This window comes from Azolla caroliniana, unplaced genomic scaffold, assembly GCF_043228905.1.
Source record: "Azolla caroliniana isolate FFs.n. ecotype wild unplaced genomic scaffold, voAzoCaro1.0.p SCAF_13, whole genome shotgun sequence".
Classification (NCBI taxonomy): domain Eukaryota; kingdom Viridiplantae; phylum Streptophyta; class Polypodiopsida; order Salviniales; family Salviniaceae; genus Azolla; species Azolla caroliniana.
Genome location: NW_028230448.1, coordinates 12,753,600 through 12,825,688, shown reverse-complemented (window position 1 = coordinate 12,825,688; position 72,089 = coordinate 12,753,600). Strand labels below are relative to the sequence as shown.

Below are 72,089 nucleotides of genomic sequence, written 5' to 3'. Positions count from 1 at the left end.
CTAAAGCACTCATGTTAATGTTTGGCATAACGTTTAGATTCGCTTATGCTCAATAGCCATTGTGGTGTTAGCATTACATATTATTGTACATTTTCTAGTATTGCTTCTTCCTTTCACCACATATCTCGTTTATATCCAAACATTTGATATAATTTATCTTTGTTTTTTCTTTATTCAACATTCGCCTTTTTCTCATCTTGAAAACTTTTTTACGTCCAAATATCACTTTCTCATCTCTCCCCGCACCTTTTTTACCACCATTTATTGAGACATGTTTCTCTTGTTTCCTTGCTTTTCATTTCTTTTTCTTATCACAATATCTTCGTTGCAATCAAACATATTTTTCTCATGTATTGTCGCTTTTCTCATTACACCATAATATGTTCTTCATGTCTAGACATCCGTTCATTGTGTCTCGTTACCGAAATAGCTATTTGTTTTTGCTTGGTTTCCATTTATTGTAGGAGTGAATCGTGATCCAGTATGGTTAATAATATTGATGTTTAATAATGTTTTCATTGTTATCACTTTAACTTAATGAATTAAGTGAGTAAATAATAACTACTAGTAACTTCGTGAGTATCATATAAAATAAGATTATTGGTTACTAACTAATTACATCGCTGAAAATTGTCCACTGAATAGGGAGGGTGGAGACTTTCCATCGGTAAATTTTATTCCACTAAGCTCTTATGAGATACTTTAGGACACGTGTTGGCATGCATGTTATTATAGGTAAAGACCTAAAATCTAAGCTATTTCTTGCGATATTAAAATTACAAAGACTTTCCATATTTATGCTACTCACTTACACTAACTTCCAAAAAGGTTCTCAATAACGCCATTAATTATTTTTTATGCACACATGGTCATGATCTATCATGATTAAGATATAACATAGATGCATATATTTATGTATATTTTTTGGACTTGTAATTAGCAATATTGTTAGGTAGCTTGGAATATGAAGTGCAATATAAATATTCATAGTTGGAGGTAGATCATTCAATGGTCTAGGACAGCCCAAAACTTGATCAATCACGAGAAAATTGTAGATATGGGAAAGGTGTTTGTAGATATAGTTACAATTGTCTTATTAGAACAAAATACTACATATATCCGAATGTACTAATATGATATGTAGCCATAAATATGTATACTCTTTGCTATGTATTGCCTCGAAACTTGAGGATAATGTATCACTCATTATTAGTGAATGCTTCATTTTGGTATCTATTTTCTTTATCCTTTGTGACTAAAGATACGGCTTTACAATTTGGCCAAGATAAAATCCCTTTCCAAAAAAACCAACTAGGTACTAACGCTTTTACGGGTTTACATTCCTCAAAGGAACACCATAGCTTTACAAATTCACATTCCATCACAATTCTCAAATAAAGAAAGAAGAATATAGCTCCAAGAAACTAGACTGCTACTTGAAACATCAAATTTTAGAGGCCTGCAAGTACTCGTGGATAATGCCAGTGAAGAAAATGCACGTGTTTGAGATTCAAATCCAAGCATGGAGTTTGAGGCACCATTTATGGACAAATGAAGAGTGGTCGAGAACTAATGGAGAAGATGACATCGTATTGAATACGAGACAATACGTGGATAACAGAACAATATGATGAACTACCCTCGAATGTCATATGTAAGAATATTATAGGTAGAGTAGACCAAATCATTAGAAAAGTTAGAAAGGACCCATTTTTAATAAAGGAAAACACAACATATTTATCCTATCAAACAAAGTCACAAGAATGACATGTCAAATGAGGTGTCATTAGGAGACAAAAACCAGCAACCACCCAATTCTATGAGATATATCTTAAAAAAGCAGAGAATGATAAAAAAAAAGTTCTACACTTTTTGAAGTGTTGTGTTTCGATGGCTCTTTGTTAGATGGGCACCTCAAGAGAATCGTGTCGCACCGATATCAGGAGGAGTCCTCATCATTCCTGAGAGGAGTCATCATCATTCGTAGACATATCTCGTCTCAGGGGAGAAGTTTCAAGTCCTCAGTAGGGGGGAGTCTGTGGCTCACATCTAGCTAGGGGGGTGTGTGTCCAACCAAAAACCCGACCAAATCAACTAGCATCGGCCATCATAAAAACCCTGGCACATAAACTATCATTCAAGCATTGTTTGTGGTAGACAGATTTCGTTTACATTAAGCATTGAAGGTAGAGCAGTGGGGGAGGGAGGTCCAGGGGTTGATGACAAGCCGCACACCCATTGATATCATGCGCAATATGTGCGTGCGTGTGTGCGCGCACCACACCCACTTATATCGTGTGCTAAGTGCATGTGTGTATAAGCTACTTACAATAATAATAACAAAAAGAGAGACCCTACATTCCACACTGGCATCTAGTAAATTAGGGGTAAAAAAACAGAAGAAGAAGAAGAAGAGGAAGAGGTGTAATAATAGCTGAGCCTTTGAACCCAAAGCCTTACTTAATAAGAGTTGTTGGTAAGACTCAATCTATGTATGTATCTATAATTATTAACAATATACATAACAAAAGTTACCACTAAGTTAAGAAGGTGAAAGAAAAAAAGAAAAGAAAAAACCCCCTTCTTCTGGATTTGATTGCCCCAATCAATAGCAGAGATGGAGGCTCTGCGACACAGAATTAAAGAGAATAATGATTGATGAGTGAAAGAAGTCAAAAGAAAGCATGAGATGTGTGTGTGTGCGTGTGTGGAGAAGAGAGGCATATTTTTGATATGGACAGTGATTGTGCCATCCATGTAGATCAAGATTGACAGGGAAAAAAAAATTAAGGATCTGCTCTGCATCTTGCACTCTCCAAGAATTACAGACAACAACAGATTGGAAAAGCTCGTACAGAGAGATCTTTCATACACAAACAGATCTCATCTTCCATCCCTCCAGCTTCATCCTCTATGAAAGACCATGCCCCAGTTACAGCTTTTTTCTCTTCTCATTATGTAAAGTGTAGAATAATTATTCTAGTCTGAGAACAGAGCAGAAGAAGAGACAACCAAAAACAGGGGAGGAAGAGAAGCTTGATCTGCAATATAGTAGCAATGGCTTATAATGATATCTCAACCCATGCATATGAAAGGCCTTTGCTGCAACCATATCCAGGCCCTAAAAATGGCTGCTTAGCAGTGCCATGGAAGCATGTTCAGAGCTTCTATTCTGGAACAATCGCTTATGTGACCACATCGATCTCGTCTCTGCTGAAATCTGTAATCACAACTGCTCGTAATGAGCCGAAGAAAACAATCCATGCATTCAAAATGGCCACGGCCCTTTCTTTGGTCTTCCTCCTTGTCCTCCTCGAAGCCCCCTATGAACTCTTTGGTAGCCACACCATTTGGGCAGTCATGACAGTCGTCGTCGTCTTTGAGTTTAGTTCAGGTTCGTGAGAAATTATCTTTGGTTCCCATTTTATATAGGCATCAGAATGTTTTCTTTGATTTGTTTTCACCATCTTCAGATCCCCACAAAAGTGATTCTACTGACTACTTATCATAAGCATCAAAATGTTGTCTGTTTTTAGTCATGCTAACTGCCTTGAAATAGCATGTAGTGTCTCTGTGTAAACATCAAAATGTTGTCTTCTTTCATCACCTTAAGTCCCCCCCTGGAGATGCAATACTGAATCCTCATAAACATCAAAGTGTTGATCTTATTCATATCATCTTAAATGCCCTGAAAATGCATTTCATAAGCATCAAAGTAATGTATTTTCATCATTATGGATACTCTTCCTTTGTTGCAATAGACACTATTTGTTGCTATGCACTAGGTGGTAAATTCAATCCTTTCTGCTGTAGTTTCTGTATGCTGCTTTTCTGCTTTCAGGATTTGTCACCTTGATGCTATTTTGAGCGTCAAAACAGTGAATGCTTTATCATCAACATCATTACCTGTGCAATAGCATAACCATGAAATATTACCTTTTAATGTGATCAACATGATTTACTGCTATGCCAATTCAATCCCTTTATATTGTTGAGTTGCTGCTGCATTTCAGCTTTCAGGATTTGTCCTGATCACTTCCTTTCATATCTTAGAACATAACATGAATAAGCATTAAATGGTACCATTGTAATTCATTAGACAAGATTATTTCCTGTGTCTTGGTGGCTCAATCAATTGCCTTTATTTTGTTTTGTTTTTCCATCATAAGCATCAGAATGATGTCATCTTATCATCGTATATGCCTGGATAACAGCTTTGTTTATGGTAGATGTGGTCATTTGCTATGGTATGGGGGGCTCATTTCATTTTCTTTTACATTGTTGCATTTATTTATTTTCTGTTTTTATGGTTTGCCTTCTTGCTCCTAACATGAGAAACAAAACTATATATTGTCATAATCTTAAGTAACCTGAGTAAACATTAAATGACGTGTTTGTGTGTGATAGATATGATTATACGATAGTCCTTTCACATTGTCTCCTCTCTGTTGTTTTTGTTCTTTCAGGTGCCACTCTAAGCAAGGGTGTGAACAGAGGAGTTGGTACTTTATTGGCTTGTTTGCTGGCTGTTCTTGTTGGTCAATTAGCTTCGATGTCTGGAGATCTTGCACATCCTATCATTGTTGGTGTGAGCGTGTTCATCATAGGTTTGTAAATCTCTTGTCTGGAAAAGAAGGGAACACCAAACCTTGTTTCATGTGGGGTGTTCTAGATGGATTAAGATTGCTCTACAATGGATATGTTGCGTGAATATACATTTTTGCATTGCTTACTCTATCCAAGCATCGTGGATTGATGTGTTTGTCATGCCATGCATTGTGATGAAACAGGTGGACTTGTGACTTTTGTCAAAATGCTACCATTTATGAAGTCGTATGAGTATGGATTTCGAATAATTTTACTTACATTCAGTCTCGTCATTGTGGCGGAGTACCGAGACGGGGATCCCATAGATACAGCCGTGAACCGGTTTATTATCATTTTCATAGGTGCTGCTATAGGTCTTGGTGTTAACCTTCTTCTTTTTCCTCTGTGGGCTGGGGAGGAGCTACATGAGTTCATTGCAAAAAATTTCAATAATGTTGCCGATTCTCTGGAGGGTATGAATTTTAATTGTTTCTCAGAATGTTTCATTTGCAAGTTCTAGTTCTCAGAGTGTTTGAAACCTTTTGTTTCATGTTATTTCAGTCTGTGTGGATGAATACCTGAAAGGTACAATATTAGAGAGAGTTCCTTCCAAAATCTTCATGGGGTTAGCTGCAGATGATCCAGTGTACAAGGGTTATAGAAGTGCATTAATTTCTGGATCCAAGGAAGAGGCATTGGTAATTTTAACTGTTTGTAAATTAGGGTTTTGATACATTTGGTAATGTGAATCAGACTAAGAAAGTGATAATTCTGTAGGCTAGTTTTGCCATATGGGAACCACCACATGGGAAGTTCTGGTCTTTCAAGTATCCATGGCATAATTATGTTAAAGTTGGAGCAGTTTTACGCCATTGTACCTATTCTGTCGTGGCTCTCCATGGTTGCTTGCGATCTGCAATACAAGTAAGTGCCTTGTCATGGTGCCTTAAATGTCATTACTTATTGCCTTTATAGATTTACAAATCTTATCAAAGTTACTTGTAGGCAGGGACTGAAATGTACTCAACTTCATGGTAGTCTTAGGCTTACCCAAATCCAAAGTAATCAAAGATCAACTTAAGAAACTAACTTTTTCAATGTGTGCAAGACGTTCATCAACCATCACATATGCATTTATTTTGCACATGCATAGCTTTGTATGAAGTTTGATTTTATACAGATGTAATTGTGTAGCTGTTTCAAATAATATTACTTCTTTTCAGGCGCCATTAACAGTAAGGCTGCTCTTTGAAAGAGAACTTCGTGAGGTGAGCATAGAGGGAGGTAAGGTTTTGCGGGAATTGGGCAAACAAGTCAACGAAATGCAGAAAGGCGATCCAATAAAGATATTGGATGGTGTGCGTCGTGCTGTCGATCGATTACAACAGAGCTTATATCTTAATTCATATCTACTCATTCGGCATGAAGTGGGGTTTGACGAGGATATTGCCGAAGATTTCCCTGTGAGTGTGTTACCGGAATTGAAGAAATTTGGTAATGGTGATTCAAGGAACTTTTTTAGGTCAGGTTCTAGTCATAAAATGGGCATTGCATATTCTCATGATGATTTAGCATCAGTTGAGAAGAGGGGTTTCAAAAAATTACATTCATGGCCCTCCCGTCCTGTCGACGACTTTGATTTTGCCAAAGATTCTCTGTTTGAACAGAGGGTAAGGGTACTCGAGAGTGCAAGCGCACTTTCATTAGGAACATTTGCAACACTATTGATGGAGGTCGCACTTCGGCTCGATTATGTTGTTGAAGCGGTGGACGAATTAGGAAATCTCGCAAATTTCAAAGAAGCAGAGAAAGGAGAAGAAGAAAAGGCTAAAACAGAGGATGGAGTAAGAGTAGGGGTGGTTTGATGATGTTGTTCATAGCTGTCTTAACTAACATTATGATTGTCGTGTTTCAGCCATTGCACTTTAGGTTCTTTGCTTCTCCATTTTATTTTAACCTACCATTAGCATTCTTTCTATTGTATTTGAGGCAAACCCTGTACAGAGAGACAGATCATGCAAAGGATTATCACAACACATGAAGAAGGCAAAGGCAAAAGGTATGGTTTTAAACTAACCCAATATTTAGGGTATCCTAAATAAAGATATATAGTGTATTTATTGAGTGATGTACTATAGAAGATTGTTACCCATTTCTATACATACGTTTGCGGAGGTCCACTACTTTATCTGTATGTAAAACTTCCGCCTAAGTAACTAGTGAATCAATACTTTTTTCATGAGGAATGGTGGTATTAGCTCCACATGACTTTGTACATTGTTCCGGAGGATTGAATCCCTTACTGAGGTGATTCATATGTGAGTAATCTTGCCTTAAAATAAGCATGTCTTTTGACATCATTTTATATCATGCATGTGGATTCATTGCTTGACATGTCAAAGTAAATTAATTCTTGACGTTCCAATTCTTTATTATTATTGAAATGATAATATTTAAGATAGTTAGAGATCCTACTACTATTGTTCAAATATTGTGATATTAGGACAATTTTAGTTTGTATTGACTAGCAAGAGAATTGTGAAACAGTAATAATGATGTGATCTATTTGAGAGGAGCTGAACGATAATCGGAAGAAATCAATAATATGGATGGTAAAAAAAAAGATGTTGTCTTCACTCATTTAACAAAAGCATCACTTCATTCAATCACGAGTTGTGGTCAAGCTTAGTTTATTAACATCATTGTGGTTACATCTACATTTTTTATGGCTGTGATAACACCTTTTGAAATGATTTGGGTTGCCATGGCACCAATAAATTCAATAACTAAAGAATGGACCAATGTAAATATCAACATGAACATGGGCATTATGAGATCCTTTTAAGGTATTGTTACACCTAACTACATTGTTATGTATAGTAAATATATAGACCATGGATATTTCTTCCCATTCTCAAGGAGATCATTGGAAACAAATATCCATTCGATCATGTACCTTAGCACCACCTCTAGTATAGTGATGATCATTTATAAAATTTGATGCATGCCTGACTTTGAATATCAACCACAAGCCACTATCACGCAAATACAAGGTGGATCAATACTCGAGGATACATTGAAGGTGACCTTGACAATATTCACAATGTCATTGACATTAAGTATCTTGTATGATGTATTTCCTCGCAACTTGTATAAAACACCACATATTCAAATACGGAGAAGTGAATATGGCAACATAATGATATGAAATGGGAGAAGTTCTATATATACCAAACCCCCGCCCCCCTTTTGTATAGAGTGTTGATTACATATTGTTTACATTGTTGATTATAGTTTATTGACTTTCACTGTTAATTATTATGTCATTGTGATATTCATTCATCTTGTCAAATATAGTTATGGCCTTGCATGATTCTCCCTCTCTCTCATGTAACATATAGCACGTATTTATTTTATTTATCTGGTGCATGCGAACTATATATCTAGTTTTGTAATTATTTGCACAGATCCTCCTCAATTACCCTACTTTAAGGGCACCCCATCATGATAAATGCAAAATCCTAATTGGGGACTTACCTTCCACCTAAATTATGGACCCAATATGTTATATGAACTCATTAGACTCTGGTTTCATGCACAAATCTTCCCATAAACATATTTGCATGACTTTGAGACCATGGTTGATACTGGGTCCGTCCCATGTGAACACAAAATTTGATTGACATTTGTCATCAGCCATATCCTGCATGATCATCATGATTTCAGACCACATTGTGAACTCGCCAAATAGTGGAAATAATGGAAAAACTAAATAAAAGTGAAATCAACCTCCACAAAATGAGGCACTATACTTACCAATAAGATAATCTACTTTTAGCTTTAACAAAAACGCAAATCTAAATCTAGATGTATTAGCTTTATTTATGAAACTATAGTTTTGTATTTCACACATGCGTGTAGCTTATTTCCACACAAATATAAAAAAAAGGTTAATAAATGCTAATAAAAAAATATAGAATGAAGCTTGAGACAAGCCTATAAAAAGGGAACTATGATGTAGGAGGGGTAATTAAATGTTTTAGTTCATTACTATTTATTGATCTTACCAATTCAAATATTTCTCTCTTAAAACCATTGCATTACCCATACGACTTAGATCGAGTCTAAACTAACCTATTATTTTTTACATGATCTTGATCTCTATGTATCTTAATAACACTATCGTAAATTGGGCCGGACTTTACAACTGCAGTTAGACGACCCCTTACGCAATGGTTTGCGAACATTGGGCATCCTTGATGAGGTGCTCATTACTTTTTGGAAGGGTCTCAGGCGTCTACACATGCCTGAAAAGATCAAGCTCTTTTGGTGGCAAATCGGTCATAATGTGGTTCCCGTTGGTGAATGGCTAGGTAAACGTGGCGGCCTGTTAGGTTGCCCACTTTGCCCTTCACCTATTGAGACTGTGAGACATTGTCTGTGGGGTTGCCTTCAAGCTCAAAAGGTATGGGATAGAGTGACTCGCCTCCTTGCGGCATGTGAAGCAGAAGGAACAACATCGTGGAGTGTTGCGGCATGGATTGATCAATTTGTTGATAGGAGGACGGATGCCTTCAATGTGGATAGTTGGTGCTACGTATGCACGAGAGGCAAAATCACCAAGATTCATTTTGAGAGAGGCTTGCCAGAAATTTGGATGTTGATCGCAGGCTTCACCCTATGGTATGTATGGAAAGCATGTTGCCTAAAGGTCTTTCAAGATCTGGTACGGCCCCCGGAGGAAGTGATCATGGACATATGGTTTGTGCTTATCAGCTACCTACGAGGGCAATTGGACGAGGTTTGCAGCCATTCCAACGACGTGGTCACTGCCCGTTTGCGCTTTTGGCAGAAATGGTAGAACACGCCTATGGTGACACAAGGAGGAAGTGGCCCAATGTGGAACTACCAGCCCCCACACTGGCTCTTTCTGACTCATCTACCTCCCTCCCTTCGTTGTAGGCCCTAGGAATTGCCTCGTACTAGCCAACACAAAAGGGCACCATTTTTACCTATAGGTATCTACTTACATTAAGTCGGAGGGAGATTCCCCGATTTGTGTATAAGCCCCCTTGTACAGTCTTTTTGTAATAATCCGTCCTAACTAATGGGAAAGTAGCTTCATTTAAAATAAAATAAAAACACTATCGTAATTAACTTATTAATAAATAGGAGTGATATGCTAATATCTCAATTAAGGTAGAATCCACTCTTGCTTCTATCATCTTACAAACTCTTCTCCACAAAATAATCCAACCATCTCCACGAAGCAGAAAGGTTTGTACAAGTCATTCTTATCACTTTAGATGACATAGGCATTGGCAATAGCATTGGGATAGGAAGCTTTCAAGAACGTCATTTTTTCATGTGGAAACAAATGCTTTTTCAATCAAGCACACCTTATGAAGACATCAAGAAATTTAGTTCAAAGAGAAAAATGGTTTGATAAGGAACACTATGAAGCTCTAAAAGTTCCTTTGAGTTTGAATATCATCAAGGATAAGGAAAATTATCAAAAGAATTTGCATTCAAGTACGAAAGATTTATGGGGAGTTACTCAACAATTTCTCCAAACGCAAGAGAAAGCACATGTCTATGTTAAATTTTAGGGAAATTTGAAGGGGAACGATATCAAGAATTATGGGGAATTATGGTGAGTTAAACTCTTTTAGACTCTATAAGCATTGTGAGAACTTACATGGGCTATCAATTGCTGAAAAGATGTTATGGTTCCCTTGACATATGCCTCCCTCCCTTATTTACCATTGAAGATGTATGCATAGAAATTGGTCTCTTGAAAGGCAAGAGATCTTCATTGTATAAAGGTTGACATTCTCAGATGAACGAGAAAGCAAGCATAGATAAGTGATATATTAAATCATCCATTGCAACATGGCATGCTCTACATTTGGATTACGAATTGGATCAAACCTTCTTCTTTTTCAAAGATTCTCTTCAATAGTATTAAGAAAAAATGGCCGAAGGCTACAACTTGAACTTGTCTGCCTAGAAGCTTACAAGTTTTTATGTACAATAATCCTAAGATCAAAGATAGGACTTTGTAGAAGGTGTTGGAATTTCCTGATGTACACTACCATGATTTACTGATATTCAAGAAAGGGTCCATGGAAGTCGATAGTGCCATTGAGGCCCTTGAGTTGACTTTATAAACAGGGGCAACTTTTTTCATTAGTGAAGAAGCTTCTTGCTTCTCTTGTTCATAGACTCTAGGGAACCATGCATATTGTCATATTGGCCATGGACTACTGCCAGCAAGTTCTCCCATATCTCAAGCAGGACATCTAAGAGTCGAAGATCTGCCGCATCACAAAGTCAGTTACATCGACATTTCCATAATGCCCATAACATTACCGTGGTCATTGTTTTCCAAACCTGGACAGATAGCACCTACTTTCGAGGTTGCTGAAAGGAGCTAACAAATATCAATATTCCTATTATGTACCATCATTGCCTCCTAAACATCATCTGCCTCATACAATATCAAGCTGGAATGTAACACTCCCCACATCGCTGATCCCCATGAAAATAGGTAGTTGACATTGATTGTTAAGAATAACGAAAGGACTTTTTCCATACTTGTTGAGCCATGGGACAAGACCAGAGGACATGCTTGGCAGTCTTCTAAGCTTCATGGCAAAAGCCACATTGCCGAAGATTGGGTGCTACATTCCCTTTCAATGAATGACCAACTGACAAATTGGATCAAACATTAGCATAAAGGTGGAGATATAAATAGCGTAAACAATTATCGAGCCACCATTGTCATGGAAAATCTATTTGGATGTATAATGGAATCAATGATAAGATGATGGGTTGAATTTTTTATTATCAAAGAGCTTATGGACAAGTTCGATTTCGAAAGCACCATAACACTATCAAGCACTTTGTCACCCTTTGAGTATTAATGAAAGAAAATTGTTTATGAGGTAACGGTTTATGTTGTTGCTTTGTAGACTTCAAGAAAGCTTTTGATATGGTACCATGTGAGCATCTTTAGAGGTGTATAGAGGAACTCGAGGTGCCAAATGAATATAGGCTTATGGAGAGCTTATAGACAAGTCAACTTTCGAAAATACCATAGTAGCATTGGTCATCTTGTCACCCTTTGAGTATTAATGAAAGAAAGTCTTTTAAGATGTAAAGGTTTATGTTGTTGCTTTGTAGACTTCAAGAAAGCTTTTGATATGGTACTTTGTGAGAATCTTTGGAGGTGTATGGAGGAACTTGGGGTACCAAATGATTATATCCTTATGGGGAGCTTATGGACAAGTTGGCTTTTGAAAACATCATAGCACCATTGCTCACATTGTCACTCTTTGAGTATTAATGAAAGAAAGTAATTCAAGAGGTAAAGGTTTATGTTGTTGCTTTTGTAGACTTCAAGAAAACTTGAATATGTACTTGGGAAAATGATCCCCACGTGCTCTAATATTGAAAACGTCCACATGAGATTGTCTTTCAACTTCTTCACATAGGCTTTCACCCCATATTCACCATCAAACATGAAAGCTTTGGGTATATTCCAATTGTGTTGCAATTAGGGATTGGCAACGGGCTCGGCTCAAGCCTAAATGGTTGAGCTAAACCGGTTTAAAACAACTTAGTGGCTTAGCAGCTCGGCTCGGCTCAGGCTTGAGCTTGACTACATGGTTCAAGATCGGTTCGGCTTGGCTTGAGCCTTGCCAAAATGGTTAAGCCGTTTATGTGGTTTACTAGTTAGTTTAAAGAAAAACTACAAAGTTAGAAATTAGTTAGAAACTTGAGAGAGAGTGAGAGAGAGAGTACACGGACGAGGAGAGAGAGGGAGGGAGACTACACAGAGAAGAGAGGGAGGGAGCTTGTATACTACATAGTGGATCGTCCGAGAGAGAGTGAGAGAGAGAGAGGGACGAAGGGAGAGAGAGAGAGAGAGAGAGAGGGAGAGGGAAAGCCTATATAAAGAAGCTTAAAGGTATTCTCATGTAGAAATTTTGGATGTTAGAGCATGTGGGGATCATTTCCTCAAATGCATATTTAGGTTTTTTAATAGCATTACAGAAACGTCCCTCTCCTTACATAGGCATATGATAGGTAGAGGAGACTAAGAATTGTTGTAACTAAGTGGATTTTACATACAATTAATATAATTGTGTGCTTTTACCAAAAAAAAAAAGAGAGGGAGAGGGAGACTACACTAACGTGAGTGAAAGAGAGGGAGGGATGTGGTTTAATTGGAACATGAGAAATGAGTTCTTGTTTGATGGACTTCATGGGGTAACATAACAACTCCGTAGGATGAAAGGGAAGTTGATGTGGCAATTTCGCAACTATGTTGTTTGGGGACGTTGTCCCAAGAGGAGATACAAGTATGACATTTAGTTTTGCAACACTTGAGAGGGTTTCCCATGCATTATCACTATTCATGATGTAGTGAAGATAGCAAGGGTTGTATTATCATCTTGTTTTAATAACAAACATTGATTTATGAAAAAAAAGGAGAGGGAGGGAAGTTTCCAAACTGGTTTTGAAGCCAATTCCAAGCCGGTTCACAAATCGGTTTAGGCCAAACCGGTTTAGGGATCGGTTAGGTTCAGGTTTGAGAACCCCAAAACGGTTTAGGCTTAACCGGTTTTGCTCGGATAAGGCCAAACTGGTTAAGCCTAAACTGAATCATTGCTGATCCCTAGTTGCAATCCCAATATCATAAAGATTGGAACAATATCTCCAGCTCATCATTTCGACCATTATGAACATACTAAGCAAAAACCCTTTAGGATTTGAGGCCATTAAGATTTGGCAAAAATAGCAAGTTAACACTTGCCGAATCTCCAATAAGTACTCTTGAAATATATGAACTAAAGGGAATTTAATGAATCTATATGTATTGTTCTCCAATGGAATAGTGCAAAAGAAGCACGTACCTTACCTTAGCCCTTGTCTCTTTAGGCTTGAACCTAATAGGAGCCCCCCAATCATGAGTCTCCATATAAATACCTTTGCATGAAATATTTACAACCACCTTGCATTTGACTTACATACATACCATACGTTTTCCGCTTTGGGTGGCAACCAAGATAATGATTTTTATGTTATTTTTATTTTCAAATGATTGGTTTCACTCCCATTATTGTAATCAATTGTCTTATGGGCCAAATTTGTTCTTAGAGACATTAGTATATAAATTTCTTTCTTCTTCTTCTCTCTCTCTCTCTCTAATGAAAACATTACTTACAATGGTTCTCTCTCTATCTTTTTTTAAAAATGAAAACATTACTTAAAATGGTGTCATTCTCCCTCTCACTCTAGTGTTAAATACCCATTTTTCTCATCTGTCTATTACTTCATAGATATCTCTTCATTTACTACAATAGATGTCACTGTGGAATGTAGGGGTCGAACCCATGACCTCTTGGTCTCCATTGGGCAACCTTACCAACTAAGCCACATCAATATTTGGGCAATCGCAAATTTATACTTTTTCTCTCTCATTGTGATTAACTTACCCTAGTGGTAAGTTGTTACACGACAAGCACTACGTCTTGGTTTCAAAACCCAATATATACGTCTTACATCTCTCTTAATTCACTAGATGCCACTATAGAATGTAGGGGTTGAACCCATGACCTCCTAGTCTCCATTAGGCAACCTTGCCAACTGAGCTACATCTATCTAAGCTTTCTCTTTCTCTTCTTGAGTTTGATTGCTTTTTCTGATTTTTCTTAATCTTGGAGCAACTAGCTAAGTGTGTTTTTTCAATCAAATGGCAAGCAACTCAAGAATTTTTGTATTCCATTTCTCTCTTCTTTTGCTTTTTTCAATAATGCTTAAAAAACATATCCTCCCTTACATGCATATGGTGTTCACTCTACATGTACATATTATATTTAGTGAGAATAATTTTATGTATGTGTGTGTATGTGGCGTTTTTCTCTTGTGATGAATGCATGTGAGGGTGATTGTGACATGTGCCATCACTAATGACGTGGTACCCCATTTAGGGTTCCATCGCTATGAGATTGTCTTAACACAAGTCAAGGAATATGCTTTTTTACTTGTCGTTCCTTAGCCCTCTAAGTTCCATATCATGGATCTCACCAGCCCAACACACTTTGCTATGCTACAACAGTGCAACACAATAGTGGCCAACGCTAAGTGTTTCATCACTTTTCTATTTGTAATTAAGCAATCAAGTGTAAAACATACAAGGCCTTAGGGTTTGAGCCTATATAAGAAGGCTAGCTACCTTCATGAAGGGGATCATCTTTATTATTTTATATAGAGACTCTTAAAGTGTGGCAAATCTCTAGCTTCATACACGTGTTCCTCCTTCTTTAAACCCAATGTATGATCCATGTCCAAACTTGGTGGTCAGGTGATCTAGCACCCTTTCTTCCTTATTTTCTCGTTAATTTTGCTTAACATTAATTTAGATGCTTATAATCGTCAGAGAGGACCTCAAACTTTGCAATAACATCAAGACTCTATAACTGGAACACATCTTATGCACACTACATTACGATTGCAAGTATCATGAAAGCAATAGGTATTGATGCAAAGCATATAAAACAATAGGTACAATGAAATAACATAAGTGTATGTTAGCTTTCTCTTTCAATCAACCCTTTTTAAGGCATACTTGCATACGTGCATGAATTATAGAGTCAAACAAGGAAGTGCATCTCAAGTTAAATGCAATTACATTTAGCCTACCCTAGTTAATGTCCATGTAATTGGACCTCCTTGAAAGGGGTCACCTTTCAATTACTAGCAGAGTATTTCTATTTAAGATGCCTTTTATAACCATGCACATATTTGCAAAGTTGGCCTTTATCCAAATAAGATACACTCTCATCGAACAACCAACATTCTTAAATGATTTCAAGCCTAGATTGCTCCGGGACACAAAATTGTAATGTGGTTCCCATACAATCAACATTACTTTGATTTCAAGCCTAGATTGGCCCGCGACACAAAATTGTAATGTAATTCCCATACAACCCAACCCCCTCCCCAATTATGTCCCATAGATCGCAATCGATTTCCCATCTCAATAGGGGATTCACACCATGAACCAAAGAGATGCATGGTCAGCAAGGAGGCACGAAGTATAAAGAGATGCACTTGGATAGATATGTGAAAGAGATGTCCCAATGATAATAAGAAATGACACGTCCTAGTAGTGGTACATATACATATCGAGACCCCGATATAAATACTAGATACATATACATACATACATATATGTATAATGTATGTATGTATTCCAAAAAAATACACACACACACATATATATATATATGTATGTATGTATTGACATGGAGGCATTGCTAAGTGGGCCATTGTGAGGTTGTGGAGGGGGACACATCGCTCCATAGAAGAAGAAGAAAGTAACAATTGGCAAAAAGAGGAAGAAATGTGGTGACGAAGAAGAAGAAGGTCCATAGAAATGAATGAATGAATGAATGAATGAATGAGGAGGAGGAGGAGGAGGAGGAGGAGGCGGCTGCATGAGAAGAGAAGAACAGAAGAAAAAGAACCATGAGATCCCCTTCTCTGAGCAAACGTAAGCTCCTCTTTGAACAGGGTGAAGCATCCAAAGTCCCACTTGAACGTAATAAGATCTCACCCTCATCATCATCTCGCATCATCAGAAACAGAGCAGTCTTGCCCATTGCAAGCAAAACAGAGCCCATAGATGACCATGACCATAACCATGACCATGATGATGCTGATGTATCCCCATCAGCTCGCACATACACAGATCCGAAGAAGTGCGCCGACGGAAGACGAACTTATCGAGGCCCTTTCCCTTCCTTTACAAGGCCCTCCCCATATGATTGCATTGATGTATGTAAGAAGCTGTCGCACCTCCATGGACCCCTCGAAGACTATGCGAAACACAGGAACGCAAGATTTAATAACGATAATTCCCGGATTACTAATCGGCTTGCAAATTCGGAAGAAATTGAAATCCAACATCAGGAAAAGAAGCCTAAGATTGAAGTGGAGGATTGTGCGGATGTCAATACGGAAGAGGTCGTTGATCATCGACAACGGGAGAACAGGATTAGTCCGCAAAGTGTTCTCGATTCACTCGTTGCCACTATTCTTTCACAAAGCACTACAGAAGGGAATTCGAGAAGAGCCTTTGCTCAGTTGAAACACAGGTTTCCTACTTGGGAGGAGGTAACGTTTATTACTAATGTATGTATGTATGTATGTATGTATGTCACATAAATATGTAATATTTACAGATGTCAAGTATGTGTATGTGTGTATGTACATACAAGAAATCTTAATAAATGTTTTATACTAGCATGCTCTGCCTTTCCTGTGGAAGCTCATATTATTAGGTTCAAATCCTGAATGAATGTGGGATTAACGTTAAACCTTGGTCTGGGGAAACTTAGTAAAGTCGAAGATTGTAGGGCATTATAAGGAACCTGATAATGCGGAACATTGGAGGAAATCAGCTGAAAATTGCAGGGAATGCATCACGTTGCACATTGTAGGAAATCTATTGAAAATTGTAGGGAATCTCATCATTCTTTTGAACAATGTAGAGAATCGCATGATCATCATGTACATGTTGACTATGGGGAGGTAGGGATGCATTGGAGCCTCCTGTAGAAGTTCATAATTGGGAACACTGTAAACAAAACATGAGGAGGAATGGGTTTTTTCCTATGCCGGAAATGCCGAAACCCTCTCCTGAGTTATATAGTTGTATCTCTCCTCTGTAAATTTGTATAGTTTATTTGTATTTTGGTCCAGGTCTATAAAGCCGATCCAAAGGAAGTTGAGGATACCATCCGATGTGGAGGTTTGGCTGGAAGAAAAGCATCACGGATTTTGAACATTTTGAGCATGCTTCAGCGAGAACAAGGGAAGCTTTGCCTGGAATATGTCCGGAGCATGACAACATCCAGAATAAAGCTTGAGCTCTCTCGGTTCAAGGGTGTTGGACCCAAGACGGTAATGCATGAATTATTTACTTGAAAATATAGCACATTGCCCAGTTTCTACATTACGAGTCATTTCAAATTTTTAAGATGCAAATTGATGAACACAATAAACTTATGGGTAATGTTCGTTTTTCCCAAACATCAGGCTGCGTGTGTATTGATGTTTCATCTACAGAAAGATGAGTTTCCTGTTGATACTCATGTAAGTTCTCACGAGAATTACAGATGTTATAGTTTTACCTTATGTTATGCAACTTATGCAATATTATACGTAGGTTTTCCGGATCACAAAGATGCTTGGGTGGGTACCAGCAAATGCCGATAGAGAGAAAGCCTACCTTCATCTCAATGATTGCATACCCAATGACCTCAAATTCGATCTGCATTGCCTTTTTGTGACCCATGGAAGAAGGTGTCCACAGTGTGCAAAGGGTGGTCGAACTCAACAACAAGCCGATGGTCTTTGTCCTCTTATATCCACCAACGTGAAATCAATTAGATATTCTAAATGATTCTTGTGCATTTCCACGTGAAGTGTTTAATCTAACAATGTAATGAAACGCAAGTTTTTGGGTGCATTTACCTATGATCTCTTGCTATGGTAAAGGCTGTTCCTATGGAGAGGGCATTTACCATTATCACAAACTGCAACACCACAATTCTGCTTGGCTGTTACAATAGTAACCATTTGTGGGTCTTATCATTGAATGGCTTAAGCTTATCCATCCATTGGATACATAGAGATCTACCATTGTCACAAAGCCTCAATTCTACTTGGCTGTTAGACTAGAAGCCATTTTTTGTGGATTTTACCATCAGATAAAGCCTTCAACATAAACGTTGTATACTTTTAGGAGATCTGGTCTTAAAGTGATATTCTATGTACTTGGTAAAAGTATGCATGCCACTGTACTCCATGCTTTACTTAGATTTGACTTCAAATTAGGGTTGGATCTCAACCATAAGATTATAAGGCTAATGACCTTCTCTAAAATATTGTTTCTTTGAAGTGGGATGAGTGCCAATCTTGTGAGCTACTCTTGCAAAGCTGTCATTAAGAAAAAAATTGTCATTTGTAGAAAGGATAATTGTGTTAGCTCATTCTTAACATCAAACAAGTTTCCTTTTTGTTGCGATGTTGTCTTGTAGATGATTTACTAAACTCTAGATAGAAGCCATTGCAATGTCTCTCTCCAATCTGATACAAATATTGAGATTTGTAGTTAATAGGAAGGATTATCTACTGGATGTGCAGACTATAATTTGAATGAGTGATGAGATGATCAATATATTTGCTATGCTACTCAAGGGTAGCAAAGCAAAAGAGCACAAATCGAGAGAAAGGACAGTATTATGCATGAAAAAGCAATGATAGATAAGGACCTTTGTATTACATGAAATGCAAACGACAGATAAAAAGGAATAGTCAGTAAAGGAATCTCCTACCTTCCTGTGGCTTATCAGTGGCAGGGTTCCAAACTAATCATGGTAACTAAACACAAGGGCAGTGATGGTTTACAAGGACCATTTAAAACGAGGATATACTTAATCAGAACAAAAAATAAATACATTATCGCCATCACAATTACGTCTTAATGTCCTGCCAATATGTACATCCTTCCCCCATCATCAAACTAAACACAAGGACAATGATGATTTACAGAAACCATTTAAAGCAAGGGTACTTAAATCGGAACAAAACAAACAAAATACATCACATTTACTTATCAATCTCCTGCCAATACATCCTTCCCCCACCATCCAACTACTACTCAAAAGACTCTGACAAATATATCCATCACATTTCATTCTCAAAATCACAAGTATCATCCTCCCTAGCACCCTTTTTAGTTCTCAAAAATCCAGAAAACATACTTCTCAAAACTCCAACAAATACACATCTTCCACAGCTTCGTATCTACTTCTCAAGATTTCGACAAAATACATCCAAGCATCACCAATGAAGGTGTGTGCTCTTATGACAAACAACGTGGGGCTGTGCTTTACAAGTCAAAAACATTCAAAATCTCAAAATCAAGTTCTGCAAATTGCTATCATGGCTACAATGTAGAATAAATCATGTCATTTTAACTAATTGAACTGAAGTATAAAACAAGAACAAATTAATGGAAACAAAATATAGAAGACGCCATATTTACACATACAAAGTAAAACAACCAAGATCAATTGAACCATTCCATGCACAAAACAGCCCAAATGAATCGAGCCAGGCATGATCCATACACAAGATGCAACAACAAAGATACAGCTACTTTAATCAAAGAGTACCATTTTAATTTCATTAAACTAATAATAGACCATGAATTTCCGGAGACACGACACAACCAAATGCATATATATATATATATATATATATATATATATATCCAAACCCGTGGAACATTTATGAGAGAAAGAGAAGAAAGAGATATTATATATATATATAATGTATCACTGAAAGGCCATGTACAATTCTCACAGCTTTAAGGATTAAGCAAAAGGAGTAAAAAGGTTGCATTAAGTAGAATTAATGAAAAACTAAACGCCTAGAGAGATCGGATCTTCATAGGGAGTATTATCGGGTTTCTTACGTACATAAGTACATGTGAGGGTGAGAAGGTAGAAAATCAGACCTTGCTAGGGGGGTATGCAACAGGGGGGGCAGGGTAAGGAACACCCTGGGCAGGGGGGGCAGGAGGAGGAGGAGTAGGAGGGTAATTTTGCTGAGGATACTGATATGGATAAGGGTAATTAGGGTTAGGGATAAGATTGGGGTCAGGGTTAGGGTAGTATACAGTCTGTTGTTGCCTACGCCTCCTCCGAACAAGCAGCCACAGGAAGAAGAAGAAGGCGATGACAAGCAGCAAGAAAGGTATGGAGATCCATACACCGTGGTAGTATATCATCGCTCTGGAGCCTGATCTTTCCCTCAACCTTCTGTTTCGTGTCTTTCTTCCTGTCTTCTGCTGTCTCCTTCCTTCCTTGTCACACACACACACACTCTATCTATTCTTCTGTTTGTCGTCTCTTCTTCTTCTTCTTCTGTTTATCTCTCTCTCTCGCTGTATCTCTGTCTCTCTGTCTCTGTTTTGCTTTTGTGTTGCGAAAGCAGTGGCCCCTGTTTCTTCTTCTTCTTCATGTATGTATGTATGTATGTATGTATGTATGTATATGTATTTCCATTTATTTTGCTTTTCCGTTTTAGTGTGTGTGTGTGTGTGTGTTTCTTTTTCTTTTTCTTTTTCTACGCGTTGCTCACACGTAAACCTTTTTGCACGCCCACACAACACACACACACACACACAAACACACGAAGCCGAGGAAGGAAACACGAAAGAACGTGTAATGTAATGTAATGTATGTATGGGTATATGTAATGTAATGTAATGTAATGTATGTATGTATAATGTAATGTAGTGTATGGATGGATGGATGTCTATATGTAGTGTTATGTGTAGTGTTATGTAATGTTATGTAATGTATGTATGGGTATATGTAATGTAATGTAGTGTATGGATGGATGGATGTCTATATGTAGTGTTATATAATGTTATGTAATGTATGTATGTATGTAATGTATGGATGGTTGTAATGTATGTAATGTATGGATGGATGTCTATTATGTATGTAATGTAATGTAATTATGTAGGTCCGTAGGTAATGTATGTACATATGTATATGAATTGTACGGATGCAATGTATTTATGTATGTATGTGTATATATATTCAGACAAGCATAGCCATACATGACCATTGACACTCCCGTAGTGAAGATATGCTCGCAACACAACCCCTCTTAGATTAGGTAGTTAGGTGTTGTTACGAGAGCAAATGAGATAAAGGCAAGTCCTTTGTCTTTTCTTATCTTTTCTTTCTTTCTTTCTTTCTTTTGGGGCGGGGGGAGGGGGGAGGGGGGAGGACAAGATGCCCCCAAAGTCCAAATGAACTAGGAAGCTTCGTCTCTGTCTTTTATATGTCTCTTTTGATTGTCTCAGTCACAAACACACTCACACACACACACACACAAGCAAATGCTTTCTTGATTGTATTTGTTTTTCGCCCAAACTATATTAGCAGGGATGGATGTAGACAATAAACGAAATATTTGAGAAACATACTTTTCAATACGATAAGATCTGGAATTAGACCACTATGGACACACTTCATTAATATATTCGAAAGACCCTAAGAGTCGCATGAAAGTTACTCGATAAAATAGGTGTAAAATGGATTCCTTGCTCTTTCTTTTATGAGGTGTTTTACACACGACATTATGATGTTAATACATTGTTGGGCTAGGAGCGCATGCCTTTTTTATATGAGGAAATATCTCACCCTCATGTCAAGAGTACTCAAACATGTGTATTAAACGTGTTGAAATGATGGGAGCACTTTCACAGCAATGCATACAAATTTTATAAGAATAAGGTTCATCTTAAAGTAACTAACATTGCAAACGAGGCATGTGTCTTAGAAGTTATTACCTGTCAATATTTCAAATCAAACTTGTTATGCAAATGCCTTTGACCTTCTAAGAAATGTCATATCATTCATCGATACACTTATGGTGTAGGTTATTTTAGAACTGTTTTTAGGCTTTAATATTTATAGTTTATCGTTTCAAATGGAAACTTTAAGATTTATTTATGGTGAAATTGTGTTGACTTCATCGTCATCATGATTATTATTGCCATTATCATCTCAATCTACTTGTTCATTGTTACCATATTGTCACGGACAAGTAGAGAGTGGGAGAGAGAGATCATAGACAAGATAATAAGAAAGAGAGAGAGAAAGTAGTCAAGAGAACAAGAACTGAATTATGATTCCATAACTGGTGTTATTCACCTTGACTAAGGCCAAGGTGAACCCCTGTATTTATACATGTTTATGGGCTCTAAATGTAACCTCATGCAAAGACTCATTTTCATGCACAAGCTTCTAGAATGTTCTAGCTTCTGGAGCTTTCTGGAAGCTTCTAAAATCCTACATGTAGAATAGATAATGTACAATAATCTAGTAATGTAACATGAGTATGTATTGGATGTATTGGTTAAAACATATCGATTAAATACAATAGGTCAAGAGTTCGAATCATGACACGACTATTGTCATGTCCATGACATTATCCCCTTGCTAAGGCCGCCTCCGAAGATGCCTCCCTGGTTTTTGTGGATATTGGTGATGAAATGCATGAACAACATCTGGTGCATTCTCCAAGTGTTGGGTTGGTTCCCATGTTGCCTCTGAAATGGGATACCCTTTCCATAGGACTAAGTATTGAAGTTGTCGTCAATGCCAACGAGAGTCCAAAATCTTGTCCACCTCATACTCCTCACCTATGGAAAGCTCAATTGGAGGTGGAGGTGGAGAGTGTCTTCCAGGAATAGTGGATGGATGATAGGGTTCGAGAAGATAGGCATGGAAGACATTATGAATTCGGAAATGTGGAGGAAGTTCCAGTCGGAAAGTGATGGGATTGACACACTCAATGATGCAGAAAGGCCCCAACTTCTTGTAATCCAACTTTCCGCAAGGTCGAGTAGTATCGACATGGTGACGTAAGAGCCAAACTTGATCACCAACTGCAAAGGTGGGTGTAGCGGAACGATGTCGATCAGCTTGCGTTTTATACGGATCCCTTGCAAGGATGAGTTTGAGGGAGGTCTTGATGAATGTTGGCTAAAATATGAGCACGTCCTTCCACTGACAAGTTGACAAAGTTGCCAGGGATGGAAATACTGAAGCGATGATGGAAACCATAGTTGGCGAAAAATGGGGTGACCCCAGTTGAACCATGTAGCATACTATTATATGTGAACTCTGCTAAAGGTAGGAGGTCAACCCAATCATCTTGCTGGTAGCTAAGTGAGCATCGAAGGTATTTCTCAAGAATTTGGTTCACCCGCTCCGTTTGGCCATCGGTTTGAGGATGATAGGACGAAGACAAGTTCACTGTTGTGCCCAATGTTTGAAGGAGCCGCCGCCAAAAATGAGAGACAAATTGGGGTCTGCAATCTGAGGTGACATCATCCAAGACCCCATGAAGCCGCACCACATTCTTTAAAAATAGATCGGTTGTTGCTTCTACTAAAATAGTCTTTGCACAAGGGGCAAAATGAGCCATCTTTGTAAACCGATCTACCATGACGAGCACTGTGTCATATCCATGGACAAGAGGCAAGTCAGTGATGAAATCCATGGAAATTGATGCCCAAGGCCGGTTGGGAATGGGAAGTGGTTGGAGTAACCCATATGGCCTACGGTGGACGACTTTGGATCTAGCACAAGTATCACATGTCTTGATGAATTCCTTGATGAACTTCCATGGTTGAGGCCACCAATATCCTCATGAGATTAATTTGTGTTGAGAGACAAGCTCAACATCGGCCGGATCGGTTGGGACCGATCGGTTAGGTTGGATCGGTTGGAAACTGGTGCGTAGGAAGGCCGGATTGGTGCAGAAACTGGGAGGCCATCAAAAAGATATTCCGCAAGGAATATATTTGGGAGTTAGTGTCAAGGCTCATTTATGAGCAGTCAAGTACCCTCAGTACTTGTGTCAGCCCGATTGTCAGGGCTTGTATAAAGGTGCTCACTGAGCACATCCTATGTATAGATTGAGTATTATTTCGAATACAGTTATGGGTTTTTACTCTCTCTGTCTCTCCCGTGCGTATTGTGCAAACCTAAGCTTTCCATTAAACCCGCATTTTCTGTTGTTCGGTTTCCTATATTGCTTCCGCATGCCATTCTTTTCAATTTGAGTGTCTTTTTAACGCCAAAATGACCAACCAAGGGGTCATCATGACACTTTTGGAGAACTTGAGTTCGACATCGGCCCTCTGGAATATATAAGAGTTTCTCTCGGTAAAGCAATCCCCCCTCGAATCTGAAGCGGTCAAGGTCTTCCTTGGTCTTGGATTTAGATGGATCAATAAGACCTTCCTGAATTGCGTTGGTGAATTTGTCGGTGGGAAGTGCTTTGGCTATCTCCTCAAGCAAAGAGTCGTCATGGAGCATGCATGTGGCGAAGAGCTGGAATTGATCTGGTTTAAGCAAACATTGAGATTGTTGAGCATAAGTATCATCCCTTGGGCTCAACTCAAAATCCGACCGTCGTGAAAGAGCATCACCCTTCATGTTTTGTGCTCTCGACCGAAAGACAATTTCAAAGTCATAGTCGGCTAAGAAAGTTGACCACTGGGCCTGTCGTCGATTCAAAGTACGGGTTGTTGAGAAATACAATAAATTTTTATGATCTGTTAATACCTGAACCCGATGTTGCGCCCCAGCCAAGTAAGGTCTCCACTCCATGAAAGCTGCCACTATAGCCGCGAGCTCCTTGTTGTAGATGAGATAGTTGATTTCTGGAGTTGTGAATTTTTGGGAGTAGTACGTTACCGGATGTAGGATGCCATCATCATCGGGTTGGGATAAGATGGTAGCCTCATCTACTTGTCTATGACAGTTTGTGCACCTTGACTAAGGCCAAGGTGAACCACTGTATTTATACATGTTTATGGGCTCTAAATGTAGCCTCATGCAAAGACTCATTTCAATAAAATGGGGAATGTGTATCTATTATCGTCGTTTCAATAAAATGATAATTAAAAATGCATATTGGTTACCTCGTGCCGATGATTTGATTGATTGTTTGCATGGGGCCCGATATTTTACGAAAATTGACTTACGAACAAGTTATCATCAGATTCGCATTGTCAAGGATGATATTCCTAAAGCCGCTTTTCGTACGCGTTATGGCCATTATGAGTTTTTAGTCATGCCTTTTGAGTTGACTAATGCTCCAGCCACATTCCAACAAGCGATGAATGACCTTTTCGGAGATCAACTCAGTGATTTTGTTGTCGTCTTCTTGGATGATATTTTGATATATAGTTGTACCTTGCAAGATCATGCTCAACATGTTCGATTTGTTTTGCAAAAGTTGCGTGAAAACTCTTTCTATGCAAAACATTCAAAATGTGATTTTTTCCAAAAATCTATTGTGTACCTAGGTCATTTAATTACGGAAAATGGCGTTGAAATTGAACCTTCTCGTATTGAAAAGGTTAAACTTTGGCACATTCCTTGTAATATTCGTGAACTGCGATCATTCTTAGGGTTTGTTGGTTTTTTACGAAAATCGATTCATAATTATTCCAAATTGACTATGCCATTAGCTGACCTTTTAAAAGGTCATCCACATAAGTTTGTCAAACCAATTGCATGGAATGAACAACTTGACAAATAATTTGAGACACTCAAAGAGCATGTGTGTCAGGTCTTAGAGATCTAGGTGCTAAAGTAAGCTTAAGATAAGGATAAACTAATGATAGATAGAAAGGAGAAAGAGAAAGAAGGGTGCCGATCCACCCGACCACCCCCGAGCGAAGGGATCGAGACGGACTCGAGCCTCGATCGGCGTCCCATACCACCGCTGTGGCGTCGAGTCATACCTGGTGTTGGCGCGCTCGCTACAAGAGTTGACCCACCACAAGAGCAGAGTCTCGATGTAGTCAAAAGATGATCAAATGAGGGTAGCTAGGCCTCTTATTTATAGCGATACCCAAGGCCCCCAGGCAAGTTCACACTTGACCTAATGGGTTGTCTCAATCCCGAGGATTAAAAGTAATCCTCCCCTTCTTTACACTCTCGTTTAACCCTCACACTTATTCACGTGTATAGAATACTACGGTAAATTCTGACCACGGGATATTAAATGGTCATGCCCGTAACATACGCCCCGCCCCTTCTTTAAAACATTGCACTCTTGCAATGGAAAGTTAGGGAAGTTTATTCTTAGAGTATTCTCGCATTCCCATGTGGCATCTTTGATAGATTTGTCCATCCATTTAATTTTAAATTCTCGGATTTTTTTAGTATGTAACTTTTTTGTTTTAACATCGAGAATTTGTTCTGGTACATGTGGTTTCGAAGATAAATCTTCAGAAGTAACTAGAGTTTTAGTTGTAACTCTGTTGTCGCCAGAACCTAGAAGTTCTTTTAGATGACTCACATGGAAGACTGGATGATAGGCTGATGACCCAATGCGTTTGAGGACTGTAAAAGGTCCACAAAACCGTGGGGCTAACTTAGCGCACTTACCCGTAGACAATGTCTTAGAATTGTGAGGTACACGTAAAAATACCTTCTGTCTAGGGTTAAATACACGAGGTTGCCTATGATGGTCGGCATAAAAACACGCTCTATCTTGAGCTGTTTTTATATTATCTCGTGCAATATGCAACATATCTTGCATATCCCGAAGAAAGTTTTGTGTACTTTGCAATTCATCATGATGTATATTAACATCAATCGGGGCTCGTGGCTGAAAACCATACATCAACATAAAAGGACTATATCCCGTCGATGTATGCTTGGAGCTATTATAAGCAAACTCCAAAATTGGGAGATAACGTTCCCATTTTGTTGGTTTTGCACCAACGTATGCTCGAAGCATGTCCTCAATAATTTGATTTACTCGTTCTGTCTGTCCATCGGATTGAGGATGATCCGTGGAGCTCATGCTCAACGTTGTCGAGATAATTACGCAAGTGCGTGTGAAAATGAGGCGGGACCGCGGGGGTCTCGAACCAAAGAGCAAGCAAGGGAGGAGAAAGAGAGAGAACCGGCTACGCAGGACCGGGGATACGCAGGGACACGGCCCTTCAGCACGGAGAACGCGAACAGACACCGACACAGACAGATGCGAATGACTAAATAAGTGTATTAACAAAAATGGCTAACACGACTACAACCCTCGATGGGGCACAGGTTGTTTACAACCGAACAGGCCGGCGAACAGATGCCGATGCCTGTTCGCTTCGAAACACAAACGGGGTAGCAGGTCGGAGGTGCTGCCGGAAGCACTCGGGCGTTCCTCGAAACAGCGCGAGCCTCCTCAGAACCCTGCACAGAAGCTATGGAGCTCGAGAAGGAAGGAAACACAGAGAGAGAGAGAGAGAAACGCCCAGAAACGGTCCGGCAGCACTTCGTCCTCTCCGCGCGAGATCCCCACTTCTATTCTTCCTCTTCCTTTTATAGCCCGTCAAGAGGCCGTTTGGCATTAACTGCATACCCCCGAATCTACCCACCTAGGATCCTCGTATGTACTTCTTGGCGCGCGTGTGTGCAGAGCCGTTTCCCACGCCTTGTTCCTCCGATTCCTCTTGTGGGCGGTTTTCTTCACGACATCCGCCCCCACCTAACCGCGCATCCACCGGCATGCGCCAAATTAAGTTGGCACGGAGAAAACCGGCCCGCCTTTACTCTTCGCCTGCCGGCCCTTTCTCGGCCTCGGATCGGTCGTCGCTGCTGTCCAGGAGAATCGGGTCGGGTTCGTCGTCGTGCCGCTTCTTGAAAGCTTTGATCCTCTTCCCGGCCACGGGTATCGCTATTCTCGTACCGTCGAGTTCCGCCAGATGATACGTCCCGTTGTCGTTGGCGCTCTGTACCGTGTACGGCCCGAACCATCTCTGTGCGAACTTCCGCGTTGCTCGGTGCTGGTTGTCGAGGCTGCTGTCGTAGACGAGCACCCAGTCACCTTCGTCGATTCTCTTCGTCAGGGCCGAGAACTCCGCACGCTCGAAGTCTCCCCTCCGCCTTTCTCTTCTCTCGGCCGCCGATGCCGACTGTCGTGCACGCTCCGCTGTCGGAGAACAAAAATTCCCTACCTATGGTACAAGGTTTCTTCGGTTTTATCGTACAGGTGTGGGGTTTTCCCGGGGTGTCCGGACTGTCGCGGCCCCACGCCTTGGCAGTCCTCTCTAAAAATCCTCTCGGTTTTCGGAACCGAGGGAATCACGGTTACGTTCGTGGTTCGGTCTTACCGTCAGAAACTGGACCGAATGGCGCCCGTCTTGGCTTTTGACCCTCGCGTAGGCCGAACCATTGTCCAGCACTTTGGTCTCCATCCACGCCGCCGTAATGTACGGTTCTCCCAGAATGACCGGGTGCGAAGACGTCTCCTGCACGAAGAAGTGTTGGTCAATCTCGACGTCGCCAATCTTGACCCGCACATTCGGACAGGCCCCGTGCAGTTCCTCGGTGGCGCGCGTTGCTGCCCTTATTTTCCACCCGTGCTTGGTGTTGATCGGCCATTTGCCCTTCTTATAGAAGTCCATGGACATCAAATTGATCTCCGATCCGTGGTCCACCAAAGCTATCACCGGTTCCTGGACATCGCCGATCTTCACCGGGGTTTCCGTGGTCGCTCGGGCCCAGTGTGGTCTCGAATAGTGGCTTTCCGCCCACTCGTCTCCCAGCGCCATGTCGTCTAGGTGCGTCGTCCGCACTTCCACCGGTCTTTCCGGTTCTGTCTCCGTCGACAGCCTCTTCCGTTTCACCAAGTCCACGATGGAGTCGTGGAACTCCTTCTTGGCGATTCCCAGCACCTCCCGTAACGACAGCTCCACCTTGCTGTCGAGGATCCGTTCCTCCAGGACCTTTCGTAAGTCCGTGGTTCTTTCTATCTCCGTCCCCAGACGGTACCCGCCCTTCTGGGGTTTATCTCGCGTACCGGCCCCGCCGGCTTCGTCCCGTCGCGGCCCGGACCGGGTCTCGTATCGTTGTGAGGGCCCGGTCGTCCCGGGTCTCCCCACCCGCTTCTCTTCTACCAGAGCCTCGTAGTTCCGGCAAGCGGCTTCCACGAAGCCCGTCTTCTCCTCGACCGGGTCGCTCCACCCGGTCATCTCCCGTACCCGTTTCTCCGCACGGTCCGATTCCTCCCTTTTAAGCCCTGCACCGGCAAGGCCTCCCAGCATCGTCGGCCAGAATCCGGCTTCGCTTTCCCTTCGGGCCTCGCCGCCCCCGACTCGAATGCCGGCTGACGCCGAGTAGTGGACGGTTTCCGCGTGTCGGGCCGCCGCCTCTTCCATCACCCTTTTCATACCGCCCTTTCCATCGTTTCGGCTCAGGGCCCTTCGGGTGTCACTGGCATGCACCCGTCCTTCCCACAGGTACACCACCCTGTTCCTCAGCGCCTCCGCGAAGTCGCCGCAGTCCTTCCGAATGTGGCCGACTTCATCGCACCACATGCACCTGTTTCCTGCCGCCGGCCGTCGGTCACGAGCCGGTTCGCCTCCTTCCCTTCGGGCCTGCGCGATTTGGAGGTCCTTTATCGCCTTTGTCAATTCCTCCAGCGCCGCTCCTCCGGTTGAGCCTGTGACTACGCCGGTCGAAGCCGAACCGGTGTCCAACCACTCTCCGGTCCCTTCCTTTCGCACCCGTGGCGCTGGTTCGAACTTCCTTGCTGCGACCGAGCCCGACCCGGTCACACCGTCATCCGCCCATTCTCGCCGTTTGTCGAAACGGCCACAGACCTTCCTGACAGCCGCCCAGTCGGTAGTGAGCCCGTCTTCGGTTTCTAGCAGGGCGCCCACGTGACTCCGATCCCTCTCGTCAACCGATTTGACGAACAGCAGGACCCGGCTTGTATCCAGGACCATCCTGTCAAGCGCCGAAAGGCGTGCGAAGTTCTCCTCGAACTCCCGGAGGAGCGCCGACGCGTTTCTTCCCTTTCCCGGGGACTCCACCCATTCCATGAACCTTCGCTTCGAAAGCCGGAGCGCGTCGTCCAGCCCGTATTTCTCTAGGAGCCGACCTTCGAACTCCTCCCAGGTACGGCTCTCCGTCCGTACCTCGAGCACCTCCGCGTGGATGCTCGGCATCGCCACTCGGGGAAATCCGGCAAGACGCCTTTCTTCCGGAATGTCCCGCATCAGTATCTCTGCACCGTAGGACGCCAAATACTTCGTGGCATCCTTCCCATCGAACCGGCCGATCGTGCCGACGACCGCCTCAATAGCTCTGTCGAGGGCACCGGTGCTCTCGCGCGCGTTTACAATCCGATCCACGGCCGAAGCCATGGCCTCTGCGAGATCCGACCCCCTCATTTCCTGCTCTTCTGCCGCCTCTTTCACGTCGGGTTCACCAAAGATGTCGAGATAATTACGCAAGTGCGTGTGAAAATGAGGCGGGACCGCGGGGGTCTCGAACCAAAGAGCAAGCAAGGGAGGAGAAAGAGAGAGAACCGGCTACGCAGGACCGGGGATACGCAGGGACACGGCCCTTCAGCACGGAGAACGCGAACAGACACCGACACAGACAGATGCGAATGACTAAATAAGTGTATTAACAAAAATGGCTAACACGACTACAACCCTCGATGGGGCACAGGTTGTTTACAACCGAACAGGCCGGCGAACAGATGCCGATGCCTGTTCGCTTCGAAACACAAACGGGGTAGCAGGTCGGAGGTGCTGCCGGAAGCACTCGGGCGTTCCTCGAAACAGCGCGAGCCTCCTCAGAACCCTGCACAGAAGCTATGGAGCTCGAGAAGGAAGGAAACACAGAGAGAGAGAGAGAGAAACGCCCAGAAACGGTCCGGCAGCACTTCGTCCTCTCCGCGCGAGATCCCCACTTCTATTCTTCCTCTTCCTTTTATAGCCCGTCAAGAGGCCGTTTGGCATTAACTGCATACCCCCGAATCTACCCACCTAGGATCCTCGTATGTACTTCTTGGCGCGCGTGTGTGCAGAGCCGTTTCCCACGCCTTGTTCCTCCGATTCCTCTTGTGGGCGGTTTTCTTCACGACAACGTAGTTTCTAACTTCTTAAAGACTTGCGTCCAGAAGTCACTAGTAAACTTTGGATCTCGATCACTCACGATATCCATCGGTAACCTATAAAAACGAAATAATTCATCAACGAATTGGTAAGCCAATTCAGGAGCTGTTACCGTGGTTTTAGTAGCAATAAATCTGGCCATTTTAGTTAGGTGATCAACGACAACCCAGATGGCATCATGACCTTTTTGGGTGCAAGGAAGGCTAAGAATAAAATCCATGGATATACTTTCCCACTTATTATTGGGAATGTCCAAGGGATGTAAAAGTCCTGCGGCTTTAAGTCGCTCGGCTTTGTTAACCTGACACTGGTGACATTTAGTCACATAGCTATGTATGTCAGGACGCATCTTAGGCCAATAAAATTGAGTGGAGATGAGAACGAGTGTAAGATGTATTCTAGGGTGCCCTGCTAAGGGTGCATCATGGCATTAAAAAAGAATCCTCTTTTTGACCTCGGGTAAATCTGGAACACAAACCTTCCCATTACGGTAGAACAAACCGTTAGCAATGTGGAAGTATTCCTTCGAGGATGTGGTGGTGTCTGTTCCAGACTCAACTCTTGCCCAGTATTTTGCAAAATAACTGTCATCAGGATACTTTCCTCGAAGGTGATCATAAAGATCTAATGTTATTTGAGTGAAGCTAAGCATGTTAACTTCACGAATGCGACTTAATGCATCAGCGACAGTGTTCATGGAACCTTTACGATATCGTATGGAAAAATCAAAGTCCTGGATGAGATCAGCCCATCGTGCCTTACGACCTTTTAGGTCTTGTTGGTCACAAAAATATTTCAAGGACTCGTGGTCCGTAGTTACCACAAAGCAATTTCCATAAAGATAATGGCGCCATGTTTTGAGCGCATGTATAACTGCAAATAATTCCTTTTCTTAAACGGTATACCGACATTGAGCAGAATCAAGTTTCTTACTCTCGAATGCTATTGGTTTACCATCTTGATACAAGACAACACCTATAGCATAATCGGTTGCATAGGTTTCAACCTCAAAAAGTTTTGAAGGATCAGGTAAAAGAAGTGAAGGAGCCTTGCAAACCAGGTCCTTGAGTTCCTTAAAGGCAAGGTCGAGTGTAGCATTCCACACAATAGGTTTTGTAGACTTACGCGTTTGACCTTTTAAAAGATCAGTAAACAGCGTTGTCAATTGGGAGTAATTACGAAGAGATTTTCGCAAAAACCCGACAAAACCAAGGAATGATCGAACTTCTCAAATATTCCGAAGAGTGGGCCAAAGCTTGATTTTCTCAATGCGAGAAGGATCAATTTCAACTCCTCGTTCGGTTATGAGATGTTCAAGATAAGTAATTGATTTCTTGAAGAACTCACATTTTGAGATCTTCGCGTAAAACTGTTTGTCACGCAATGTTTGTAAAACAAAGCAGACATGTTTAGCATGTTCTTGTAATGTACGGCTATAAACTAAAATATCATCCAAGAAAATAACGACAAATTTTCCAAGTTGTTCTCGGAAAATGTCATTCATTTCTTGTTGAAATGTAGCCGGAGCATTGGTCAAACCAAAAGGCATAACCAAAAACTCATAATGGCCATAGCGCGTACGAAATGTTGTTTTAGGAACATCGTCCTCACTTATACGTATTTGATGGTAGCCAGTACGGAGATCAAGTTTCGTAAAATACCAAGCTCCCTGGAGACGGTCAATTAGATCGCCAGCACGGGGCAATGGATACGAATTCTTGATCGTCACTTTATTCAAGCGTCGGTAATTAATACACATACACCATGTGCCCTCTTTCTTTTTAACCAAGAGAATTGGTGCACTCCATGGAGATTTACTATAACGTATATAACCCATTCGTAAATAGTCCTTGAGTTGCTTAGATACCTCATCCTCTTTGGATCGACTTAAGCGATAAGGAGGTATACTTATTGGTGCAACACCAGGTACAATATCTATACGATGGTCTATATTATGTTTAGGAGGTAAGCCATCGGGTAGTTCACTCGGAAAAACATCACGAAAATCATTTAAGATTTCATCAAGTTGTTGTTGTTCAAAATATGTTAATTGAACTGAGACATTATCGATATTATAAACGTGAATGTCCGGATCAAGTACACAATAAAATAGAGTAGAACAAGACAGCTCGGATATTGACGGACACGAGGAAACAATCGAGAGGGATTGTTTTTTTACACATTGAATAAAATAAGTACAATCGTTCAGTACAAATGTAATTGAATGATGAACCCAATCAATAGATAAAGAAGAGTTTTTATTATAAAACTAGGGATAACCCCGTATTACATCGGTGGTACAAAGATTCATTACATGGAAGTCTACTTCCTCCATATAAGTATCAATAGAAATTCCTAATGAATGAATCGCCCCGTTGATGTATTGTACTCTTCCATCAGCCAAGTGCACCGTGTAGGTGTGATCACTTACGGTGGGTTGGATTCCCCATATTTAAACCAAACGATCATTCACAAAATTGTGTGAGCTTCCCGAATCAAATAAAAATTGTACGGGAGATCCATTGATATACCCGTTTGCACGTAGTAAATCATTGGGACCCAATACATAGTGAGGGAAAGAACATTGACAATTACTTAAATGATGTGTATAGACCTGAAGGACATTAGGAATCTGACCTTTATGGTTTGCAGCTTTAGCTTTGTTGTCGTGCTCTTTCCGTTGGAGCTTTCGACATTGATCTTTTGTATGACCCTTCTTTTTGCAGAATACGCAAAAAGGATGTTGTCGCTTACAATCACGATCTAGGAATTCGTTGGGTGTCTTGCGTTTCCCAACAAATTGTGACTGCTTAGTCCCGAGCGCTTCGTTGGGTTTGTTGTGGTCCTTCGAAGTGCGTTGATAGCGAAGAACTATTTCAACAGCCTCTTCGAAGGATTTTGGATCCTTATCGTGCACTATCCAATGATAGTCCGAATTGGGGATGCCATTGACAAAACAAGCTATTAACCAGTTGTCCCCTTCTAGACCCGATTTTTGGATTTGGGTTCTAGCATGGTGGACATATTCTTCTAGCGAGGAAAACTTCCTGCTAGAGAGGTTCATTAAAGCTTGTGTTGCCTCGGTTCGAGAGGGAGGTTGCAGAAATTGGCCCTTAAAAACCGTGACAAAATCTGTCCAGGTATCGGGCAATTTCCCCATAGTACGGAGCCCATGCCACCAGGCGGCGGCCTTACCCCCGAGTTCTCGGCCAACATATGAAATCTTCGTACTATCTGGCATGGGATAGAGCTCAAAATGAGACTCCCATCGTCCCAGCCATGTGCAGATTGCTTCTTCGGTTCTTTCCTTTTTGTCTCTCGTAAATGGCTTAACAACAAATGATGGTTCACCTTGTCCCTCATCAGGTCTATTAGTCTCACGTTGTAGACTAATGACACGTGCCTCAAGAGCATTCTGAGATTGCCGAAGTTCGGTCATCTGTTGAGCGGTGAAACTAAGGTATTGGGTTATTTGTGCCAAATACATCTCAGTGGACATTTGTCTAGGAGGATTCCCTTGAGTTCCTTCCGCTTGAGCGGATGACATCGGATCGTTAATTTGAGCCATTAAAGATTATTTCTAGAAAAGAAATAGGATAAGGTCAGAGAGATAGTCATAACATCATGTCCTGATGTAAACATATCATGGGCAAACATTAATCGATATCATGATCTCACGTCAATACCCCTCTAGAAGTATGAGATGAGGTTCAAGATCAGGTTACTATGGTAACAAAAAGGTGTTTTAAAAACCATGGGGGTGACAATTTAATGTCTTTCCCTGATCTCTATATCGATTTTTTCATGGCGGCTCCCCGAGGCTCAACCATGTATGTTCACGTCATGAGTAGTTTATACATGAAAAAAATGTTAACAATAAACTATGTTTCTTTGCCCACATATGTGGTTTCGGCTCTTTAAATCCTATTACGAGGACCCCGAGGTGCACTTAGACCTTAAGTCTAAACATGTGTTATAGTCATATGTATCAAGGATGTTGTATGGTCTTGGTCAGATTTGAACTCGAGACCTCGAGAACAAATACATTAAAACTTGAGCCAACCAAGTAAGTTGCTCTTCTCGAATGCTTAATGTTTGATGCATATAAGAGATATGTGAAGCATTTGATCATATATGTTTTTTTTAAAAGAACATATATGTCAAGGGTCCTTATTTCGCCCTCATTTACCAAAACTATGTTGGTACGTTACCTAACCTCAAGTCTCATAATTACGATGGCATACGCCAAAGTGCAACCTAATGGTCAAGCCAAATGAGCCCTCGTTTCGTAGTAGGCCCACGTGGCCCATCACATGGTCACGTTATTACGAATGCCTCTCGTAAGAACGAGCTCATGGTGGCATCGTATCCATGTAACGAGGGAGGGATGTTGGATACGTGTGTCATTGGAGCGACCTCACTTGAAGTGGGTCAAGCCCTACGTACTCAACATCATTATGGCTATAGGCATTTCTTTACGTAACGAAATCGAGGTCATCAACGGGATTGTCAACAATCAAAAATTGTTGAAAAAGGGATGGTGACAACGCCATTCTCACAAAAATGTGAGGACGGCCACCAACATCCTTTTCCCGACAAGGACAACTTTCGATATAATCACGTAATAACGAATATACACATATGTTTACTTATCACATATATACGATCAAATACGTATATACGTGACCACATATGCCTATATTAAACATATCGTTATATTAAATAGCCACAAATGATGTTATCGAGATACGTAATCGAGGTATATACCTCTACGCACATGAAACATCCACAAATAAGAGATCATCGTAATACGCAATTGAGGTATTGACCTCTTACGCATACGAGACCAAACGCATATCCTTTACAACAAATCAAGGTATTAAACTCATACGCAAACGTAACATATGTTCGTGAACGTAATACGTAATTGAGGTATTAACCTCGTACGCATACGACACTCATCACATATTATTTATATGTCAAACGAGGTATTGACCTCGTGCACATATGTAAACGTTTTAGATAATCAATTAAAGACCACTACAACATCATTGACTTAATGAAAAAAAAAGACATATAAACTAAACACATGATTAGATGGGAGAAGAGAGAATAGAAAAAAAAAATTACGGAAAGAGTTACCGAAGTTCTTTGTTGATCGTTGTCTGGATCAAGGCCGACCGCACATCGATCGATCACCATCAATCAAAAGACAAAAGACAAACAAAGAAACATTAGTACATAGCTCTAATACCAAATATTAGAGATCTAGGTACTAAAGTAAGCTTAAGATAAGGATAAACTAATGATAGATAGAAAGGAGAAAGAGAAAGAAGGGTGGGTGCCGATCCACCCAACCACCCCCGAGCGAAGGGATCGAGACGGACTCGAGCCTCGATCGGCGTCCCATACCACCGCTGTGGCGTCAAGTCGTACCTGGTGCTGGCGCGCTCGCTACAAGAGTTGACCCACCACAAGAGCAGAGTCTCGATGTAGTCAAAAGATGATCAAATGAGGGTAGCTAGGCCTCTTATTTATAGCGATACCCAAGGCCCCCAGGCAAGTTCACACTTGACCTAATGGGTTGTCTTAATCCCGAGGATTAAAAGTAATCCTCCCCTTCTTTACACTCTCGTTTAACCCTCACACTTATCCACGTGTATAGAATACTACGGTAAATTCTCACCACGGGATATTAAATGGTCATGCCCGTAACATCAGGCTCCCACTCTTCTATTACCGGACCCTTCTAGGCCTTTCTCAATCGAAACCGATGCTAGTGATTATGCTATTGGTGTCGTTCTTTATCAAGGCGGTCACCCTATTGCTTTTGAATGAAAGAAGCTTGATGTTGCTCAATCTCAGTATTCGGTTCAAGAGAAAGAGTTGTTTCCGATAATACATGCACTTAAAACATGGAAGCACTATCTCTATGGATATAAATTTGTGGTTACAACAAACCATCAATCATTGAAGTATTTTTGTGACCAGCCAGAACTTGTTGGTTGTAAAGGCCGTTGGGCTGACCTTATGCAAGATTTTGATTTTTTCATACGATATCGCAAGGGTTCTATGAACACCGTTGCAGATGCTCTTAGTTGCATTAAAGAAGTTAACATGCTTACCTTCACGGAAATAAAATCTGATCGTTTAGATCACCTTCGAGGGAAATACCTTGATGACAGTTATTTCTCAAAATACTGGATGAAAGCCCAATCTGGTTTAGATGTCGTTACCCTTGAAGGCAACCTTTCACATTACAAATGGTTTGCTCTACCGTAGTGGAAAGGTCTCTGTTCCAAATTTACCAAACGTAAAACAGAAAATTCTTCATGAATGTCATGATGCACCATCTGTTGGTCATCCTAGAATACAATGCACACTCGCTCTCATCTTGAGTACTTTTTTCTGCCTAAGATGTGCTTTGACGTGCATAAATACGTAACTCAATGCTTAAAATGTCAAATTAATAAGTCGGAACAACTTAAAGCTGTTGGGTTTTTACATCCCTTAGATATTCCCAACAACAAATGGGAATGTATCTCGATGGATTTTATTGTTAGTTTACCTCGTACACAGAGGGTTCATGATGCCATTTGGGTCGTTGACAGATTAACAAAATTGGCTAGATTTATTCCTACCAAAACCACGGTAACCACTCAACAATCAGCTTATCAATTTGTTCATGAGTTATTTTGTTTTTATGGATTACCAGTAGATATTGTTAGTGATCAAAATTCCAAGTTTATTAGTGACTTTTGGACTCAAGTCTTTAAGAAACTAGAAACTACGTTGAGCATGACTTCCGCAAATCATGCTTAGTCTGATGGACAAACTAAACGAGTTAATCAAATTATTGAGGACATGCTTCAAGCTTATGTAGCAAAAACCCCTTCTAAGTGGGAGCAATACCTTCCTATCTTAGAATTTGCCTATAATAGCTCTAAACATACATCCACTGGATATAGTCCTTTTATGTTGATGTATGGTTTTCAACCACATGCCCCGGTCGATGTCACGATTCATCATGATACATTAGACAGTACACGCAATTTTTTGCAAGACATGAACCAAATGTTGCATATTGCCAAAGAAAATGTCAAGACAGCTCACGATCATGCTCGATTTTATGCTAATCATGAGAGACGTCCTCGTGCATTTACTATTGGTCAAAAAGTTTTTTTGTGTGTCCCTACTAACTCTACGTCATTGTCTACGAGCAGGTGCGCTAAGTTAGCCCCACGATATATTGGCCCATTTAAAATCCTTAAGAGAGTTGGGTTATCTGCTTATCACCTTGCCTTACCCTGTAACGTTGGTATTCATTCTGTTTTTCACGTCAGTCTTCTAAAACCATTTTTAGGCTCTGGTGCTAACACCATCACAACCCAAGATCTTGTAACATTAGAGGATTTTTCTTACAAACCTCATGTTCTTGAACGAATTCTCGATTCTTGTACTAAATGTTTACGTTCTAAAGAGATTCAGCTATTCAAGATCAATGTATGGATAAACCTATTGATGATGCCACATGGGAACCCGAGCATACTCTTAAGGCACAATTTCCTCACTTTATATTGCAAGAGTGCAATCTTTTAAAGTAGGGGAGTATGTTATGTACACATAACGTTGGTGAGGGTAGGTCACTAATATTTACATTAGTGAAGGGTATGTTCACTAATGTTAAAAAGGGGGCTAATGTGATTGGATAGAAGGAATGATGTATGGATAAACCTATTGATGATGCCACATGGGAACCCGAGCATACTCTTAAGGCACAATTTCCTCACTTTATATTGCAAGAGTGCAATCTTTTAAAGTAGGGGAGTATGTTATGTACACATAACGTTGGTGAGGGTAGGTCACTAATATTTACATTAGTGAAGGGTATGTTCACTAATGTTAAAAAGGGGGCTAATGTGATTGGATAGAAGGAATGATGTATGGATAAACCTATTGATGATGCCACATGGGAACCCGAGCATACTCTTAAGGCACAATTTCCTCACTTTATATTGCAAGAGTGCAATCTTTTAAAGTAGGGGAGTATGTTATGTACACATAACGTTGGTGAGGGTAGGTCACTAATATTTACATTAGTGAAGGGTATGTTCACTAATGTTAAAAAGGGGGCTAATGTGATTGGATAGAAGGAATGATGTATGGATAAACCTATTGATGATGCCACATGGGAACCCGAGCATACTCTTAAGGCACAATTTCCTCACTTTATATTGCAAGAGTGCAATCTTTTAAAGTAGGGGAGTATGTTATGTACACATAACGTTGGTGAGGGTAGGTCACTAATATTTACATTAGTGAAGGGTATGTTCACTAATGTTAAAAAGGGGGCTAATGTGATTGGATAGAAGGAATGATAGGTGCATGCACTATCATGATTTAGACACTGGTGGTGCGGGCTAGGCTTCGTCTCGACGATCATGTTTATCTCTTCCAAGGTATTAGTCATCCTAATATCCGGTGGTATGGGACATCGGTGGTAGGTTGGCTATGTCTATATCATAGCTCGAGGGTGGTCGGGTGGAATAGGTTCTTCTATCCAATCTATTTTCCTTCGTTTACTTTACTTTGGTCGATTGATTAGTAATAGACTCTTAACATCCATCCTTAGGCATACATTAGGATTGTTTATGAAACATGAGAAGATATGGGCTTACCTAACAATATCTTGTATGCTTATAAAATACAATGCACAATCTTATGCATTCAACATATATTCATTGCAATTATGTTTTGACATTTACATGCAACCAATATTCATTTTCATTTTAACACGTGGTAATGTTATCGGAGATTTGTTACCATTAGGCACATGCAAACCTCTTGTACGTGCAAAAACCAAACACAAACACACAAGAGAAGGTGTGAGGGAGAACAACAATGTAGTGGATGCCACAGGGAAGGGACACAATGCTTGCAGTTGTAGGCTCTAATTCAATGATTATTTTGCTTCTTTAATCTCCTTATTGAATTATGAGCGGTATTTATGGTTTGTGTATTGGAAACTTGGCAATTAAAATTGAGTTTAGATTGGATTACGTTTGGTTTATAGGATATTTTTGTAAATAAGTTTTGATATTGTGTTCCTATGTTTATTTTATAAAGCATTTCTTTGGGTGCTAGGGGCATTTTGGTGATTTCAAAACGTGGATAGATACTTTCAAAAATAGGTGCTCATATAAAAAAACAAAGTCTTGCAATTTTTTTATTATCAAAAATTTCAGCAATGCCCTTATGCTAAATATTCCGTAACAAAGATATATCCTCTAGAAAATGCATAAAAACTTTGATATAATGATAAAGATAAAAAAGAAACATGGCCTTGCCATTAAAAAAATTTGTCTTTTTCGACATAGTTTAGCTTGAATTAATGGTTGCCAAAATTTCTAGCACTTTTGTCAAAAAACATTGGCATTACTTGTACTGTACATTACATGCCAACTCTTGATCTTTCTATCATTTTGTTAGACAGAGGGAAAATGTAAATTCAAAGGCTCTAGAAATGTACGAGAGTGGGTGGGCTTGATATGATAATGTGAGATCACAAAGTGGGTAATGGTGGTTGATAATTGGTGGGGGTTGATAATTGGTGGGGGTTTTCGTCATAAAGAAAGGTTCAACAATCCAAGAAATAGTCACCATCATCCTCATTTCAAGATGGGGAACTCCTCCCAAACGTAGTACGATAGAAGCTGAGGGACATCGAACTATTCAAACAAAGCCCTACAAAAAAGTGAATGTGAAAGTGGGAAAACAAGGAGAGGTCAGAATTCTTTCATCAATGTGGGGGCTTCTACATAGATGAGAGAGAAGGGAAGACCAAAGTTGAATTTCACAGAGGCACTCATTTTAGCTATCATCCATGAGGGCGTTCAATTTACGCCCCTTATGGTTGTATGGTCATAAATGATCTCCCCAATTATGTTTTCAAAATACCTACTAACTAATCATTGTTGATTTCATTCATCTCATGGACTTGTCGTAAATAAGAGCATAGTAGAACAGAAGCTTTTGAGCAAGTTGCACATGCTAAAGTCAATCATTCGCCTCCGAAACATGCGGGTCATACTCAATATCCCCCCCCCCTCCCACCCTCCCCCTTCCTCTTCACCATCGTGTTTCGCCTCTCTTCAAGAAAACCTCTCTAGCAAGCAAGTATGATCTGTGATATGGGCCACGCCAGAAGTGGATATATGATGGAAGGCCCCCTTGCATTATCGATCCAGCAAAAAAATGTATGACAATGACTTAACTAACGAGCTCTATTATAATACGTGTCATGAACGTCGTCAGGAGGCTACTCTTAAAAAGTCCAAGCTTCCTAGGATATTGACTACGAGGGGGGGGGGGGGTTGAATCGTCGGCATTGAGACAATGGGAATTATGATCGGCCGATGAGTAAGAGAGAGAGAGAGAGAGAGAGAGAGAGAGAGAGAGAGAGAGAGAGAACTTAATCAATTACACGCATTGTTACATTATACATACATACATATACATTTTTGAATCTATGTGCCCATTTGCTAGTGAGTTTATTACCTTATTGTCAAACAACCTAAATTACATGATACATACACATTACATTACATACATCAATCATACATACATATATGTACACACACACACACACACACACACACTTTAATTATATATACATACATACATATACAAAGTACATACACACACAATTTTAATTATGTATATACATACATGCATGCATAGATAGATAGGTGCATACATACATATACATATTGATATACCTATACAGTACATACATACATACATACATACATACATACATACTGATACATATATGATATGTATAGGTTATACCTATACAGTACATACATAATGATACATATGTATATGATATACATTACATAGCATGCATACATACATACAGTACTGATATGTGTACATATGTATGATGAGGTGGGAGGGGGGATGCAGACCATAAGTATACATACCATGTCTGCTTCATCGTCTTACTCCCATTCTCAGGAAGATCATCAGGGATCCGGCCCATCTCATCATGCATCGCCATCGCCATCGCCATCGCTCAACCCTAATCTCTTCTACAGCGCCGCACAGAATAATTCGCGACCTCAGGCTCAGGCTCAGGCTCAGCGGCGCCCAGCCATGCCTGCCACACCCGCCTTCACCGACCTCGACTCCTTCCTCAGCGAGGTTAGCCGGATCGCTCAGCGTGTGGGGCGGAATAGAAACCTGACGCCCGATAACTCTACCACTGTTTGGCTCCATGGAAGCATGTGTAAGGAGATCGTGTCTGCCTACAGCCTTATCCGACCCAGGCTCTCCATTCTAATCGCACGCTGCGAGCATGAATTCCTGATTGACCCCTCCCTGCTCTTCTCCGCCCTGCAACCTTCCCTCAATAACCTTGTGGCTGTAATGATGGAGGGGGAACGCTTCGTGGAGTGGTGCAAATGCGAGAAAAGCAAGAACTGGGATCACGAGATTGTGTGGATGCAGAAAGCTCTGTGTGCCGGGCTTTCCACCGAAGCAGCCGACACCCATCTGCACAACTTCTTGCTGGCTATGTGTACCCTCGGCAGTGCGGTCAACGGGGTGCTTTCTACTTCCGTATCGGAGGCAGCCCAATTATTCGTTAGGCAGCAGATTCAACAAGATCTCCTCAACCAATTCTGGAACCAGACAGATGAGGATGGCTCAGTACACTTGGTGCTGAAGGGAGATGGCCTCGACCGTGCACGAAATGAAGACATAAACAAAATGGGCGCGGATCTGCTACGAATCACCTCCAATACAGCATCCCGAGGTGACGATTTCAAGCCAGAGCTAGCCATACTTCTTCAAGAAAAGCTTTCAGATCATGAATCATTTCAGAGAATGGTAGATCGATTCACTTCGGGGAGACAGACAGTGGAGGCGGCAACCGATGCCCAACGCGAAGATCCAGACGGCACCACTCCAGCAATGATGAGTGGAATTTCATATCCTGTTCTCACCGATGGATTCTTTGCAGATCTCCGAGAGGTTGAGATTCTGGAGAGGATTCATCCTTTGCCTAACTCTGATATAAACATCGGACAGATTGTGGAGGTGTATAAAGTTCAATGGAGGCCTGCGGGTCCTGATAAAATGTTTGCCCTCAAGCGCTTCTGGGGAGGTGCACAGCATTGTTTTGAACTCGAAGCACCTATCCACCTTCGTCTGCAATATCACCCAAACATCGTCCAATGCTTGTGCGCTTTCAGAGATGAAGACAAGAAATCGAGTTGCCTTCTCCTGGAGCTTATGGACAAGAATCTAGCTCAACACATAGAAGCTCGTGGCTCGACCAACCTGACACTTGCGGAGAAAATACATATCATGCTCGAGATTGCCAAAGGCATGGAGTTCCTCCACTCCAAAGGAATCATCCACCGCGATCTCAAGCCAGAGAATGTGCTAATCAATGATTCTCCAACAGCCCCAAGTACTAGTTTGTATGAATTGCAGATCAAGATCGCAGACTTTAGCATCGCCAAACCCATCCAAAATCCTGCTGTATCGGATATGACCTTCACGAAACAAGTGGGAACCTCCATCTACAGGGCTCCAGAAGTGATGACGGACGAAGAGAAGATCTATGGCACATCAGTTGACGTCTTTAGCTTTGCTATGGTGTGCTTCAAGCTCCTATCAGGGTCAGAGCCATTTGAGGGGAATTTCCAGAGGGTGACCTTGATCCGCAAAGGGAAGAGGCCAGATCTCTCGGTGGAATTGGGTGACAGGTGCCCACAATATCTGCAGAGGTGCATAGAGGCATGGTGGGATCCAGTGGCGGAGAAGAGGCCAACCTTCAAAGAGATATGTAGGGTGTTGAGGCACCTACATGCCGTGGTGGTGCAATGCAGTGGCCCGGGATTAGTTTTGGCCGAGAGACGGACAGTAGAGCTACCGGCCTTCCTGACCGAGTGGGTGGATATGGAGGTATGGTTGCATGTGCAAGCTAAAGCGAGGAGCGAGATGCAGAGATTCCGTGAAGATGAAAGGTCGAGAGCCAACTCCTATTTGTGTACCCATACCTCAGTGAATGAGATCCCCTACGAGATGCTTGTCATGACCTATCTAGAGAAAGCGCTCCATCGACACATTCACGAGAGAAGCACCACCCGTGCCCGTGCCCGTGCCCATGGCGCTGTAGTCAATCCTCCCAATAGAAATAATAATAAAAAGAAATCTGGAGTTTTGGGTTGCTTCAAGTCCTTTTTTGGGTTTTGTATGTCAGAAGCCCCTATCCCCAAAGTACAGCTAAGTTAATTTAAGTAACATTGTATAATCTCACATGAATTCAAACACATCCATATACAGACCAACTTTACTCTCATGACCATTCAAATTATTTCTTGATGTATATGGCTTTCATCACCGTCAGTGGTTGATTTTGTCTGTGAGGAGGAAGGAATCTAACATAATTTTGTAGCATCCAAATTACAGGCTATGGGTTAACTTGTCATATATTGTCATAGATGTGCGCTATTGTTAATTATTACTCTATCCTTCTGTTTCTGTCGTGCAATACTACACCGTGTGATTTATGTCCAGGCATTATTTATTATGCTAATGAAGGAAAATTCTTGGTCACTGGAGCTATCAAGGTAAGGATACATAACGCATTTCTCAGATCAGCCATATTTCAGACATCACATGCACATAAAAGTAGATTCCAAAATGGAGAAAAAAATGCTCATATGATTGCGATACAATTGCACAAGGATCAACCAATTGGTCAAACCAATTGGACATGCCTTAACAACAAACAATGGGAGTTTGGTGTCATTGACCTTGTGTATTTGTCAATTTTGATGCCTTAGATTTGATAGGAAATCTTGAAGTTGGAGAATCTAAAACACATATATACAGTACTAGAGGTTTAGAACACTGTTAGTGCAATGGCATTGCAGTAAAACAACTAACTGAAACGAGGGTTTCGGCCAAATAATATAACAAATACAACAAAGCTGATGTTCATTAAGACACAGATGAAAACTTTGAGAAGCAAATGTCTAATTTTTCCTTTCAAATTGTAATGCACTCCTAATGTCTACATCTCGAGACTACTACTTTACCAACAACTTCATAGTACATTCTTCATCCATTATCCTCCCACATCACATTTACTCTTCAATCATTTGAGATCCTGAATATTCCAGTGATTCCATCTATTCGTGACGACCAATGGTGTTGGCAACATAGTCCATATTGGACATTGGTGTCGGTAGCACCATCATTATCGATAGGTTTTGGGGGTTCAATGGATTTTGGACATTAAGAAATGGGACATAGCAATGAGAAAAAAATCTAGTGAGGAGCCTTATAAGGGGAGAGCTCATTTCTACAAGCATTAAAAGGCACATGGTTTTTCCCTTCTCAGTTTGCACGGGTGAGCACTTGTAAATGTGCATTTTGTGTGTGTTAATATGTGGTATGTGGGGTGAAATGTGTCTGAGCACCTCTATTGTAAATGAGGAGTATTTGTAATAGATTTGAGGTTTGTATTTTTGATGCTGTGTGTGTGTGTGTGTGGTTTAGTGTACATTCAATGCGTATGGAAAGTGCAATGTGATGGTAAAGTGTTGATGAGATCAATGTGATTACACTTTCACAGTAGAACTTCTAAATCCAAGCTACACAAATGGTTTGTTCAGTCATCAGATTTGGATGTATCATTTCTTAGCGAGTCTGGATCTCTACTATTATTTCTTTCATTACTCCACATGGATCAAAGATATCAATGTATCAAAAAAATATGTCGTTTGAGGCAAATAGACATTCCTTAATTTGTTAGGATTTTGCTTCGATAATTATGTGTCAGGATCCATTTAATAGCATTGGGACAGAGGAATACAAGGAAAATGTGTTGGTCAAATCAGAAACTTCGCATTCCAAGGGATGGATGCATACTGAGTATTAGAAGAAGCAACATGTCTTCTAGGATAAAGTCAGAACAAGAACCCATGACAGAACGCTCTTGCTACTCATTGATAGGCCGACATAATCTACACTAACAAACCCACTCTAACCATTACTAGAATCAACAACAACAAGGCCTGTCAAGCACTAAAGTGTGTAGCAACATGAAGAGCTCTCAGTCATTACCAATTCAGTTAACGCTGTCATTGTGCATCGCAGTGTCTTTTTATCCGCTGTAGATGCTTCCGAACAACACCTATGATGCTTGCCCAAAGAGAGAAGTCAACCTTGTCAAGCTTCCCAAAGGCAAACTTGAAAACAACCTCTCCCACATGTTGTCTTTAGCATCATTCGCACTAACAATTAAGGTATGCGGAGCTATGATCTTTTTGTGTTTTTGTTTTTGTTTTTATTTTAGATGATCATCTTAGCTGTGGGTGATGTTTGGATTTGTCTGATGTTGCATTTATGTGAAATAGTGAGCTTTAGATGTCTGGTATGCCATATCTATGTGAAATGATGACATTTGGATGTTTCTCATGTTTTATCTTTGAGAAATCATAAGCTTCGGTGTGTCTATGATGCCATATTATGTATTTGAGATGGTAAACCTTGGATGTTTGTAATGGCATACCTATGTGAAATGGTGAGGTTTGGATGTTTATGAAGCCATATCTATTTAAATTTGGGATTTTTGGATGTATTTGATGTCACATCTGTGTGAACTGGTGAGTTTTGGACATAGATAAGCCATAGAGAAGAAGATTTGGGATTTAACTTATGTTTTTGTGATCTGTGATTCTGTAACAATATTATGTATGTGATGCTGTATCATCTGCAAAAGAGGATACCAGGTTCATTCTTCTGGAGTTTTTGATTGTAGATAAGTCTTAGCTTTTGGTTTTTAGGAAAACTTTTATCTATGTTTTGGATTAATATGTTATGATGCGATACTATACTCAACTTTAAAGTTCTTTTAAAAATCTCCTTTTTGTTACTAAAAGCATCCAATTTATTATCTCTATGGTTCACGATGTCTTTGAGAATTAACACTGCTCTAAGATTCAGATCATTTTGTACTAATATAGGGTTCTAAACACATTGTATGTTCAGAAATTGCTAGCTTTAACATTCAATACCGAGTTAAGATTCAGAGCATGCTGGAAGGATGTCCATTCAGGAGATCATAATACACTAGTTGAAGCCACATACCAATTAAGAAGACCCTGACACAAATCATCATTATTTCTCTTCATTATGATCTAGATCATAATCCTCCAACACAGTAAGTTATTGATGCATGCATTCATTACTACTTATCAAGTTTCCCTGTTTATTAGTCACGATTAACCATGTACAATTCATTGGTTGATTTTGGATACACTAATGAACCATCTAACGACTAATAAAATTTAGACACAAACCTAAGGGCCTTAATTTTTATATTTTGGTGTTCCATGGAGTTTTGAAGCAGGTTGGGCGTTGATCAATATAATTGTCTGTACAAAGGACAATGATTGGATTAGCATATGCCAAGTAAGACGATGAATTTATGACCTGGATCATGAAATTCGTCTCGATTAAACCTTTTTAACAGTAATTTGACTCCTTCCATTTATACACGAAGTAGAAAGTTGAGGAAAATTTCTTATTTGTCATACTTTGTTCCTTCCATTGTAGACTTTGGACCTACCCCTTTTATGGAGCAATATCTGAGATTTACCTGGTTAAGCATCACATCCACTGAGAATCATTGTATCTTGAATACGGGTAAGAGTAGGAAAATCGTTAATGAAAACAGATTTCTTTAACCAGTTTAAGAAAATACGATATCGAGGCTGATCAAGCCATATCATTAATTGACTTATTATTCAATTCTTAAACTCATTTCCTTGAAGAAGAAATGTATTATTGAACAACCTCCAAGCTTCTTGTGAAGCAGTGTATCTTGAGTACGTGTAAAAGTGGGAAACTTTTAATGAAAACCAATTTCTTTGAAGAAAAACTGTATTATTGTGCAACCTCCAAGCTCTAGGCGCAATATCCTTGGGGCAACTTAGACACAGCGATCGAAAACTGTAGATATGTCATACTTCTTCATTTTTGGTTAAACTCAACCATAATTAAAGAATGAAATAAAGTGTTCCAACCGGAGATTTCAAGCAATGATGTTACAATGTGTATATTGTATACATATACATAGTTTTCGTATGAATTTGTTCTAGTAATTGATGTCTCATCTGCAGGAATTTGCTCTAGTTATTGATTCAGCTTATTATCAAGGTGTCCTCGTAATCGACTTCTTACCCGTTGGAGAGCTCAAGCATATGATTTTGACTATGTCTACACACCGAAGACGAATCAACAAATGATGCGACCCAAAACCCTGGATTCAGCAGTAATAACTCTAGTAACATGCCCCTCATTCGTCAAATTCAGTGTCTCTCTCCCCATAACTCTGACAGCACCTCCTCTCATGTCCTCCATGTTTGTTTCCGGGGTCTTCACTCCACGAGTTATGGTTATCTCAGCTCCAATTGGGTACCTAGAAGAATGACAATGCCATCCCCCGCATATAATATACAGAGTCTTCAAGTAAGTGATGCGGTTTGTTTGTCCGCACGCATAATCGTCAGAGAGCTCTCCAACCACAAATGGATTCTTTTGACTATATAGCCTGTGCGGCACTTGGAATGGGGGTTTTCGATGTGCAGAACTGGAAACAAGACAGGAAGCAACCCAGAAGCCCGGATTTATTATGTTCAGTGGCATCAGTGGGGATCTCTGGCTGGTTGCTGCCCAAGTGTCCACGTCCACTGAGAAGGCCCTCGATGAAATTCATGAGGTGCATCTCATAAGGGATCTCAATCACTGAGCTGTGGGTACTCCACCCCTTTGCCTTCTTGAACATCTCCAATTTCCTCATCTCTAGCATTAACTTCTCCTGCACCCATCTCCATGTATTTTCATCCACTGGCTCACTCAGGAAGGGCGGTAACGGCTCTGATCTCGATCGCACCACCACTGAATATAGGTGCCTCAGCACTCTACATATGTCTTTGAAACTCGGCCTTGCCGTGGGATTTGGATTCAACCACGACTCTATGCATCTCTGCAGGTACAATGGGCATTTCCCCCTCAACTCATTCAATGGGCGTGAGCTCCGCCTCCTGTTCTGAATCCTCTCCAGTGTGATTTTCCCCTCCTCGAATGCATCCGACCCGATCAAGAACATCATGAAACACACCGCACCGAAGCTGTACACATCCACTTCTTTACTGTACTTAAGCCGTTCTCGGTCTTTCATGACCTCCGGTGCTCGGTAGAATGCAGTGCCCACCTTATTTGTTCCTGTTTCGAGAGAGCCCGGATATATGGGGTTCTTGATGGTCTTCGCAAAGTTGAAATCTGCAACCTTGACCTGGATTGACTCACACAATTCTGGTCGCTGCACTGGTGGGGGGCCTGATGTGTTGGCAGACTGCGCAGCCATGACCCGGCTGTCAGTGATAAGCACATTCTCTGGCTTGAGATCGCGGTAGATGATTTCTTTGGTGTGGAGGTACTGCATGCCTTTGGCGATCTGAAGCATGACATGGATTTGCTCTGCCAAGCTCATCCTGTTGGGGCCTCGAGCATTTATGTAGCGAGTAAGGTTCATGTCCATGTGCTCCATGAGAATGTACCCAGATTCCCTGTCATCAACGAAGGCACACAGGCATTGGACGATGTTAGGATGATGTAGACGGAGATGGATGAGTGCTTCCGATGCAAATCCGTATTTCTCCACCAGGCTCAGACGTTTCTGGGCAAAGATTTTATCAGAACCTGCAGGGCTCCACCGAACTTTATGCACAGCCACATAATCGTTAAGATACAGTGCTTCCAAAATCTCTGGCAGTTTTCGAAAACATTCTGCAGATGAACCATCTGTGTAAATTATACCTGGCACATCTGAGCGAGTTACACCTGGCATTTCTGGCGTGCTGAAAGGGGAGCTTCCCTCTGGACCTTCATGATGTTTAAGCTTTTGTAGCAAAAGGTTAGCCAGATCCCACTTGATATGATCTCCATCGCTAGGTGAGGCCTGAGATTGAGAACCAATCCTGCTGATTATCCTCTCCAGATAATTCTCGATTTCTCGAAGATCATCATTCCGTGCTTTTTCGAGTTCCACTGCATCGATGAGGATGTAGGCAGGATATGTGGCTGAATCTCCATTCTTCCAAAATGCATCTGGATCTTGAAGGGCATCATGGTGGGCATCTTGACCTGCAGAAGCGAGGCTACGGATCGAATCGCCGAGGGTGCACATGGCTAACAAGAAGTTATGCATGTGGATGTCGATCGGTTCCGAGGAGAGCCCACCATAGAGAGCTTTCTGCATCCACTGCAGCTCTTGGTCATGGTGGAGGAGGCCATGGCCCTCGCATTTGCACCAGTCTACGAATCGCACCCCGGCCATCATCACCGCCACGAGGTTGTCGGCCGCAGGTTTCAAGGCGGCGGAAAACATGTCGTCGGTGATCATCATCGAGGGCGGCTTGAGGCATTTGGAGAGGTGGTTGTGGACGCGGCCGTAGGCGGACACGATGAGGCCGCACATGCTGCCATGGAGCCAAAGGATGTTGAGGTTGTTCTTATACAGATTTTTCTCCCTTCCCACTCGCACCGCAATGCTGCGAACCTCGCCAAGGAACGCGTCCATCGGATGGCCGGAGATGGAGATGGAGATGGAGATGGAATGCTGCAGCCCAGGGCATGGAGGAGGAATAGAAGAAGTTGAATTCAGTGTTGGGAGTGGTGGTGGTGGTGGTAACACATAGTTGGGTATGTGGATCTGATCATCTTGAGGATGGAAGAAGAAGAAGATGAAGATGAAGATGAAGAAGGAGGAGGAGGTTCAAGTTTGTGTAATCCTCATTAGAGAGAGACTTGGGGGGTGGGTCAAACACGAGACCAAGGGGAGAATGTCTTCTTTACAGCTTTAGAAAACTTTTATAAAATTTGAACAACTGTTCCATTTTTTTTTACCTATAACATGTCTCAAACCTTAATTTTTTAACAGCCCAACTAAAGCTATCTTTACCATCCATACCCTCTCTTTGCCATTGCATTGTTTTGAAAGGAAGACATTCTTCCCTTCCCCTGTCTATTGTGCTTTTCTATCTCTCTCACGTGACATGTGCTTTCCTTTAATATTCATTCATTCACAGAGAAACCGACATAGCTTGAAAGAAACGAAAGACAAATATATTATACACACCATCGCCATTGGCAATCCTCATGACCAACGTCGCATTAGGAAGTGATTCTGTAACTGTATCTTCCATGTCAATAAGATTTTGTTTTTTTATCATTCAAGAGAAATAAGCCTCCGATCTTATCAACGGATCTTTTTTAGAATATTCCAAACTTGCCAGATCCTAGCCAATAATCAATGCGTGAAGTAAGTGCTCCTCGTGCTCCCCCTCCTAATCGATCAATGCATCATCTCGACGGTGTGGATGCGAGGGAGAAGTGTGATCATTGACCAACATCCTCGACGGCTACACAAATGCCAATGCTATAAACAAATGTGAGACATGAAGTGTATGCTAAGTAGTGAAATATTCTCCCCAACTTAATGAAGGCACACTTTTGGGTTCACCATGTTAGATGTTAGCGAATAAGACATAGTTCATCAAGTTAAGAGAGGGAGGAGAAGAAGAATGAGGGTTGGTTCGGAGCTAGATGTTGGTGGGCATGGGAAAATGTATTGATGAATATAAAAGGTATCAACCTTTATGCCCCTTTCTTTCTTAGTTTTTGACGGTTTTCTCTCCCCTTAGCCCTTTTTACCCGGAGATAGAGCCGGTGGCCGAACAGGCCAAAGCAGAAGGGAGTGGTTCCAGAAGCAAACCACCACCTAGGTTTATCAGCCAAGCTCCACCCAGAAGAGTCAAAGTAGGAGAAGGCAACTCAACCAGACAACGCCCAAGAAGCCCAAGAAGCCGTTTCGGGATTGGCAAACCGAGGGCTAGAATTGTTGGCCGAGCGTAAATCGACAAGCTAGAGCAAGTGGAGAGCCTCACAACAATTTTGGAGGAGGAATAAGTGTATCATAGCATTTTCGATTCTTTCATATTCTTGATTTCGATTGTTTTGGTTGGTTTTGGGTTCAATGTGCAAGGCACTGTCCCACAGGCATGCCAGTTGTTATCCATGGGACAAAAGGCACGAGATGTGGAAAGAATCTTAAAGAATGAGTATGAAAAGAAACGAGTCGGTAAAGTGTGAAAAGAGGAAAAGAGTCGAGCACTATCAGCCGAAGGGGAAGGTAACTGAAATACATGCATCCGTGAATAAAGGTTGAGGATCATGAAAGAGTAATGGAAGCGCAACAAGAGGAAAGCAGGCAATATAAAGCAGGAAGTAGCAAAAGCAAGGAAGGAGAGATATCCCTAATTGGAGACAGAGTGCCTAAGTTTTAGATCTATAGTGAGAGGCACCAACTTTACTTGTAATACCAATGTATCATCTATTCAGTAATCAATTTCATAGACGGTTGGTTCCATCTATGTGCCAGTTTCATCTAAGTTTTATTGTGATTGTGTTATCCGTTTTATAAGCTATGGGTACGAATCGGTTGTAGCTGATTCTCGGTGTGTCCAACACAGGGAGGTGTAAAGTACGCCCCCTACTCGACCCTACCCTAGTCTCTTACACGACCACGATTCCTTCACCCGATTACTCAAGAAGAGTCATCGAAGGTGTTTCTCTAAGAGGGGAACAACAAAAATAAGGAATTAGATAAGAAAATAAGGAGGTAGTGAGAGAAATCAAGGTGTTGATCCACCTGACCACCCCCAAGCAAAGGAATTGATACAAACCTAAGCCATGAACGGTGTCCCATACCATTGTGACTCATTAGTGACTTCGAGTTGTACCTAGCACTAGAACATGCTCACCACAACAATCTATTCCCACAAGATCACAATCTCAACATAATTGATTGATTTTCCAATGAGTTTAGCTAAGCATCGTACTTATAGCTAGACCTAAGACCCCTGGGCAAGTTCATACTTGACCCTTAAAGGGTTGTCTTAATCCCCATGATTAAAAGTAATCATCCATTCTTTATATTTTGAATTAACCCTCACACTCTTATCCTCATGTGTAGAAAACATTTTCCATAACATTTGTAGATGCCTCAGCTAGTGTCTTCATGTAATTATAGGAGCCAAAGTGATCTCGGGTAGTATTCTATGTTGACATAGCCTCTCGTATAATGAAGGCCTAGAAAAACTATTCCACCATGGAGCCAAAGAAGGGCTAAGGATGGTATACAATGTGAAGACTGTCAAAGTTAATATGCGGAAGCTTTGACAAACCGGTTCACCCGGATAGCAACAGAAAGAGTACACACAGTTTAATGGAAGCTTGAATCACACAGATAGAGAGCGGGAGAGACAGAGAGAGCAAAACAACATAAAAAACTAAATTCAAAATAATAACACTCTATACATACAAATGTCCTACATAACACTTTTTATACAAGTCCTTAAAAGGACTGATAGAAATACTAACATGTACTTCAATGCTCATACGAGCGACTGCCACTAACTCAAAGGAATATGCCTACGTACTAGGCTCAGACTGTAGGCTCCAACGGCCTACCGGTTCTCACTATTCCGGGGTGCGATCCGGTTCTCCGGTCCGGCTCTAGGTTCCGAACACCGATCCGGGTACCTATCTAGTTCTCCGTTCCGGATACCGATCCGGCTCTGGCTTATTCAGCCCATCTAGATCCGGTTGAGCTTGCCCACTCAACACTCCCCCTCAAGCTCAACTTGAGGTCAGATCACTATGTGTGTCCACCGGTCCTTTCCTCCGGCTCCTCCTGGCATCTTCCTGCCTTGCTCGCGCTTCTTGACCCATCCAATTCCACTTCCCACAACCCTTCCAGTCCCCCGCACCTCGACCTTCTCGATCGGCTTGTCTGCTCCGTCGTTGTTGCGACTTTGATGCTTCTCGACTCATCGGTCCCTCTGTGTCGGTGTCGACTTTCGCTACCTCCTCGTCTGTTTGGCCTTTTGTTGATTCGGCTCCTCCGAATCGAACTCCTCTTTAGAATTGGCTGCCTTCGATGCATTCCAGCTCTTATCCGAATTGGTTGTCTCCAATTCATCTTCAACCTTCAGGCCCTTCACCATGTCAGACCATGTCCGCGTCTTGACCTTCTCGTTCCGGTCGGCTCTGTCCTTCTTGACTCTCTCGTCGTCATCGCTTGTTCCGACTTTATCATATGTGACCACTTTTTCAGTCAACTCGGCTTCCTTATTCTTTTGTCTCCCCCTGCTTCAGTTGTTTCCTTCTCTCCGACTGCTTGTCTGGTGCCTTTGCCTGGTTTTCTGGTTTCTTTTCCAGTTCTCCCTGTACCAGTACAAGTTCTCCCCCTCGAGTGCGGCATGCCAAGATGTTGAAGACCAAACATCTCCGAAAAATGTTGCAACTTGTCGGTTCCAAGGGCCTTGGTGAAGATGTGGACAACCTGTCAATATGTCCGAACATACCGGAGCTCGACTTCACCATCGAGGACCCGCTCACACACAAAGTGATAATGCACTTCGATGTGCTTCATCCGAGCATGGAACACATTGTTCTTGGCCAGCTGCATGTTGCTCATGTTGTTGCAGTAGATCGGGACCGGAGTCGGTACTTCAATCCAGAGGTCTTGTAGCAACCGCCGAAGCCAAATGGCTTCACATGTGGCAACGGTAGCGCCCCGATACTCAGCCTCAGTGCTCGAAAGAGCCACAGTCGACTGCTTTTTGCTTCTCCACACAATAGCCACGCTACCTAGAGAGAACATGAATCCTGAAGTGGACCGTCGATCCGACGCATCTCCGGCCCAGTTGGGATCCGTATATCCGACTAGTTGTTCGGTTCCCGATACTCAGCCTCAGTGCTCGAAAGAGCCACAGTCGACTGCTTTTTGCTTCTCCACACAATAACCACGCTACCTAGAGAGAACATGAATCCTGAAGTGGACCGTCGATCCGACGCATCTCCGGCCCAGTTGGGATCCGTATATCCGACTAGTTGTTTGGTTATACTGTGTCGGTATAACAATCCTCGGTCCTTAGTGCCGCTAACATACCTCAGTATTCAGTGCACGCACTGAAGGTGCTCCACGGTTGGCTTTTGCATAAACTGACTAATCGTGTCGACTAGATCGCTAATGTTGGGTTGGGTGATCGTTAAATAAATAAGGCTTCCGACAATTTGTCGAAACCGTTTCTTGTTGCGGGCCGATCCAGAGTCAGAACGAAGCTTCAGGTTCCAGTCCAAGGGTGTGGAGATTGGTCGGTAATCCATCATGCCGAACTTGAACAGCATATTCAACACGTAATGTCTCTAAGACAACAATATGTCGACCGGGTATGGATCACTTCGATCCCGAGGAAGTAATGAAGGTCCCCTAGGTCCTTCATTTCGAATGCATCCGACAATTGCGACTTCACTTGGCCGATTTTAGCAAGTCCATGTCTGGTGATGACTAGATCGTCCACATATAGCAAGATACAGACCGAACCGTCCGAACCTTTCCGGATGTGAAGAGTCCGACTTCAAGGCCGTGAACCCCATCCTACACAACTGCCGCGTGATCTTCAAATTCCAAGCACGGGGGGCTTGCTTCATGCCGTAAAGGGACTTTTTGAGTCAACACACTGCCGACTTGTTCATCTCTGATTGAAAACCGGGGGGTTGGATCATGTAGACTTGTTCTTCAAGGTCACCTTGAAGAAACACATTCTTCACGTCCATTTGGTGAAGATATCACCCCCTTGTCGCAACAACTGCCAGCACCACATGAACCGTCGTCATCTTCGCTACCGGAGCAAAGGTCTCGTCGTAGTCAAATCCGAGGGTCTGCGCGTACCCCTTGGCCACTAACTGGTCCTTGTACCGATTGACCGAACCGTCAGCATTATACTTTACCTTGTACACCCACTTGCAACCGATTGGTTTGCAATGTCAGGGAGGGTCAACCAGGTCCCATCTTGTTTGCATCGAGTGCTCGCATCTCTTCCTCCATAGTGGCACACCAATGTGCATCCCTTGCCGCTTTTGCGTAGCTCTCCGGCTCACGCACTTCCGCCACTTTCGTCATGTACGCATAGTGATGCGCCATGTACTCATTATATCCATACCTTTTTACGAGGTTCTTCTGGTGGGTCAATCGGCATAACTTTTTGTTCGTTAATTGCAAGGCCCTCTTGGCCGACTCGGACTTCGTCTTTGAAGGTCCGTCTTCGTTTAGTACGGAATCAAATTCGCTCTGATCTGACTCTTCTTTGCCGGTGTTGCACTCCGACATCTTCTTCTTCCCTTTCTTTGCGCATGAACCGTCTCCTCGTTTCCTTGCGCAGGGAAGGCACAATTGAGTCTTCGCTACTCGCCAGCTCATCATTGGACTGGTTGTTCTGACTCAGTCATTCATTCGGCCCACTCAGATGAAATGAGATGGAACTCTCATCTAGAGTACCAAAGTCTTCTTCTTCTTCTTCTATCCGAATTGTTTCCGGCTCACTAGCCTCATCTGCTGGAATCGGGTCGAAGTCGGATTCGGTAAAGAGTACCATGATGCCGACTCATCAAATTCAACATCTTCCGCTTACTTGTACTTGCTTAGTCTAGGGGTTGTAGCACTTATATCCCTTATGCTCATGTGAGTAACCGACCAAAATGCACTTCTCCGACTTAGGGTCCAACTTTCTCTATTTCTCATCCGGCACATGCACATATGCGATGCTACCGAATATCCTAAGGTGCCTTAAATTCGTCTTCCACCCACAATATAGCTTTGTGCTGACACCTTTTCCCCGAGCCGGTTTTGTATGTAGATGGCCGTCCAGACCGCTTCAGCCCAATAGAACTCTGGCATGCTCTTCTCTTCCAACATTGCCTAAGCCGCCTCCACAATCGACCAGTTTTTCCTTTCGGCCACACCATTTTGTTCTGGTATGTATCTACAACTGAATTCTCATTGAATTCCCTTCTGTTGCAAATAACTGTTGAATTGGACGGAAAAGTATTCTTTCCTGCCATACGACCGTAGGCACTTGACCTTCCGCTCTGTTTCCCGTTCGACAAGACTTCGCAAGTTCCGGATACAATCGAAGACTTTGCTTTTCTTCTCTATGAGGTAGACCCATGTGTGCCGGTTGTAGTCATCGATGAAGGAGACGAAATATCGGCTCCCGCCAAGGCTAACGTTCTGTGTCGGTCCCCATACATCAAAATGTATCAAGTCGAGCTTGTTACGACTATGGTTTCTTTCGGTGGGGAACGGAAGCCGGTGTTGCTTCCCAAGCTGGCAGGTTTCACAAATTTGGGCCTTCCGGCCACTGAATTTTGACAATCCGAAAACAACATGTTTCGATTGCAGGTCTTGAGGTCTCTGATTGTTGACGTGATCGATCCGCTTGTGCCACATGTCGATATCCGATTCGACCTTATGTCCTTTTGCGAATAGAGTGGTGCCGACGTCGTTGGTGTTAAGGATAAACATCCTCCTACCTCGGTGCCCTCGCACGATGATCTAGCCCTCTTCCTCAATGAAGCACCCGAGGTGCATAAACTACACCTGCATCCCTTGGTCAATGATCTGACCGACCAACACCAAGTTCTTTGTGATTGTCGAGACGTGAAGCACATTCATAAGCTTCCCTTTTTGTCCTACGTCACTCAAGGGAACTTCTTCGACATTCACGGTCGAGTGAGGAGTGTTATCTCTGGTTTCGACAACTCCTGGTTGCTTCGGTTTTTCCAGATATGAGAACCACTCTTCGTGGCTCATCATGTGATTAGACGAGCGAGTAGTCTTGATGTGTCGTCGAAGTAGCCATACCCAATCTCCAATGTTAAAACTGGATGGAAGCCGATGACGATCCGCGTAAACCTTGTGTGTTTGTTGAGCTTGTTGTAGATGAGTAGATAAATCCGCTTGTATCTTGCATAACCGCTCCAAACGATCCACCGCAAGGATTTGTGGGTAACTATGGTGTTTCAAATACACACCACCAGGGGTGACAACCCGTATAAGCATAAAATGGTGTAACCTTTGTCGATGAGTGGACAGAGTTATTATACGCAAATTCGGCGAAGTGGAGAATATTTGCCTAGTCATCTTGATGTTAGCTTAGAAAGCACCGAAGATATTGCTCCAGCGTTTGATTTGTTCATTCTGCTTGGCCGCATGTTTGTGGGTGGAAGACGGAGGAGAGATTACAAGTGACCTTGAGCATTTTAAAGATGTGCTTCCATAATTTCGAGACGAACTAGGGTCCACAGTCATTGATGATACTATCGGGAAGGCCATGATGTCAACATACTTCATGCATGACAGTTTCGGCGGTTTCCTCACTGGAGATTTCCTTAGTACATGGCAGAAAATGGGCCATCTTCGTATATCAATCTACTATTGTTAAGATCGCATCGAATCCCTTAGAGACTAGAAGATCTGTGATAAAATCTAGAGCAATGGATTGTCATGGCTTGCTTGGAATTGGTAATGGTTCTAATAAACCATATGGATGAAGCCTTGGCATTTTTGCTCTGCAACATGTATCGCAAGTCCAAACAAAATCTTCGACAAATTGTCACATATGGGGCCACCAGAATGGTCGTTGTACTAAATCTAATGTTTTAGTACTACCAAAATGCCCAATTGTATATGTGTCATGACAGTTTTGGACTACTCGAAGGCAACAAGAACCATTTGGAACATACAAGAATTTCTTAAAGAATAGTAATCCATCATGACATTCGAATTGTCGATAGTCTGTACCTGGTTGTTGCGACTGTGAACAAGATGCTCAAGAGGGATCAATTTGTGCTAGAATGGCTTGGGCGAAAGCATCTATCTTCAAGTCCTCACGTATGGTATCGATAACGTGGGAATCCAAGGGTATTCCGAAGACCTGTGTTGCTTGCAGTCATGCTAGTCCCAGGATTACATGCTTTTGGTTATTGAAAGCTAGCTTGCCAGGACGTGGTGCTAGATACGAGCGTCGTGATAATGCATCTGCCTTCCCATGTTGCTTCCGCGGATGATATGTAATTTTGAAGTTGAAACGAGTGAGGAATTGGGCCCACCAAGCTTGACATTGATTTAACACACGAGCATTCTGAAAGTAGGCAAGGTTTTTGTGATCACTAAATACGGTAACTTGATGAGAAGATCCCTCTAGAAAATGCCTCCATTGCGTAAAAGAGTCCACTATTGCTAATAGCTCCTTATCGTGAATTTCATAGTTGATTTCGGTGGTGTCAAACTTGCGTGAGTGGAAAGCCACAGGATGGAGCTTTTCATCATCGCCTTGCTATGACAGAATGCTACCCAACGCGAAATCCGACGCGTCTACTTCGATGATGAATGGTTTTTCCGGATCAACATGAGCCAGAATAGGAGCTGATGTAAATGCCTTCTTAAGACCCTCAAAAGACATGTCTGCTTCTTCAGACCAAACAAACGATTGTCCCTTCCTGGTAAGTTGTGTGAGAGGTAGAACAAGCTTTGAGTAATCCTGTATAAACTTGCGGTAGAAATTGGCAAAGCCTAAAAAGTATTGCACATGTCGCAAGGAACGTGGAGTCTGCCACTCTACCACTGTTTTGATCTTAGCTAGATCCATGGAGATCAAGGAAATGACATAGCCCAGAAATTCTACCTGGTTGCACTCGAAACTACATTGTTCTAGCTTTGCATAAAGACCATGTTCTCGATGTCGTTTTAGTACTAACAGTACATGAGAATCATGCTCTTCTTGGGTCTTCGAATAAACCAGTAGATCAGATGATCAAACAAACATCCAAGTGATCTTGAAATATATCATTTGTCATGTGCTAGAAGACTCTTGGCGCATTAGTGAAGCTGAATGGCATGATCCTATACTCGAAGTGCCCATATCTAGTGCGAAACGCGGTCTTCCATTCATCTCCTGGTTGGATCCGTACGAGGTTATATGCTCCTCGTAAGTCGATCTTTGTGAAGAACCTTGCACCATTGATCCGTTCTAAAAGACGTGAGATAAGGGGAAGTGTATACCTATTACTGATGGTGACCTTATTCAAGCCACGGTAATCTACGACGAGACGAAGTGATCCATCCTTTTTCTTGACAAAGAAAATGGGTGCGTCAGCTGGAGATTTCGAATGTCGAATGAAACCATTTGCCATCCTCTATATAGGCTTGAAGGACTTCTAGCTCGGTTGGTGACAAATTGTAGATCGGTCCCCATGGTGGCTCTTTTCCCAGTTGTAAATTGATGGGGCAATCATATGGTCGATGGTGAGGAAGCGTATTGGCTTGTACTTTATCGAACACATCGGCATAATGACGATACTTCTTTGGAAGTTGAACAGTGGACTCCACTTTAGTGGTGTTGGAGGGTTTTACTGATATTGCGAAGAGAAACATTTCTTCCTTGCGTCCTTCCTCACGCAACTGATGTAGCGAAATGGTTGCAATCTTATGAGTAGATCCTCGGGTTTGTCGATACCGGATTTCTCTTGTTTTCCAATCTATGTCTGGGTTATGTAATTCGAACCATGGTAATCCCAAAACAATGGGATGTTCTAGGATACTAATTATATTAAAGGATACTACACACGCTAAATTATTTAGGACAATATTAACGGGCTCTGACTCTTCTATGATATTTCTGGAAGCAATGGGACGACCATCAATGACTACTACAAAGGTTGGACACAAGAGTTTTCTTAGGGATTTCTGATGAGCTTGGGCAAAATTCCTTTCCATAAAGCAAGAATTAGCTCCGGAATCTAGGAGTGCCAAGACATGTACTCGAGAGGTACTTTTAGCACTAACGGTTACTTGCGCTAAGAACAGATTGCTAACTTGCTTAGAGGGAATGGAACCACTAATGGGTTGCACAAGAGTTTTCTTAGGGATTTCTGATGAACTTGGGCAAAATTCCTTTCCATAAAGCAAGAATTAGCTCCGGAATCTAGGAGTGCCGAGACATGTACTCGAGAGGTACTTTTAGCACTAACGGTTACTTGGGCTAAGAACAGATTGCTAACTTGCTTAGAGGGAATGGAACCACTAATGGGTTGCACAGATCTAGGGTTGTCCAACCAAACAACTCTTATTTTGGTTGGACTTAGTCGTTTAACTCTTCTTATAACTGACTAAGGACATCAAATTTGTTCGATAGATTTGGGCTATTAGTACTATTTGGACTATCAGATATTCCTATTGAAATAGACTCAGGTTTAGTACAATTAGAACTAGCAACTATTTGGTTCACTTGTCTTCTTGGCCTATGGGGACAGTTCACTGCAATATGCCCTAGTCCACCGCAATAAAGACATAGTCGATTTGCTCGGCATCATTGCTTTTCTTCTTCCGATAATGGTCCGCAACGACGTGTAGTGTCAATTTCCATCGGAGTTGGAGTATTCACTGGAGACACATTATATGACTCCCTTGGAAAAAGTTTTGCTACCACTGAGGCATAGGTGGGCTCTTATCTTGCCCTTGGCATCTGGAACTGACATTCCGAACGTCGTTCGAAAAGACGGTAGTCGCATCTCACCACGCGACTAATTGCTTCTTTCAATGACTTTGGTTCTTTGGGGAAGGTCAAGAGTAAATCCTTGACATCGTTACGTAGACCATAACGAAATTGCTCCATAAGTGCTTGGTCATCCCAGGGGATATCGAGGCGAGTAGGCAGAAATCTGCAGCGTATGCAGAGGCTAGACAGTCACCTTGACATAATCGTCGGATTTTGTTGATTGTTATCCTTATGCTATCAGTATCTCCAAAACAGGCTTTAAACTCACTTAAAAACTCTTCAAAATTGTTTAGTAAAGGAGATTTCTTTTTTAACAACGGAGTGAACCATGCCAAAGCTAAGCCACTTAACAACGTGCCTACTAAACCCACTCGTGATGCATCCATGGGATATCGAGAAGGATGCATTTGAATGACTAATCGTACCTGATTAAGGAATCCTCTAAACTGCGATCGTGTTCCATCGAATTTCATGGGAAGGCCGATCTTGGGTTCTTTATGAACCCCTTGCGTACTAGGTACTTGTTGTTGCATCGTTACTATGGTTGCTTCGAGATGTTGCACGGTAACGCTAGTTCCCCATGTTGTTATTATGTTTGCTGCTTTTCTAAGGAGATTTGTTGAAGCTCCCCCAACAGTCGTTGATTTTCTTGTTCCAATGCAAGAAACTTCTCTTTCAAGCATTGCAACTCCGAAAAAATGGATTGATATTCTTGAGCGCTCACAGTGGCCATTATATGAGAGAAAAGAGGAATAAGAGATTAGTATGAAGGGAGGGAGAAGTAAGAAGATAAAGGAAAAGAAGGACGGAGACACAAAATTGGTTCAAACTATCAGGAACAGTACTAACACAGAGAAGGAATTAGTACTAAAGATGAGAATTAGTGCTAAGGGAAGTGTAGAACTCTCGAGAGAAGGAAAGAGCGAGTGTGTGTGTGTGTGTGTGAGAGAGAGAGAGAGAGAGAGAGAATGATGATAACAAAATATATATATTATGTTAAGAGAATATACAATAGTAGCTAGGAGGCTTAAGACTGGCGTTGAATCAATTTGGTAGCAGTAGAGGTTCTCAACCCTCGTGCTCTGATACCATGTCAAAGTTAATATGTGGAAGCGTTGACAAACAAGTTCACCCGGATAGCAACAGAAAGAGTATACACAAGTTTAATGGAAGCTTGAATCACACAGACAGAGAGCGGGAGATACAAAGAGAGCAAAACAACATAAAAAACAAAATTCAAAATAATAACACTTTGTACATACAAATGTCCTTCATAACACTTTTTATACAAGTCCTTAAAAGTACTAACATGTACTTCAATGCTCATACAAGCGATTGTCACTAACTCCAATGAATACGCCTACGTACTAGGCTCGGACCGTAGGCGCCAACCAACGGCCTATCGGTTCTCACTATTCCGGAGTATGATCCGGTTCTCCGGTCTGGCTCTAGGTTCCAGACACTGATCCAAGTACCTATCCAATTCTCCAATCCGGATCCGGTTGACCTTGCCCGCTCAACAAGGACATTCTTCCACTACCTATCAAGCGAAAAGTTAATGTTGATCATTCCTCCTTCTTGTACCTCATGACCAAAGCAAGTAGTCATGCGCGCAAGCGCCCCCATAGATGCTCATTCTCCAAGAACTTAAGTTCTCCAAATTTCATATGCCTTTCTACACATTGGGGGAGGGTGAGATGCGTTCTTCATTTAAGTTTCATACCTAATTGATCTCACCAAGTGCTACAAAAGATGAGTGACTACTTAAGACAATTAGCACATCTCGGTTAAAAGATTTATTAATCACTTGATGAACATACGGGCACAAAGGAGATGAAAGGATTAACATAATAATCAGAAATGTGAGCTTTTATTATATATTCTCCCGTCCCTTTTGATGATCTTTTGCATGGTGTTTATATAAACCCAGGTGATTGAGGGTTAATCCTACCTTCATATTCTTACATGTACTTTCTCATGAATGAGCCTTACATCTGTATATGCTATGACAATGGTCAATTCTATAAATGCCCTTCTCTTTTACTTTTTTTTACATTTCTATCCTCTAGTTATACTTCCGTCCAAACTTTTAAACAATTAGACCATTGGACCATCAAAAGACTAAACTCTTCTCGCACTTCAAGTCTCTCACAGAAAAAGAGACCATCTAGAAAATGTAATTTCTCATATCTAACGACAAGTGAGAATACTTTTCTAATATGTTTATGACATTCCTCCAACGGATCAAATTCGCTACCAATTGACATGCCAAGGGATGCCTGAATAAAGCTATGTCATGGAAAGGAAAAACTATCACAAAATAGAAGTTGTCCAATGTTGAACGAGAAGGACAAGCCTCAGATACTAGGTAGAAGCAATGCCCGTGATCCTCTATGTCATGAATCAATGTCTAACCACTAGAGTGTACAATTTGATCTTGGTAGATAGGGAGATGTGGTGTGATTTGTTATAATTTAGGTTATCCTATTGGTAGAGATATGCCTAATGAGAAACTCCTGGAGTGAATACCCAAATGTATAATAAATCAATTTATGTATTGGAAATCACAAGCACAACTGTTTCATATCAGACTTACAGTATTCAAAATTATCATGATTCCTATGATATCATATTATTTCCCATTGTTGCCATGATCGAAAAAAGCTTTTGAAAAACTAGCAACTTCCATGCAATTCATATTATGGAAGAGGAAAGAAAGATTAGGCCTTAGTAAGTTGGTATGGAATCATATTTGTACTCCAAAATGACTTGGTGGGGTCAATAGTCATAGGCAAATTAAATGTTTGGTGTCAATGGTAATTCACCATTTCTTGGTTTCTTGGCATAGGTTATTGGAATTCTTTGAGCAGCAGCCCCCAATGGAAAGCACAAACGGGTCGCAATTGGAGGTGTTGGCAAAATCTTGTATTGAATTGCCTTGTTCTATCAAATTAATTTCTAAGAGTCTTGTATCCTTCAATGGACTCCTCAAGATGTTTCAACCTCTAGGGTTTGACCCCAAACCCTAAACCCTAAACGAGGATTTCTGTAAACTTAAGGCCTTGTGCAGATTGAAACAAAACGCAAAGGGAATCTTACCAAATGATAGATATCTTCTAATCCTAATGGTTCTCCAGAAATAATTCCCTTGATAGTTCATACAGTACCACTGAAACATAAAATGAAGATGACCCAAGGTCGACCGACCCTTGCCATGGGCTTAGCCCCATCCTCGTTGATCATATTCCACCTTCCAATGGAAACTTGTCAGAATGCTCACTAAACCATCTTCCAGTCTGAGGGATGACTCTCACATATTGAGCCCCTACCTAATAATGAAATCGTCTCTTCAGCTTTCAACAGTTTTATTATCCAGCATTTGTCCAGATCCCCATTCAAGCTCTATCTTGAAGTGCACAGATGGATATGGATAGTCTGGCATAGGATTTACAACACATTTGAACCTCCGAACATCTAAATAACATCTCAAGTGACATAATTTGCATCTCCCTGAATTCAATCCCCTATCACATGAATATAGATTGCATCATTCAGCCCAAACCTCCGCTTCTCTATCATTATTAACAAATGCAAGATGGCTTGAAATGTAAATCACCATAAAACTATGTATGTTCTTGGTAACATATATAGGCACAATTTCCCACAATGGACGGGCGATTTACAAGATATGCTAAGTATAGGATTGGCACAATCCATTAACAAGGAAACGTTTTGGTATCTTCCTAGTTCAATGCTATAGTTATCACACTCTCAATGCCTCACTTTTAATTGCCTCTACATTCCAGCTGCTGCAGATATATTTCGCATACAAATATATGCACCCGCACAATTTTCATCCAACTTTACTGATTGTTCAAATGCCCATCTCCCAAGCTTTACAACTCCCCATTTTTGACATGAACCTAAGATTGTTCGGAAAATCGAATGATGCCCCGATTGAAGAACCTTGTCAAGCAAGACATTCAACTTGTCAAAGTGTCCAGCACGGCCAAAGAGATCAATCATACAGGTATAGTGTTCTAGTGTTGGAGTGAGGCAATATACACAGCGCATCTCATCAAATAAGGTTTCTCCCTCCTTCACTAGACCTGCATGACTACATGCATTCAGTAAAACAATGAAGGTAATCAAATTTGGCACAATATCTTCGGTTTTCATTCTTCTATACAGATCAAAAACCACATTAGCTTGACCTAACTGGGCATATCCTGCGATAAGAGAATTCCAGGACACAACATCCTGCACAGAAAGCTGCTCAAACACTTCTCGTGCTTTCTGTAATGCACCACACTTGGAATACATGTCCACCAATGCAGTGTTGAGCACAACATTTTTCTGTAGCAAACTTTGCTCCTTGGCCTCCAAAACTATATCTTCTCCAATGTGTAGAGAACCCACAGTACCACAAGCTTTCAAAACGCAACTATATGTTATGGCATCTGGACAAAGTCCTGCATCTTTCATCTCCTTGTAGCATTTCAATGCTTCATCTCCCAGGCCATGCTGGGCATATCCAGAAATCATCACACTCCAAGTCACAACCTCCCGCACAGGCATCTGTTGAAACACTTGCTGTGTTTTATCGAGCGCGCCACATTTGGAATACATGTCCACTAATGCAGTGCCAAGCACAACATCCGTCAGCAATAACCCTGACTGTCTTATCTCAGTTCCTATATCTTCCCCAATTTCTAGAGAACCCACAATGCTACATGCTTTCAAAATGCTGATATAGGTCACAACATCCGGAGAGACTCCAGCATCTTGCATCTGTCGATAGCATCTCAACGCTTCATTACCAAGCCCACATTGGGCATATCCAGCAATCAGGGCACTCCAAGTCACAACTTCCCGCACTGGAAGCTCCTCAAAAACTTGTTGTGCTTTCTCCATCACACCACACTTGGAGTACATATCCACCAACGCCGTGCCAAGCACAATGTTTTTGTGCAATAACCCTTGCGTTTTAACCTCAGTATATATATCTTCCCCAATCTCTAGAGATCCAACAATGCTACAAGCTTTCAAGGCACATACAAAGGTTACCACATCTGGATGAACTCCCACGTCTTTCATCTGTTTGAAGCATCTTAATGCTTCTTCACCCAATCCATTTTGGGCATATCCACCAATTAAAGCACTCCAAGTCACAACATTATGCCCTGGAATCTGTTCAAACACCTCCCGTGCTTTCTCCATTGCACCACATTTTGAATACATGTCCACCAATGTAGTGCCAAGCACAACATTGTTTCGCAATAGCCCTTGCTTTCTGACCTCAGCATCTATATCTTCTCCAATCTCTAGAGACCCCACAAGGCCACAAGCCTTTAAAACACAGATATAAGTAACTGCATTTGGACAAACTTTTGCCATTTTCATCTGTCGAAAGCATTTCAATGCTTCATTACCAAGCCCATTTCGGGCATATCCGGCGATCAAGGAAGTCCAAGACACAACATCTGGCACACAAAGGTTCTCGAACACTTCTCGTGCTTTCTCCAATGCACCACATTTGGAATACATGTCAATCAATGCATTGCCGAGTATGATGTCATTCTCTAATAACCCTTGTTTTCTGACCTCAGCATCGATATCTTCCCCTACATCTAAAGAGCCAACAATGCCACAAGCTTTCAAAACGCAAATGTAAGTGACTGCATTTGGACAGACACCGGAATCTCTCATATGTCTGAAGCATTTCAATGCTTCATTCCCGAGCCCATTTTGGGCATATCCAGAGATCAAGGCACTCCAACACACGACATCATGAGCTCGAAGCTGCTCGAATACTTCTTGTGCTTCTTCCAATGCACCACATTTGGCATATGTTGTAATTAATGCGGTACCAACAGCAACATCCTTCGCAATCAAGTTCTTTTTAAGAACACTGGCATGTACCTGACGTACTTTCCATATGTTCTTTTCTTTCCGGCACGACTTAATGGCATTCAAAAGTGTCGCTCGATCATCATGACACCGCAGGTTATCTCGCACATCATCGGGATTGACCAATTTATTTGTGGATTTGAGAAATTTGGGCTCTTTTAACTTTTCTTTAATGGAAGGCTGTTGTTTATCTATTAATCCATTTTGGTTTACTTGTTTGTTTTTGTTTGTTGCTGGAATTAGGGCCTCTCTGTAATTATATACGAATTCAGGGAACCTTTGAATATTATTACAGGGAATGTTTAAAATACACCCTCATCCACTCGAGTCTTCCCTTATTTCCCCGAATGCCCCTGATTTTTGTTATTTCCCAATCACAAGCCAGGAAAGAGAGGGGGGAAAGGGGAACAATGGACTGTATAATGGCTCAAATAGCACATACAATTGAGAAAAGTTAGAAGACGAAGCCACCCACCGATGAAATTGTGCAACTATAGCACGTACAATTTCTCTCTTTCAGGGGAGGGTGGTTCGAGAAAAAGGGCATCTGAGGAAATAAAGAAAACGTAGGGACACCTAAGGGAAATAAAGGAAAACTAGCAGAATGCGCGTTCTTCAGATAACGATGCATAATGCGTACCTGGCTATGGTGTGGGCTGTAGCAGAACGACTGAGAAGGGTCCATGAATCCATGAAGCTGAAGAAGAAGATGATGAGGATGGTGATGGTGATGGTGATGGTGAAGAAGAAGAGCTCATAATTCTATCTTCTGTTTGTGTTTTTGGAAGACAGAAGATTCGAACCTTTGACGTGTGAATGATGAGGAAGAGCTTGATTTAACACATATGTACACATAAACGAGAGTGCTCGTGGGATAAAGAAGAGACAGAGCCTTTTTTTTTTATAATAGAATAGATAGATAATAGCCTTGCCTTGTTATGTACTTACTACATTTAACTATGATTAGTGAAAAAAAGTTAGGACCGAAACTCCTAATATTCCACTCCGATGCCAATCCTCTAAGTCCCATTCTTAATCAACCGCATGTGTGTGTGTGTGGAACTAATTACCTGATTAAAGCATCTAGCCATGCCTTATTACTTGCTACATTTAACTATGATTAGCATAAAACAATTAGGACGGAAAGTCCTAATATTTCACTCCGATGCCAATCCTCTAAGTTTCATTCTTAATCAATTGCATGCATGCAGGTGTGTGTGTGTGTGTGTGTGTGTGTGTGGAACTAATTACCTAATTAAAACATCTCACTCACTTTAATTGCTTGTTTAGAAAGAATAGTTACATTATCGCCGTCATCATTATTGTTGCTTGTTGACCTGGTTTTTCACTCTTGTCACCCACTGCCTAATTGTTTTTACTCAAACATTGCCATTTTTCGCCTTGTTATCCCATTGTTAAAGAAAGAGAAACAAGCTTCTCCCATGCTCTTCCCAAATATTTTAGAAGGTTATTTGTGCATCTTTTCTTTTTAAATGAGTTTACCAAGGAGTGATCATTCCAAACTTCAAAGCTAAACTATTCGTCGGTTCATTCTTGAACATGCAAGAAGAAGTGCACACAATTGCGACTAATAGGAGACTTCTATCAATCACATTCATTAAATCAAAATTCCAATCATTTGGAGAAGTTACATGAATCAATCCACACAAAGCTATGATTTAAGTTAGGAGTTTCATACATGGATGTGGATGCATGTTGATAGTGAACATGCATTGTATGAGACCCATATTCCTCTACTTTTTCCCTAAACAAAAATTCCCCGAAGAGACTATTGATGAATGCTATGATCAAGCATTTCATACTTCTAGATTATGTGCCACTCTTAAGCTCATATGTTAGAAGATGGATAATATGTCAATATGATTTTCTTAGAAAACCTCACATGTACTCGTAGTGGGTTGTCATCAATGACTCCAAATCACAATAATGATCCACTTGACGTGGTAGAAATAATTTGACCTTGAGTTTCTTTGATTATAGATGAGAATGGGTTGCGTGGGAAGTACAAATAGTGAGTGCATCGAGAACATGCACAACAAGAGAAGGCTCTCAAGGAATACCTTCTAGAGACATTGGTGAGACTAGTTCTTTATGGGGTTTAAGTATGGGGTGATATCATCTCTAAGTGGACTCTTAAATCTTGGGATTCCCAACAAGATTACTGACAAGGAAATTGTTGTGGAACACATGTTTTTGATACAGCATACCCTTCACAAATCTATGTCTTAACTTTGTTGGCTGCAAGTAAGATCCAAAGGCTCCACAAAAGCAAAATATTGAGCTCAGGTTGGATAAAAGTCAGGAATACCCAATTTGGAGAAAAACAAAATCATGAGGGCTTGCTTATTTCGTGATGGCCTGCCAGCATGTGTAGCCAATTTTGAGGCTTTTTATCAGTGCTAAGACATCATAGCTTGTCAAAAATTCAGAGGCTCACACTTCATGCACTACATCACATATTGCAGATAACAAGAAACCATCATCAACTCTTAACAATATCATTTTAACCATGTATGAGGATTGACTTGCAACAATGTGAGTGAATTCTACTGCATCTTTATGGAGACAAATGAACAGCGTAGAAGATATCATAAATGGAAATGATAACCCATTATATACTGAATTAATAGTGGGAAGCATTAACTTTATGCATCATAGGAGAGACTTATAAAAAAACGCATTTGAAATTCTACAATATATATCATATATGCACTAGCATGAGGTGGTAAAGCTCGTATTTTGATATATTATATTAAAGTTGTGGATTCCCATTTCCAGCACTGAATGTTCTTTGCAACAAGGATCTGGGTTTACATCCCAAAGAACAGGTTTTGATATTATGATCATTTTACAAAATCCGTAGTTATGATCTGCAATAGAAACTCATGAATACGCCATCTAAATTCATTGTTAGCCTTCTGACAACAAGACAAATTAGAATATTTGGATCTTACAAAACATAGGGAAATTGTTTTCATATTCTCTGGCATAGGATGAATCCTGTAAATGTTAAGAGATTTTCTACAATGCTTGCATTCTGAGCTTTTTAAAAGCACATTGATACATTCATGTCATAAAGTTTCTGAGAACCACTTAGAGATGATATCGTCCCATGCATTGTTGCCTCCAATGTATCATGATTTGTGCATGACCAAAAAGGCTAGTATTTTCTATGTCCAATTTTGGTAATACCACTGATTGCTCCTTTCATAAATACCATAAGACATTGCCAACCACAAGAGAGTGAACAAAGGTCAAATACAGTGCTCTCAAACAACTTAGCAGTAATAAATTTGTTTTATGTTGTAAACAACCGTTGGTGATGAATGCCTGGGATATATAATATATATTTTGAGTGTAGCTCTGGTTCAAGTGAAAATGATTTCACTAAACCCAGGATCAGACATATTACATTAGTTTTCACCTTCAAAACCTATGATTCTTAATCATAAAAAGAAAGTTAACATCTACCTTCAACTTCCTTTCGATACCCAAAAAGTCTTGTTACAAAAACACTGCAAGAGAATATCATGCCCTTGCTTTTCCAGGCTGAAGGGTTTGAATCCGTTGCTGCAATTTAATTACCTGATTGCATCCTCAAGTCATATATATGAACGCATATGAAACATTGTTAAAAAAAGACAAAACAAACTCAACGTAGGGTACTTAAATAAATAAACTTCTATGAGACTCATACCTCATCTTTTTTTGTATTCTGCTGCTCTTCTAGACCTTTAAGTGTTGCATCTAAGCGCCTTCTGTAAATTGTTTTCACATCCCACAATCGAAGTCAATACTTGGGTAAAATCTGGTCCCAATTGGGTTCCTATCATCTATCTACTTATTTGGTTGCTATGCATGCCATCAATAGGAAGATCAAATACACAAAAATGTTCATACTTGCTATTTTTTACTCATGGAAAACCTCAACGGTAAGGAAAGTTTCACGACATAATGTTTCCTCATATTCCACTATCTCAAAGCTAAATATGTTTCAAAACTTGTAGGTTTTAGTTGAATATCTCCACAGAGAGCGGCATGTGTGAGTGCTACGAGTCATACATGTGAGTGTGAGTGTGAGTGCTAGGAATCGCTGAACAATAAGCAAAACTAACTTGAGCTTATCTAGTGTTGTTTACAGAAAACAAGAATCCTTCTATGCAACATATCATTACCAAATACATTCGTATAAATTCTGGAGTCAAATAACAATGATTCAAATTTCAAACTTTACAGTCTAAGGGCACACACAATACAAATAATAATTCTCAATAATCCTTATCATGCCTTCACATTATTGTTTGAAAATGCAACAATTGATAGATTGCATTGTACAAATTTGAAGCTTAGAGAAAAAAGAAACATACAATTCTCCACTAATATATTCAATGCGTTTATTGACATTTGCCTTTGCTTCAACCAAGTCTTGC

General features: G+C 41.3%; 6 protein-coding genes across 6 annotated transcripts in view; 3 read left to right on the top strand and 3 right to left on the bottom strand.

Annotated features, from left to right (window-relative positions):
• Positions 1 to 2,960: 2,960 nt before the first annotated feature.
• LOC147856160 (aluminum-activated malate transporter 9-like) lies at positions 2,961 to 6,957 on the top strand. Its single transcript, XM_087329352.1, has 6 exons — positions 2,961 to 3,394; positions 4,467 to 4,607; positions 4,791 to 5,060; positions 5,149 to 5,285; positions 5,365 to 5,511; positions 5,811 to 6,957. Exons 1-6 carry the CDS (start codon positions 3,058 to 3,060, stop codon positions 6,450 to 6,452), a joined length of 1,674 nt encoding a protein of 557 aa, XP_087185478.1. The 5' UTR covers positions 2,961 to 3,057; the 3' UTR covers positions 6,453 to 6,957.
• Positions 6,958 to 16,087: 9,130 nt separating this feature from the next.
• On the top strand, positions 16,088 to 18,426 carry LOC147856159 (putative DNA glycosylase At3g47830). Its single transcript, XM_087329882.1, has 4 exons — positions 16,088 to 16,773; positions 17,362 to 17,562; positions 17,698 to 17,754; positions 17,828 to 18,426. Exons 1-4 carry the CDS (start codon positions 16,126 to 16,128, stop codon positions 18,062 to 18,064), a joined length of 1,143 nt encoding a protein of 380 aa, XP_087186008.1. The 5' UTR covers positions 16,088 to 16,125; the 3' UTR covers positions 18,065 to 18,426.
• A 23,713-nt stretch (positions 18,427 to 42,139) lies between these two features.
• On the top strand, positions 42,140 to 44,650 carry LOC147856158 (uncharacterized). The gene has a single exon (XM_087329469.1). It carries the CDS (start codon positions 42,143 to 42,145, stop codon positions 44,483 to 44,485), a length of 2,343 nt encoding a protein of 780 aa, XP_087185595.1. The 5' UTR covers positions 42,140 to 42,142; the 3' UTR covers positions 44,486 to 44,650.
• Positions 44,651 to 47,988: 3,338 nt separating this feature from the next.
• On the bottom strand, positions 47,989 to 51,025 carry LOC147856157 (uncharacterized). Its single transcript, XM_087329504.1, has one exon. The coding sequence runs from the start codon at positions 50,844 to 50,846 to the stop codon at positions 48,807 to 48,809; it is 2,040 nt and encodes a 679-aa protein (XP_087185630.1). The 5' UTR covers positions 50,847 to 51,025; the 3' UTR covers positions 47,989 to 48,806.
• A 13,222-nt stretch (positions 51,026 to 64,247) lies between these two features.
• On the bottom strand, positions 64,248 to 68,389 carry LOC147856156 (pentatricopeptide repeat-containing protein At3g09040, mitochondrial-like). Its single transcript, XM_087329474.1, has 2 exons — positions 68,279 to 68,389; positions 64,248 to 67,888 (listed from the first exon to the last, which is right to left on the bottom strand). Exons 1-2 carry the CDS (start codon positions 68,329 to 68,331, stop codon positions 65,524 to 65,526), a joined length of 2,418 nt encoding a protein of 805 aa, XP_087185600.1. The 5' UTR covers positions 68,332 to 68,389; the 3' UTR covers positions 64,248 to 65,523.
• Positions 68,390 to 70,975: 2,586 nt separating this feature from the next.
• Positions 70,976 to 72,089, bottom strand: part of PFD6 (prefoldin 6) — a 2,539-nt gene continuing 1,425 nt past the window's right edge. Inside the window, exons 4-6 of the mRNA XM_087329024.1 lie at positions 72,027 to 72,089; positions 71,357 to 71,417; positions 70,976 to 71,244 (exon numbers count right to left, since the gene is read on the bottom strand). The exon at positions 72,027 to 72,089 is cut by the window's right edge and continues 62 nt beyond it. Coding sequence (XP_087185150.1) covers positions 71,188 to 71,244; positions 71,357 to 71,417; positions 72,027 to 72,089 — 181 coding nt within the window. The 3' untranslated portion in view covers positions 70,976 to 71,187. The remainder of the gene's footprint in view (positions 71,245 to 71,356; positions 71,418 to 72,026) is intronic.

Coding starts and splice junctions, on each gene's coding strand:
- LOC147856160 (XM_087329352.1), top strand. CDS start 3,058: ATGGCTTATAATGATATCTCAACCCATGCATATGAAAGGCCTTTGCTG. Junction 3,395..4,466: donor CGTCTTTGAGTTTAGTTCAG/GTTCGTGAGAAA, acceptor TTGTTCTTTCAG/GTGCCACTCTAAGCAAGGGT. Junction 5,286..5,364: donor GATCCAAGGAAGAGGCATTG/GTAATTTTAACT, acceptor ATAATTCTGTAG/GCTAGTTTTGCCATATGGGA.
- LOC147856159 (XM_087329882.1), top strand. CDS start 16,126: ATGAGATCCCCTTCTCTGAGCAAACGTAAGCTCCTCTTTGAACAGGGT. Junction 17,563..17,697: donor AGGGTGTTGGACCCAAGACG/GTAATGCATGAA, acceptor CCCAAACATCAG/GCTGCGTGTGTATTGATGTT. Junction 17,755..17,827: donor AGTTTCCTGTTGATACTCAT/GTAAGTTCTCAC, acceptor TATTATACGTAG/GTTTTCCGGATCACAAAGAT.
- LOC147856158 (XM_087329469.1), top strand. CDS start 42,143: ATGCAGACCATAAGTATACATACCATGTCTGCTTCATCGTCTTACTCC.
- LOC147856157 (XM_087329504.1), bottom strand. CDS start 50,846: ATGGACGCGTTCCTTGGCGAGGTTCGCAGCATTGCGGTGCGAGTGGGA.
- LOC147856156 (XM_087329474.1), bottom strand. CDS start 68,331: ATGGATTCATGGACCCTTCTCAGTCGTTCTGCTACAGCCCACACCATA. Junction 67,889..68,278: donor ACAGCCCACACCATAGCCAG/GTACGCATTATG, acceptor ATATAATTACAG/AGAGGCCCTAATTCCAGCAA.